Here is a 72089-nt window from a genome sequence, read left to right as displayed (position 1 = left end):
CATTTACCACTATATGGATGACATTCTTTGTTGTCAGGCAGAGCCTTTTACAGAACAGTCATTAACACAATTAAGTGACATTCTGTCGACAAAGGGACTTGTCATTGCACCAGAAAAGATCCAACGCACGGCTCCATGGAAATATCTTGGATGGACCGTTGCAGAGTCAAAAATTCGACCCCAAAAAACAGAGCTTGCGACTCAATTATGTACCTTACATGATGTCCAAACCTTACTTGGTGACATCCAGTGGGTGCGGCGTTGTGTTGGTATCTCTAATACTGATATTGCACCCCTGACAGCTTTGCTGCGAGGCCCAAATCCTGCTAACAAGATTACTCTGACACCTGAACAACATGCTGCGTTACAGCGTATCACAGAAAAACTACATCAGTCATGGTCCTCGCGCTGTCTCCTAAGCCTGCCCATATCCTTACTCATATGTAATGGAAAAGACTCACCATACGCGGTCATTTGTCAGTGGCAACATGGCAGCGAGGAGCCTCCTTCCCCAGTTCTGCCAGACGCCACTGACAAAAGCAAAAGTCACAATGATATATTTAACATCTTGGAATGGGTATTTTTGAGTGTACAACCAAAAACGAGTGTCCAGACCCGAACCGAAGCAGTAGGTGAATTGATACGCAAAGGGCGATTAAGAATTTTAGAGATCAGTGGTCAAGAGCCGAACGATATCAGTATACCTGTTAACCTGCCTGATCTAGAGTGGTGGCTCCACAATGCTGTGGACATACAAAATGCTCTGTTAGGTTTCTGCGGTAAGGTACATTCGTGTCAGCCTCAGGGAAAGTTATGGCAGGTGCTACAGCGAAATCAATGGATAGAAAAGTCCAAAGTAAGTAGGGAACCCCTTTCAGATGGCATTACTGTCTACACGGATGCGGGTAAGCGCTTGCGACGCGCCGCATGCGTGTGGAAAGAAGGTGAGCAATGGAAACCGCACGTTATGGAGGGACAGCCTCGGGATTTCCTTCAGACTTTGGAATTAACTGCGGTAGTTTGGGCTCTAACCAATTGGTTAGATACTCCTCTAAACGTAGTGACTGACTCAATGTATGTAGCAGGGATAGTACCACGACTGGAGAATGCCTTAATAAGGGAAACATCTAACCCGAGGTTGGGAAGCCTGTTCATTACCTTCGCTCTGTGCTGAGTCAACGAACAGCAGCTTGTTGTGCTATCCACATTCGTAGTCACCAGCTGGATGTGGGGCTAGGCCAAGGCAATCAGCTTGCTGACAGCCTGGTTAGCTCCATATGTCATCTACCTCCTATGGATAAGTTTCAGCAAGCTAGGCAAAGTCACGACACGTTCCATCAAAATGCCAAGGGCTTAAAAAGGCAATTTGGCTTAACAGAGAGTGAGGCCCGAGGTATTGTACAGGCTTGCCCCAGATGTGGAAACCATGGCCCAGGCATTGGGCTTGGAGTAAATCCAAAAGGGCTGAAAGCTCTAGAATTATGGCAGATGGATGTCACACATATTCCCGAGTTCGGCCGATTAAAGTATGTGCATGTAACCATTGATACCTTTTCAAAAATGATACGGGCAACTGCATTACCCGGAGAAAAGGCACATCATGTGTGCAAACACCTTTTGGCCTGTTTTGCCGTATTGGGTGTGCCTGAGCGTATAAAAACGGATAATGGACCTGCCTATGTCAGCCAAAAGTTTAGAACATTCTTATCTTGATGGGGGGTTGATCATGTTACGGGAATTCCACACTCACCTACCGGGCAAGGGCTAGTAGAATGTACCCACCACGTATTAAAAGACTATCTCAGAAAACAAAAAGGTGAGGAGACGGACGCACAGCAGAGGCTGCACCGTGCGCTCTTCACCCTGAATTATCTCTGTCTCATGGGCGACCGTGAGGAGCCCCCGGTGATCATTCACCATCAGCAGCTTAAATTTAATAATACAACAGCGTTACCCCAGTTTAAAGTAATGTATAGGGACCCAGCCTCCGGAATATGGTCTGGGCCCGCCCCTGTTATTTTTAATGGTCGAGGTTATATGTGTGTTTCCACAGATCGTGGTCCAGTGTGGGTACCCAGCAAGAACGTGAAGCCTGTCTTGACTCGCCATGACTCATCAACCGAACAAGAAGACGAAGATCCTGATTCTGGGGATACTGTTCCCAGTGGTAATGGCGCTCTACAAGATTGAGCCCAGACACGACATGTGGGTTACCTGGGCAAATAAGACAGGGCAAGACGCTTTCTGTTTATCTCTAGCTTCTGCTACCCAACCTTTTAGAACATGTTTAATAGGGGTCCCCAGCTATACTGTCAACAGCTTCCAGGAATACAGCACGGGAAGCTGCAGTGGCAGTCTGTCAACTGCTAACTGCAGTGCCACCCTCATTGCAGGCCTAAACAGAACGCTGCCATGGGACCCACAGGAGCTAAACCTGTTGGGGTCCATGAGAATTGGGAACACGTCAGGCAATTGGACTCAACATGTATCTATTTTGGGGGACGCGTGCAGCCTTACCGGTTATTTAACTGGACAGGGTGGACGAATGTCACCCCAACAGCAGTCTATTATGATTATCAAAACCGTGATTCCTTCTGTGGCACCAATGGCACCAGCCGCCAGGGGCTGGGAGCCCTTGGGGCTGAGGCAAAAAAGGAGCACTTAATTTGGAACAATGGTACCCCAAAGGCCTTGCCACCAGACGTCTTTTTGATATGTGGTGACAGGGCCTGGCAGGGAATCCCAAAAAGTGTAATGGGTGGTCCGTGTTATCTTGGTAAGCTGACGTTGCTGGCACCGGATCAAAATTGGTGGAAACATATCACGAAGAACGAGACCGCCGTCCGCAGTAAGCGAGCAGCCATAGGGCTCTCACCTGATTGTAATGATCAAGTTTCCCTACGCAGTCCCACTGAAAGAGTGTTTTTGACCTTCTTCGTGCCTGGCGCAGCGGCAGGCAACGCCCTGAACCAGATCGGCCGGTTAGCTTCCTGGGCTGAGAAGCAAGCTAACGTCACCACTGAGATAATAGAGAGCCTATTAGAGGATCAAGGTAGTTTGCGACATGCTATTCTGCAAAATAGAGCTGCAATTGATTTTTTGCTATTAGCTCAAGGCCATGGTTGTGAGGATTTTGAAGGTATGTGTTGCATGAATTTGTCTGATCATGGTGAATCAATTCATAAACAATTGCAGTGGTTGAAGGAACATACAAGCAAGATCCGTCAGAACCATGGGGTATTTGACGAATGGCTAACTAACCTGTTTGGAAATCTACCACAATGGCTAACAGGATTACTTACTGAAGGCTTACGCATTTTACTAATCCTTGTAGTTGTCAGTTTGTGCTTATGTGTAGTACTGAGCTGCTTCAAGAACGCTCTGCTAAAGGTAGTGAACCACGCCTGGATTGCTCAAAAACAAGAGGGGGAAATGATGGAGGAATGGTTATGGGAATGGTTAAGTGAGAGAGAGCACGCTCTGATTGGGATGAGCAATCCCGTCTTCGGGGTAGAGGAAGGAATCTAGGCCAAGGCAAGCGAGCCTGCTGAAGGCGGCCTTATCTAGGCCAAGGCAAGCGAGCCTGCTGAAGCCTGCTGAAAGTGGCCGTATAGCGGCCTTGAGCACTACAAAAGAAGGTATTCACAAAACTGGTAAACAAGTCTGGACGGAACTAGGTTCCATAAATGTCGACGGAGCGTAGACAGCAACCTTGCACCAATCATGTATCCGCTTTATGCGTGTGGACAGAAACTGTAACCAATCATGTAACTATTGCTAGCGCATGCGTATTGCTTGTCGATATATATACTTTGTGTAAACTCTAATAAAGGAGAACGACCATACTCATATTGAGACTCCATCGTTACTCCGGGCCCGCCTCCCACTCCGGCGTCCTCCGACATCTGGTAGCAGAGGATGGTTCAGCTCCACTAAGATCTCCGAGCCTGCGGTAAGCAGCTAGAGGAGGGGAGTGGGAAATTTCAGCTGAGAGAAGGCGCTGCCTTAAACTGCAGCAGGGCAGACACCGGTCTGTGGGGTCGCTCCCCACCTCTCAGGCTCAGCCATGGAAACTGAGGCTGCGGCCACACTGCTCGTCGGAATCCTCTCTAAGAGAGGGATAGAATCCCCGGCGAAGCAGGTATACGATTTGATCAAGTTGGGACGGCGTTGGGGCCATTTTTCTGACCCCCACCTGTTGTTTTCGGTGTCTGAGTGGCAAGAGTTTGGGGGAGCAATGTGGCAGAAGACGATCGGGGGAAGTGAGAAGGAGGAAAAGGAGATAAAAGCCGTTCGCGTACTTTGGAATACTGTGTTGGAAACTTTAACTGTAATGAAGGCAGAGAGGGAAGTAGCGTCCGCGGCTGCGAAAATGCTGAGCCCCGGAGCTGCCGCTATCAGACCCTCTCCGAGTAAGACAAGCTTGATGTTGCGATTTTTCGGCGGACCACTCCCTATTAAAGGGCCAACGGTGCCGGCGTGTCGGACTGTCGCGGAGGTGCTGCAAAGGGTGCGGGAGGACTCTGGGGGGGAAGGGCTGCCGGCATCTTTGCCAGCTCCTTCCCAGAAGGCGGAGGTTTCCTCAGAGCCGACCGGTCCGAGCTCTGAGGCAAACGCGGAAGTGCACCCGGAGGAGGCTCAAAGAGGGGCGGGCGCCGCGCCCCTTGCTGACCTCATCGATCTGGACGGAAAGGAGGGCCGGCCTCCCCCCGGTTTTCCCCCCTCACCGCCGTCTCGTGTAGCTCCTCTGTACCTGCCGTTGCCGCCGCCTGTTCCACCTCAGCGGCCGCTTAACCCCTCCTTTACCGATACCACCAGCTCATGTCAGACTCTATCAGAGCACCCCCCGCTGTTTTCAGCCCGCGAGCCTTTGGAGAATAGTGCACCGGACAAGAGTAGGGTACCGCCGTCACCAGGGGAAATTGTGAGAATGCTGCAGGAACTCTCAGAGCGCCTGAAAAAAGTGGAGCTGCAGGCGCAAGAGAAAGACAAAGGGATATCTCCCTGCTTAATGACCCCCTCTTCTGGACTTCCAAGGGAGTCCAGCTGGGGTGATATTATTAAAGAGGCCATAGCGGAAGGACAGTGGCAAGCCACCGGGGAGAAAGGCAGTTCCGCTCCTTTGGCCTTACCGATAGTATTCCAACACGGCCAGGGAAAGTGGGAATCGCATGATTGGAAGAATTTACGACAGGCCCGTGACACCGTTTCCACATATGGGAACGCTGCAACCCGGAATGCCATCACCTAGCATGTTACCAGACGGGTGGCACATACTGATAGTTGACTTAAAGGACTGCTTTTTTACCATCCCATTACATCCTCAAGATACACAACGCTTTGCCTTTTCTGTACCAGCAATAAACAAGGCTGCATCCACGGAGCGTTATGAGTGGGTTGTTTTACCGCAAGGAATGAAAAACTCACCGACTTTGTGTCAACTTTATGTCGCATGGGCACTACAGCCACTTCGAAATCAATGGCTGGACACCATCATTTACCACTATATGGATGACATTCTTTGTTGTCAGGCAGAGCCTTTTACAGAACAGTCATTAACACAATTAAGTGACATTCTGTCGACAAAGGGACTTGTCATTGCACCAGAAAAGATCCAACGCACGGCTCCATGGAAATATCTTGGATGGACCGTTGCAGAGTCAAAAATTCGACCCCAAAAAACAGAGCTTGCGACTCAATTATGTACCTTACATGATGTCCAAACCTTACTTGGTGACATCCAGTGGGTGCGGCGTTGTGTTGGTATCTCTAATACTGATATTGCACCCCTGACAGCTTTGCTGCGAGGCCCAAATCCTGCTAACAAGATTACTCTGACACCTGAACAACATGCTGCGTTACAGCGTATCACAGAAAAACTACATCAGTCATGGTCCTCGCGCTGTCTCCTAAGCCTGCCCATATCCTTACTCATATGTAATGGAAAAGACTCACCATACGCGGTCATTTGTCAGTGGCAACATGGCAGCGAGGAGCCTCCTTCCCCAGTTCTGCCAGACGCCACTGACAAAAGCAAAAGTCACAATGATATATTTAACATCTTGGAATGGGTATTTTTGAGTGTACAACCAAAAACGAGTGTCCAGACCCGAACCGAAGCAGTAGGTGAATTGATACGCAAAGGGCGATTAAGAATTTTAGAGATCAGTGGTCAAGAGCCGAACGATATCAGTATACCTGTTAACCTGCCTGATCTAGAGTGGTGGCTCCACAATGCTGTGGACATACAAAATGCTCTGTTAGGTTTCTGCGGTAAGGTACATTCGTGTCAGCCTCAGGGAAAGTTATGGCAGGTGCTACAGCGAAATCAATGGATAGAAAAGTCCAAAGTAAGTAGGGAACCCCTTTCAGATGGCATTACTGTCTACACGGATGCGGGTAAGCGCTTGCGACGCGCCGCATGCGTGTGGAAAGAAGGTGAGCAATGGAAACCGCACGTTATGGAGGGACAGCCTCGGGATTTCCTTCAGACTTTGGAATTAACTGCGGTAGTTTGGGCTCTAACCAATTGGTTAGATACTCCTCTAAACGTAGTGACTGACTCAATGTATGTAGCAGGGATAGTACCACGACTGGAGAATGCCTTAATAAGGGAAACATCTAACCCGAGGTTGGGAAGCCTGTTCATTACCTTCGCTCTGTGCTGAGTCAACGAACAGCAGCTTGTTGTGTTATCCACATTCGTAGTCACCAGCTGGATGTGGGGCTAGGCCAAGGCAATCAGCTTGCTGACAGCCTGGTTAGCTCCATATGTCATCTACCTCCTATGGATAAGTTTCAGCAAGCTAGGCAAAGTCACGACACGTTCCATCAAAATGCCAAGGGCTTAAAAAGGCAATTTGGCTTAACAGAGAGTGAGGCCCGAGGTATTGTACAGGCTTGCCCCAGATGTGGAAACCATGGCCCAGGCATTGGGCTTGGAGTAAATCCAAAAGGGCTGAAAGCTCTAGAATTATGGCAGATGGATGTCACACATATTCCCGAGTTCGGCCGATTAAAGTATGTGCATGTAACCATTGATACCTTTTCAAAAATGATACGGGCAACTGCATTACCCGGAGAAAAGGCACATCATGTGTGCAAACACCTTTTGGCCTGTTTTGCCGTATTGGGTGTGCCTGAGCGTATAAAAACGGATAATGGACCTGCCTATGTCAGCCAAAAGTTTAGAACATTCTTATCTTGATGGGGGGTTGATCATGTTACGGGAATTCCACACTCACCTACCGGGCAAGGGCTAGTAGAATGTACCCACCACGTATTAAAAGACTATCTCAGAAAACAAAAAGGTGAGGAGACGGACGCACAGCAGAGGCTGCACCGTGCGCTCTTCACCCTGAATTATCTCTGTCTCATGGGCGACCGTGAGGAGCCCCCGGTGATCATTCACCATCAGCAGCTTAAATTTAATAATACAACAGCGTTACCCCAGTTTAAAGTAATGTATAGGGACCCAGCCTCCGGAATATGGTCTGGGCCCGCCCCTGTTATTTTTAATGGTCGAGGTTATATGTGTGTTTCCACAGATCGTGGTCCAGTGTGGGTACCCAGCAAGAACGTGAAGCCTGTCTTGACTCGCCATGACTCATCAACCGAACAAGAAGACGAAGATCCTGATTCTGGGGATACTGTTCCCAGTGGTAATGGCGCTCTACAAGATTGAGCCCAGACACGACATGTGGGTTACCTGGGCGAATAAGACAGGGCAAGACGCTTTCTGTTTATCTCTAGCTTCTGCTACCCAACCTTTTAGAACATGTTTAATAGGGGTCCCCAGCTATACTGTCAACAGCTTCCAGGAATACAGCACGGGAAGCTGCAGTGGCAGTCTGTCAACTGCTAACTGCAGTGCCACCCTCATTGCAGGCCTAAACAGAACGCTGCCATGGGACCCACAGGAGCTAAACCTGTTGGGGTCCATGAGAATTGGGAACACGTCAGGCAATTGGACTCAACATGTATCTATTTTGGGGGACGCGTGCAGCCTTACCGGTTATTTAACTGGACAGGGTGGACGAATGTCACCCCAACAGCAGTCTATTATGATTATCAAAACCGTGATTCCTTCTGTGGCACCAATGGCACCAGCCGCCAGGGGCTGGGAGCCCTTGGGGCTGAGGCAAAAAAGGAGCACTTAATTTGGAACAATGGTACCCCAAAGGCCTTGCCACCAGACGTCTTTTTGATATGTGGTGACAGGGCCTGGCAGGGAATCCCAAAAAGTGTAATGGGTGGTCCGTGTTATCTTGGTAAGCTGACGTTGCTGGCACCGGATCAAAATTGGTGGAAACATATCACGAAGAACGAGACCGCCGTCCGCAGTAAGCGAGCAGCCATAGGGCTCTCACCTGATTGTAATGATCAAGTTTCCCTACGCAGTCCCACTGAAAGAGTGTTTTTGACCTTCTTCGTGCCTGGCGCAGCGGCAGGCAACGCCCTGAACCAGATCGGCCGGTTAGCTTCCTGGGCTGAGAAGCAAGCTAACGTCACCACTGAGATAATAGAGAGCCTATTAGAGGATCAAGGTAGTTTGCGACATGCTATTCTGCAAAATAGAGCTGCAATTGATTTTTTGCTATTAGCTCAAGGCCATGGTTGTGAGGATTTTGAAGGTATGTGTTGCATGAATTTGTCTGATCATGGTGAATCAATTCATAAACAATTGCAGTGGTTGAAGGAACATACAAGCAAGATCCGTCAGAACCATGGGGTATTTGACGAATGGCTAACTAACCTGTTTGGAAATCTACCACAATGGCTAACAGGATTACTTACTGAAGGCTTACGCATTTTACTAATCCTTGTAGTTGTCAGTTTGTGCTTATGTGTAGTACTGAGCTGCTTCAAGAACGCTCTGCTAAAGGTAGTGAACCACGCCTGGATTGCTCAAAAACAAGAGGGGGAAATGATGGAGGAATGGTTATGGGAATGGTTAAGTGAGAGAGAGCACGCTCTGATTGGGATGAGCAATCCCGTCTTCGGGGTAGAGGAAGGAATCTAGGCCAAGGCAAGCGAGCCTGCTGAAGGCGGCCTTATCTAGGCCAAGGCAAGCGAGCCTGCTGAAGCCTGCTGAAAGTGGCCGTATAGCGGCCTTGAGCACTACAAAAGAAGGTATTCACAAAACTGGTAAACAAGTCTGGACGGAACTAGGTTCCATAAATGTCGACGGAGCGTAGACAGCAACCTTGCACCAATCATGTATCCGCTTTATGCGTGTGGACAGAAACTGTAACCAATCATGTAACTATTGCTAGCGCATGCGTATTGCTTGTCGATATATATACTTTGTGTAAACTCTAATAAAGGAGAACGACCATACTCATATTGAGACTCCATCGTTACTCCGGGCCCGCCTCCCACTCCGGCGTCCTCCGACATCTGGTAGCAGAGGATGGTTCAGCTCCACTAAGATCTCCGAGCCTGCGGTAAGCAGCTAGAGGAGGGGAGTGGGAAATTTCAGCTGAGAGAAGGCGCTGCCTTAAACTGCAGCAGGGCAGACACCGGTCTGTGGGGTCGCTCCCCACCTCTCAGGCTCAGCCATGGAAACTGAGGCTGCGGCCACACTGCTCGTCGGAATCCTCTCTAAGAGAGGGATAGAATCCCCGGCGAAGCAGGTATACGATTTGATCAAGTTGGGACGGCGTTGGGGCCATTTTTCTGACCCCCACCTGTTGTTTTCGGTGTCTGAGTGGCAAGAGTTTGGGGGAGCAATGTGGCAGAAGACGATCGGGGGAAGTGAGAAGGAGGAAAAGGAGATAAAAGCCGTTCGCGTACTTTGGAATACTGTGTTGGAAACTTTAACTGTAATGAAGGCAGAGAGGGAAGTAGCGTCCGCGGCTGCGAAAATGCTGAGCCCCGGAGCTGCCGCTATCAGACCCTCTCCGAGTAAGACAAGCTTGATGTTGCGATTTTTCGGCGGACCACTCCCTATTAAAGGGCCAACGGTGCCGGCGTGTCGGACTGTCGCGGAGGTGCTGCAAAGGGTGCGGGAGGACTCTGGGGGGGAAGGGCTGCCGGCATCTTTGCCAGCTCCTTCCCAGAAGGCGGAGGTTTCCTCAGAGCCGACCGGTCCGAGCTCTGAGGCAAACGCGGAAGTGCACCCGGAGGAGGCTCAAAGAGGGGCGGGCGCCGCGCCCCTTGCTGACCTCATCGATCTGGACGGAAAGGAGGGCCGGCCTCCCCCCGGTTTTCCCCCCTCACCGCCGTCTCGTGTAGCTCCTCTGTACCTGCCGTTGCCGCCGCCTGTTCCACCTCAGCGGCCGCTTAACCCCTCCTTTACCGATACCACCAGCTCATGTCAGACTCTATCAGAGCACCCCCCGCTGTTTTCAGCCCGCGAGCCTTTGGAGAATAGTGCACCGGACAAGAGTAGGGTACCGCCGTCACCAGGGGAAATTGTGAGAATGCTGCAGGAACTCTCAGAGCGCCTGAAAAAAGTGGAGCTGCAGGCGCAAGAGAAAGACAAAGGGATATCTCCCTGCTTAATGACCCCCTCTTCTGGACTTCCAAGGGAGTCCAGCTGGGGTGATATTATTAAAGAGGCCATAGCGGAAGGACAGTGGCAAGCCACCGGGGAGAAAGGCAGTTCCGCTCCTTTGGCCTTACCGATAGTATTCCAACACGGCCAGGGAAAGTGGGAATCGCATGATTGGAAGAATTTACGACAGGCCCGTGACACCGTTTCCACATATGGGAACGCTGCAACCCGGAATGCCATCACCTAGCATGTTACCAGACGGGTGGCACATACTGATAGTTGACTTAAAGGACTGCTTTTTTACCATCCCATTACATCCTCAAGATACACAACGCTTTGCCTTTTCTGTACCAGCAATAAACAAGGCTGCATCCACGGAGCGTTATGAGTGGGTTGTTTTACCGCAAGGAATGAAAAACTCACCGACTTTGTGTCAACTTTATGTCGCATGGGCACTACAGCCACTTCGAAATCAATGGCTGGACACCATCATTTACCACTATATGGATGACATTCTTTGTTGTCAGGCAGAGCCTTTTACAGAACAGTCATTAACACAATTAAGTGACATTCTGTCGACAAAGGGACTTGTCATTGCACCAGAAAAGATCCAACGCACGGCTCCATGGAAATATCTTGGATGGACCGTTGCAGAGTCAAAAATTCGACCCCAAAAAACAGAGCTTGCGACTCAATTATGTACCTTACATGATGTCCAAACCTTACTTGGTGACATCCAGTGGGTGCGGCGTTGTGTTGGTATCTCTAATACTGATATTGCACCCCTGACAGCTTTGCTGCGAGGCCCAAATCCTGCTAACAAGATTACTCTGACACCTGAACAACATGCTGCGTTACAGCGTATCACAGAAAAACTACATCAGTCATGGTCCTCGCGCTGTCTCCTAAGCCTGCCCATATCCTTACTCATATGTAATGGAAAAGACTCACCATACGCGGTCATTTGTCAGTGGCAACATGGCAGCGAGGAGCCTCCTTCCCCAGTTCTGCCAGACGCCACTGACAAAAGCAAAAGTCACAATGATATATTTAACATCTTGGAATGGGTATTTTTGAGTGTACAACCAAAAACGAGTGTCCAGACCCGAACCGAAGCAGTAGGTGAATTGATACGCAAAGGGCGATTAAGAATTTTAGAGATCAGTGGTCAAGAGCCGAACGATATCAGTATACCTGTTAACCTGCCTGATCTAGAGTGGTGGCTCCACAATGCTGTGGACATACAAAATGCTCTGTTAGGTTTCTGCGGTAAGGTACATTCGTGTCAGCCTCAGGGAAAGTTATGGCAGGTGCTACAGCGAAATCAATGGATAGAAAAGTCCAAAGTAAGTAGGGAACCCCTTTCAGATGGCATTACTGTCTACACGGATGCGGGTAAGCGCTTGCGACGCGCCGCATGCGTGTGGAAAGAAGGTGAGCAATGGAAACCGCACGTTATGGAGGGACAGCCTCGGGATTTCCTTCAGACTTTGGAATTAACTGCGGTAGTTTGGGCTCTAACCAATTGGTTAGATACTCCTCTAAACGTAGTGACTGACTCAATGTATGTAGCAGGGATAGTACCACGACTGGAGAATGCCTTAATAAGGGAAACATCTAACCCGAGGTTGGGAAGCCTGTTCATTACCTTCGCTCTGTGCTGAGTCAACGAACAGCAGCTTGTTGTGCTATCCACATTCGTAGTCACCAGCTGGATGTGGGGCTAGGCCAAGGCAATCAGCTTGCTGACAGCCTGGTTAGCTCCATATGTCATCTACCTCCTATGGATAAGTTTCAGCAAGCTAGGCAAAGTCACGACACGTTCCATCAAAATGCCAAGGGCTTAAAAAGGCAATTTGGCTTAACAGAGAGTGAGGCCCGAGGTATTGTACAGGCTTGCCCCAGATGTGGAAACCATGGCCCAGGCATTGGGCTTGGAGTAAATCCAAAAGGGCTGAAAGCTCTAGAATTATGGCAGATGGATGTCACACATATTCCCGAGTTCGGCCGATTAAAGTATGTGCATGTAACCATTGATACCTTTTCAAAAATGATACGGGCAACTGCATTACCCGGAGAAAAGGCACATCATGTGTGCAAACACCTTTTGGCCTGTTTTGCCGTATTGGGTGTGCCTGAGCGTATAAAAACGGATAATGGACCTGCCTATGTCAGCCAAAAGTTTAGAACATTCTTATCTTGATGGGGGGTTGATCATGTTACGGGAATTCCACACTCACCTACCGGGCAAGGGCTAGTAGAATGTACCCACCACGTATTAAAAGACTATCTCAGAAAACAAAAAGGTGAGGAGACGGACGCACAGCAGAGGCTGCACCGTGCGCTCTTCACCCTGAATTATCTCTGTCTCATGGGCGACCGTGAGGAGCCCCCGGTGATCATTCACCATCAGCAGCTTAAATTTAATAATACAACAGCGTTACCCCAGTTTAAAGTAATGTATAGGGACCCAGCCTCCGGAATATGGTCTGGGCCCGCCCCTGTTATTTTTAATGGTCGAGGTTATATGTGTGTTTCCACAGATCGTGGTCCAGTGTGGGTACCCAGCAAGAACGTGAAGCCTGTCTTGACTCGCCATGACTCATCAACCGAACAAGAAGACGAAGATCCTGATTCTGGGGATACTGTTCCCAGTGGTAATGGCGCTCTACAAGATTGAGCCCAGACACGACATGTGGGTTACCTGGGCGAATAAGACAGGGCAAGACGCTTTCTGTTTATCTCTAGCTTCTGCTACCCAACCTTTTAGAACATGTTTAATAGGGGTCCCCAGCTATACTGTCAACAGCTTCCAGGAATACAGCACGGGAAGCTGCAGTGGCAGTCTGTCAACTGCTAACTGCAGTGCCACCCTCATTGCAGGCCTAAACAGAACGCTGCCATGGGACCCACAGGAGCTAAACCTGTTGGGGTCCATGAGAATTGGGAACACGTCAGGCAATTGGACTCAACATGTATCTATTTTGGGGGACGCGTGCAGCCTTACCGGTTATTTAACTGGACAGGGTGGACGAATGTCACCCCAACAGCAGTCTATTATGATTATCAAAACCGTGATTCCTTCTGTGGCACCAATGGCACCAGCCGCCAGGGGCTGGGAGCCCTTGGGGCTGAGGCAAAAAAGGAGCACTTAATTTGGAACAATGGTACCCCAAAGGCCTTGCCACCAGACGTCTTTTTGATATGTGGTGACAGGGCCTGGCAGGGAATCCCAAAAAGTGTAATGGGTGGTCCGTGTTATCTTGGTAAGCTGACGTTGCTGGCACCGGATCAAAATTGGTGGAAACATATCACGAAGAACGAGACCGCCGTCCGCAGTAAGCGAGCAGCCATAGGGCTCTCACCTGATTGTAATGATCAAGTTTCCCTACGCAGTCCCACTGAAAGAGTGTTTTTGACCTTCTTCGTGCCTGGCGCAGCGGCAGGCAACGCCCTGAACCAGATCGGCCGGTTAGCTTCCTGGGCTGAGAAGCAAGCTAACGTCACCACTGAGATAATAGAGAGCCTATTAGAGGATCAAGGTAGTTTGCGACATGCTATTCTGCAAAATAGAGCTGCAATTGATTTTTTGCTATTAGCTCAAGGCCATGGTTGTGAGGATTTTGAAGGTATGTGTTGCATGAATTTGTCTGATCATGGTGAATCAATTCATAAACAATTGCAGTGGTTGAAGGAACATACAAGCAAGATCCGTCAGAACCATGGGGTATTTGACGAATGGCTAACTAACCTGTTTGGAAATCTACCACAATGGCTAACAGGATTACTTACTGAAGGCTTACGCATTTTACTAATCCTTGTAGTTGTCAGTTTGTGCTTATGTGTAGTACTGAGCTGCTTCAAGAACGCTCTGCTAAAGGTAGTGAACCACGCCTGGATTGCTCAAAAACAAGAGGGGGAAATGATGGAGGAATGGTTATGGGAATGGTTAAGTGAGAGAGAGCACGCTCTGATTGGGATGAGCAATCCCGTCTTCGGGGTAGAGGAAGGAATCTAGGCCAAGGCAAGCGAGCCTGCTGAAGGCGGCCTTATCTAGGCCAAGGCAAGCGAGCCTGCTGAAGCCTGCTGAAAGTGGCCGTATAGCGGCCTTGAGCACTACAAAAGAAGGTATTCACAAAACTGGTAAACAAGTCTGGACGGAACTAGGTTCCATAAATGTCGACGGAGCGTAGACAGCAACCTTGCACCAATCATGTATCCGCTTTATGCGTGTGGACAGAAACTGTAACCAATCATGTAACTATTGCTAGCGCATGCGTATTGCTTGTCGATATATATACTTTGTGTAAACTCTAATAAAGGAGAACGACCATACTCATATTGAGACTCCATCGTTACTCCGGGCCCGCCTCCCACTCCGGCGTCCTCCGACATCTGGTAGCAGAGGATGGTTCAGCTCCACTAAGATCTCCGAGCCTGCGGTAAGCAGCTAGAGGAGGGGAGTGGGAAATTTCAGCTGAGAGAAGGCGCTGCCTTAAACTGCAGCAGGGCAGACACCGGTCTGTGGGGTCGCTCCCCACCTCTCAGGCTCAGCCATGGAAACTGAGGCTGCGGCCACACTGCTCGTCGGAATCCTCTCTAAGAGAGGGATAGAATCCCCGGCGAAGCAGGTATACGATTTGATCAAGTTGGGACGGCGTTGGGGCCATTTTTCTGACCCCCACCTGTTGTTTTCGGTGTCTGAGTGGCAAGAGTTTGGGGGAGCAATGTGGCAGAAGACGATCGGGGGAAGTGAGAAGGAGGAAAAGGAGATAAAAGCCGTTCGCGTACTTTGGAATACTGTGTTGGAAACTTTAACTGTAATGAAGGCAGAGAGGGAAGTAGCGTCCGCGGCTGCGAAAATGCTGAGCCCCGGAGCTGCCGCTATCAGACCCTCTCCGAGTAAGACAAGCTTGATGTTGCGATTTTTCGGCGGACCACTCCCTATTAAAGGGCCAACGGTGCCGGCGTGTCGGACTGTCGCGGAGGTGCTGCAAAGGGTGCGGGAGGACTCTGGGGGGGAAGGGCTGCCGGCATCTTTGCCAGCTCCTTCCCAGAAGGCGGAGGTTTCCTCAGAGCCGACCGGTCCGAGCTCTGAGGCAAACGCGGAAGTGCACCCGGAGGAGGCTCAAAGAGGGGCGGGCACCGCGCCCCTTGCTGACCTCATCGATCTGGACGGAAAGGAGGGCCGGCCTCCCCCCGGTTTTCCCCCCTCACCGCCGTCTCGTGTAGCTCCTCTGTACCTGCCGTTGCCGCCGCCTGTTCCACCTCAGCGGCCGCTTAACCCCTCCTTTACCGATACCACCAGCTCATGTCAGACTCTATCAGAGCACCCCCCGCTGTTTTCAGCCCGCGAGCCTTTGGAGAATAGTGCACCGGACAAGAGTAGGGTACCGCCGTCACCAGGGGAAATTGTGAGAATGCTGCAGGAACTCTCAGAGCGCCTGAAAAAAGTGGAGCTGCAGGCGCAAGAGAAAGACAAAGGGATATCTCCCTGCTTAATGACCCCCTCTTCTGGACTTCCAAGGGAGTCCAGCTGGGGTGATATTATTAAAGAGGCCATAGCGGAAGGACAGTGGCAAGCCACCGGGGAGAAAGGCAGTTCCGCTCCTTTGGCCTTACCGATAGTATTCCAACACGGCCAGGGAAAGTGGGAATCGCATGATTGGAAGAATTTACGACAGGCCCGTGACACCGTTTCCACATATGGGAACGCTGCAACCCGGAATGCCATCACCTAGCATGTTACCAGACGGGTGGCACATACTGATAGTTGACTTAAAGGACTGCTTTTTTACCATCCCATTACATCCTCAAGATACACAACGCTTTGCCTTTTCTGTACCAGCAATAAACAAGGCTGCATCCATGGAGCGTTATGAGTGGGTTGTTTTACCGCAAGGAATGAAAAACTCACCGACTTTGTGTCAACTTTATGTCGCATGGGCACTACAGCCACTTCGAAATCAATGGCTGGACACCATCATTTACCACTATATGGATGACATTCTTTGTTGTCAGGCAGAGCCTTTTACAGAACAGTCATTAACACAATTAAGTGACATTCTGTCGACAAAGGGACTTGTCATTGCACCAGAAAAGATCCAACGCACGGCTCCATGGAAATATCTTGGATGGACCGTTGCAGAGTCAAAAATTCGACCCCAAAAAACAGAGCTTGCGACTCAATTATGTACCTTACATGATGTCCAAACCTTACTTGGTGACATCCAGTGGGTGCGGCGTTGTGTTGGTATCTCTAATACTGATATTGCACCCCTGACAGCTTTGCTGCGAGGCCCAAATCCTGCTAACAAGATTACTCTGACACCTGAACAACATGCTGCGTTACAGCGTATCACAGAAAAACTACATCAGTCATGGTCCTCGCGCTGTCTCCTAAGCCTGCCCATATCCTTACTCATATGTAATGGAAAAGACTCACCATACGCGGTCATTTGTCAGTGGCAACATGGCAGCGAGGAGCCTCCTTCCCCAGTTCTGCCAGACGCCACTGACAAAAGCAAAAGTCACAATGATATATTTAACATCTTGGAATGGGTATTTTTGAGTGTACAACCAAAAACGAGTGTCCAGACCCGAACCGAAGCAGTAGGTGAATTGATACGCAAAGGGCGATTAAGAATTTTAGAGATCAGTGGTCAAGAGCCGAACGATATCAGTATACCTGTTAACCTGCCTGATCTAGAGTGGTGGCTCCACAATGCTGTGGACATACAAAATGCTCTGTTAGGTTTCTGCGGTAAGGTACATTCGTGTCAGCCTCAGGGAAAGTTATGGCAGGTGCTACAGCGAAATCAATGGATAGAAAAGTCCAAAGTAAGTAGGGAACCCCTTTCAGATGGCATTACTGTCTACACGGATGCGGGTAAGCGCTTGCGACGCGCCGCATGCGTGTGGAAAGAAGGTGAGCAATGGAAACCGCACGTTATGGAGGGACAGCCTCGGGATTTCCTTCAGACTTTGGAATTAACTGCGGTAGTTTGGGCTCTAACCAATTGGTTAGATACTCCTCTAAACGTAGTGACTGACTCAATGTATGTAGCAGGGATAGTACCACGACTGGAGAATGCCTTAATAAGGGAAACATCTAACCCGAGGTTGGGAAGCCTGTTCATTACCTTCGCTCTGTGCTGAGTCAACGAACAGCAGCTTGTTGTGTTATCCACATTCGTAGTCACCAGCTGGATGTGGGGCTAGGCCAAGGCAATCAGCTTGCTGACAGCCTGGTTAGCTCCATATGTCATCTACCTCCTATGGATAAGTTTCAGCAAGCTAGGCAAAGTCACGACACGTTCCATCAAAATGCCAAGGGCTTAAAAAGGCAATTTGGCTTAACAGAGAGTGAGGCCCGAGGTATTGTACAGGCTTGCCCCAGATGTGGAAACCATGGCCCAGGCATTGGGCTTGGAGTAAATCCAAAAGGGCTGAAAGCTCTAGAATTATGGCAGATGGATGTCACACATATTCCCGAGTTCGGCCGATTAAAGTATGTGCATGTAACCATTGATACCTTTTCAAAAATGATACGGGCAACTGCATTACCCGGAGAAAAGGCACATCATGTGTGCAAACACCTTTTGGCCTGTTTTGCCGTATTGGGTGTGCCTGAGCGTATAAAAACGGATAATGGACCTGCCTATGTCAGCCAAAAGTTTAGAACATTCTTATCTTGATGGGGGGTTGATCATGTTACGGGAATTCCACACTCACCTACCGGGCAAGGGCTAGTAGAATGTACCCACCACGTATTAAAAGACTATCTCAGAAAACAAAAAGGTGAGGAGACGGACGCACAGCAGAGGCTGCACCGTGCGCTCTTCACCCTGAATTATCTCTGTCTCATGGGCGACCGTGAGGAGCCCCCGGTGATCATTCACCATCAGCAGCTTAAATTTAATAATACAACAGCGTTACCCCAGTTTAAAGTAATGTATAGGGACCCAGCCTCTGGAATATGGTCTGGGCCCGCCCCTGTTATTTTTAATGGTCGAGGTTATATGTGTGTTTCCACAGATCGTGGTCCAGTGTGGGTACCCAGCAAGAACGTGAAGCCTGTCTTGACTCGCCATGACTCATCAACCGAACAAGAAGACGAAGATCCTGATTCTGGGGATACTGTTCCCAGTGGTAATGGCGCTCTACAAGATTGAGCCCAGACACGACATGTGGGTTACCTGGGCGAATAAGACAGGGCAAGACGCTTTCTGTTTATCTCTAGCTTCTGCTACCCAACCTTTTAGAACATGTTTAATAGGGGTCCCCAGCTATACTGTCAACAGCTTCCAGGAATACAGCACGGGAAGCTGCAGTGGCAGTCTGTCAACTGCTAACTGCAGTGCCACCCTCATTGCAGGCCTAAACAGAACGCTGCCATGGGACCCACAGGAGCTAAACCTGTTGGGGTCCATGAGAATTGGGAACACGTCAGGCAATTGGACTCAACATGTATCTATTTTGGGGGACGCGTGCAGCCTTACCGGTTATTTAACTGGACAGGGTGGACGAATGTCACCCCAACAGCAGTCTATTATGATTATCAAAACCGTGATTCCTTCTGTGGCACCAATGGCACCAGCCGCCAGGGGCTGGGAGCCCTTGGGGCTGAGGCAAAAAAGGAGCACTTAATTTGGAACAATGGTACCCCAAAGGCCTTGCCACCAGACGTCTTTTTGATATGTGGTGACAGGGCCTGGCAGGGAATCCCAAAAAGTGTAATGGGTGGTCCGTGTTATCTTGGTAAGCTGACGTTGCTGGCACCGGATCAAAATTGGTGGAAACATATCACGAAGAACGAGACCGCCGTCCGCAGTAAGCGAGCAGCCATAGGGCTCTCACCTGATTGTAATGATCAAGTTTCCCTACGCAGTCCCACTGAAAGAGTGTTTTTGACCTTCTTCGTGCCTGGCGCAGCGGCAGGCAACGCCCTGAACCAGATCGGCCGGTTAGCTTCCTGGGCTGAGAAGCAAGCTAACGTCACCACTGAGATAATAGAGAGCCTATTAGAGGATCAAGGTAGTTTGCGACATGCTATTCTGCAAAATAGAGCTGCAATTGATTTTTTGCTATTAGCTCAAGGCCATGGTTGTGAGGATTTTGAAGGTATGTGTTGCATGAATTTGTCTGATCATGGTGAATCAATTCATAAACAATTGCAGTGGTTGAAGGAACATACAAGCAAGATCCGTCAGAACCATGGGGTATTTGACGAATGGCTAACTAACCTGTTTGGAAATCTACCACAATGGCTAACAGGATTACTTACTGAAGGCTTACGCATTTTACTAATCCTTGTAGTTGTCAGTTTGTGCTTATGTGTAGTACTGAGCTGCTTCAAGAACGCTCTGCTAAAGGTAGTGAACCACGCCTGGATTGCTCAAAAACAAGAGGGGGAAATGATGGAGGAATGGTTATGGGAATGGTTAAGTGAGAGAGAGCACGCTCTGATTGGGATGAGCAATCCCGTCTTCGGGGTAGAGGAAGGAATCTAGGCCAAGGCAAGCGAGCCTGCTGAAGGCGGCCTTATCTAGGCCAAGGCAAGCGAGCCTGCTGAAGCCTGCTGAAAGTGGCCGTATAGCGGCCTTGAGCACTACAAAAGAAGGTATTCACAAAACTGGTAAACAAGTCTGGACGGAACTAGGTTCCATAAATGTCGACGGAGCGTAGACAGCAACCTTGCACCAATCATGTATCCGCTTTATGCGTGTGGACAGAAACTGTAACCAATCATGTAACTATTGCTAGCGCATGCGTATTGCTTGTCGATATATATACTTTGTGTAAACTCTAATAAAGGAGAACGACCATACTCATATTGAGACTCCATCGTTACTCCGGGCCCGCCTCCCACTCCGGCGTCCTCCGACATCTGGTAGCAGAGGATGGTTCAGCTCCACTAAGATCTCCGAGCCTGCGGTAAGCAGCTAGAGGAGGGGAGTGGGAAATTTCAGCTGAGAGAAGGCGCTGCCTTAAACTGCAGCAGGGCAGACACCGGTCTGTGGGGTCGCTCCCCACCTCTCAGGCTCAGCCATGGAAACTGAGGCTGCGGCCACACTGCTCGTCGGAATCCTCTCTAAGAGAGGGATAGAATCCCCGGCGAAGCAGGTATACGATTTGATCAAGTTGGGACGGCGTTGGGGCCATTTTTCTGACCCCCACCTGTTGTTTTCGGTGTCTGAGTGGCAAGAGTTTGGGGGAGCAATGTGGCAGAAGACGATCGGGGGAAGTGAGAAGGAGGAAAAGGAGATAAAAGCCGTTCGCGTACTTTGGAATACTGTGTTGGAAACTTTAACTGTAATGAAGGCAGAGAGGGAAGTAGCGTCCGCGGCTGCGAAAATGCTGAGCCCCGGAGCTGCCGCTATCAGACCCTCTCCGAGTAAGACAAGCTTGATGTTGCGATTTTTCGGCGGACCACTCCCTATTAAAGGGCCAACGGTGCCGGCGTGTCGGACTGTCGCGGAGGTGCTGCAAAGGGTGCGGGAGGACTCTGGGGGGGAAGGGCTGCCGGCATCTTTGCCAGCTCCTTCCCAGAAGGCGGAGGTTTCCTCAGAGCCGACCGGTCCGAGCTCTGAGGCAAACGCGGAAGTGCACCCGGAGGAGGCTCAAAGAGGGGCGGGCGCCGCGCCCCTTGCTGACCTCATCGATCTGGACGGAAAGGAGGGCCGGCCTCCCCCCGGTTTTCCCCCCTCACCGCCGTCTCGTGTAGCTCCTCTGTACCTGCCGTTGCCGCCGCCTGTTCCACCTCAGCGGCCGCTTAACCCCTCCTTTACCGATACCACCAGCTCATGTCAGACTCTATCAGAGCACCCCCCGCTGTTTTCAGCCCGCGAGCCTTTGGAGAATAGTGCACCGGACAAGAGTAGGGTACCGCCGTCACCAGGGGAAATTGTGAGAATGCTGCAGGAACTCTCAGAGTGCCTGAAAAAAGTGGAGCTGCAGGCGCAAGAGAAAGACAAAGGGATATCTCCCTGCTTAATGACCCCCTCTTCTGGACTTCCAAGGGAGTCCAGCTGGGGTGATATTATTAAAGAGGCCATAGCGGAAGGACAGTGGCAAGCCACCGGGGAGAAAGGCAGTTCCGCTCCTTTGGCCTTACCGATAGTATTCCAACACGGCCAGGGAAAGTGGGAATCGCATGATTGGAAGAATTTACGACAGGCCCGTGACACCGTTTCCACATATGGGAACGCTGCAACCCGGAATGCCATCACCTAGCATGTTACCAGACGGGTGGCACATACTGATAGTTGACTTAAAGGACTGCTTTTTTACCATCCCATTACATCCTCAAGATACACAACGCTTTGCCTTTTCTGTACCAGCAATAAACAAGGCTGCATCCACGGAGCGTTATGAGTGGGTTGTTTTACCGCAAGGAATGAAAAACTCACCGACTTTGTGTCAACTTTATGTCGCATGGGCACTACAGCCACTTCGAAATCAATGGCTGGACACCATCATTTACCACTATATGGATGACATTCTTTGTTGTCAGGCAGAGCCTTTTACAGAACAGTCATTAACACAATTAAGTGACATTCTGTCGACAAAGGGACTTGTCATTGCACCAGAAAAGATCCAACGCACGGCTCCATGGAAATATCTTGGATGGACCGTTGCAGAGTCAAAAATTCGACCCCAAAAAACAGAGCTTGCGACTCAATTATGTACCTTACATGATGTCCAAACCTTACTTGGTGACATCCAGTGGGTGCGGCGTTGTGTTGGTATCTCTAATACTGATATTGCACCCCTGACAGCTTTGCTGCGAGGCCCAAATCCTGCTAACAAGATTACTCTGACACCTGAACAACATGCTGCGTTACAGCGTATCACAGAAAAACTACATCAGTCATGGTCCTCGCGCTGTCTCCTAAGCCTGCCCATATCCTTACTCATATGTAATGGAAAAGACTCACCATACGCGGTCATTTGTCAGTGGCAACATGGCAGCGAGGAGCCTCCTTCCCCAGTTCTGCCAGACGCCACTGACAAAAGCAAAAGTCACAATGATATATTTAACATCTTGGAATGGGTATTTTTGAGTGTACAACCAAAAACGAGTGTCCAGACCCGAACCGAAGCAGTAGGTGAATTGATACGCAAAGGGCGATTAAGAATTTTAGAGATCAGTGGTCAAGAGCCGAACGATATCAGTATACCTGTTAACCTGCCTGATCTAGAGTGGTGGCTCCACAATGCTGTGGACATACAAAATGCTCTGTTAGGTTTCTGCGGTAAGGTACATTCGTGTCAGCCTCAGGGAAAGTTATGGCAGGTGCTACAGCGAAATCAATGGATAGAAAAGTCCAAAGTAAGTAGGGAACCCCTTTCAGATGGCATTACTGTCTACACGGATGCGGGTAAGCGCTTGCGACGCGCCGCATGCGTGTGGAAAGAAGGTGAGCAATGGAAACCGCACGTTATGGAGGGACAGCCTCGGGATTTCCTTCAGACTTTGGAATTAACTGCGGTAGTTTGGGCTCTAACCAATTGGTTAGATACTCCTCTAAACGTAGTGACTGACTCAATGTATGTAGCAGGGATAGTACCACGACTGGAGAATGCCTTAATAAGGGAAACATCTAACCCGAGGTTGGGAAGCCTGTTCATTACCTTCGCTCTGTGCTGAGTCAACGAACAGCAGCTTGTTGTGTTATCCACATTCGTAGTCACCAGCTGGATGTGGGGCTAGGCCAAGGCAATCAGCTTGCTGACAGCCTGGTTAGCTCCATATGTCATCTACCTCCTATGGATAAGTTTCAGCAAGCTAGGCAAAGTCACGACACGTTCCATCAAAATGCCAAGGGCTTAAAAAGGCAATTTGGCTTAACAGAGAGTGAGGCCCGAGGTATTGTACAGGCTTGCCCCAGATGTGGAAACCATGGCCCAGGCATTGGGCTTGGAGTAAATCCAAAAGGGCTGAAAGCTCTAGAATTATGGCAGATGGATGTCACACATATTCCCGAGTTCGGCCGATTAAAGTATGTGCATGTAACCATTGATACCTTTTCAAAAATGATACGGGCAACTGCATTACCCGGAGAAAAGGCACATCATGTGTGCAAACACCTTTTGGCCTGTTTTGCCATATTGGGTGTGCCTGAGCGTATAAAAACGGATAATGGACCTGCCTATGTCAGCCAAAAGTTTAGAACATTCTTATCTTGATGGGGGGTTGATCATGTTACGGGAATTCCACACTCACCTACCGGGCAAGGGCTAGTAGAATGTACCCACCACGTATTAAAAGACTATCTCAGAAAACAAAAAGGTGAGGAGACGGACGCACAGCAGAGGCTGCACCGTGCGCTCTTCACCCTGAATTATCTCTGTCTCATGGGCGACCGTGAGGAGCCCCCGGTGATCATTCACCATCAGCAGCTTAAATTTAATAATACAACAGCGTTACCCCAGTTTAAAGTAATGTATAGGGACCCAGCCTCCGGAATATGGTCTGGGCCCGCCCCTGTTATTTTTAATGGTCGAGGTTATATGTGTGTTTCCACAGATCGTGGTCCAGTGTGGGTACCCAGCAAGAACGTGAAGCCTGTCTTGACTCGCCATGACTCATCAACCGAACAAGAAGACGAAGATCCTGATTCTGGGGATACTGTTCCCAGTGGTAATGGCGCTCTACAAGATTGAGCCCAGACACGACATGTGGGTTACCTGGGCGAATAAGACAGGGCAAGACGCTTTCTGTTTATCTCTAGCTTCTGCTACCCAACCTTTTAGAACATGTTTAATAGGGGTCCCCAGCTATACTGTCAACAGCTTCCAGGAATACAGCACGGGAAGCTGCAGTGGCAGTCTGTCAACTGCTAACTGCAGTGCCACCCTCATTGCAGGCCTAAACAGAACGCTGCCATGGGACCCACAGGAGCTAAACCTGTTGGGGTCCATGAGAATTGGGAACACGTCAGGCAATTGGACTCAACATGTATCTATTTTGGGGGACGCGTGCAGCCTTACCGGTTATTTAACTGGACAGGGTGGACGAATGTCACCCCAACAGCAGTCTATTATGATTATCAAAACCGTGATTCCTTCTGTGGCACCAATGGCACCAGCCGCCAGGGGCTGGGAGCCCTTGGGGCTGAGGCAAAAAAGGAGCACTTAATTTGGAACAATGGTACCCCAAAGGCCTTGCCACCAGACGTCTTTTTGATATGTGGTGACAGGGCCTGGCAGGGAATCCCAAAAAGTGTAATGGGTGGTCCGTGTTATCTTGGTAAGCTGACGTTGCTGGCACCGGATCAAAATTGGTGGAAACATATCACGAAGAACGAGACCGCCGTCCGCAGTAAGCGAGCAGCCATAGGGCTCTCACCTGATTGTAATGATCAAGTTTCCCTACGCAGTCCCACTGAAAGAGTGTTTTTGACCTTCTTCGTGCCTGGCGCAGCGGCAGGCAACGCCCTGAACCAGATCGGCCGGTTAGCTTCCTGGGCTGAGAAGCAAGCTAACGTCACCACTGAGATAATAGAGAGCCTATTAGAGGATCAAGGTAGTTTGCGACATGCTATTCTGCAAAATAGAGCTGCAATTGATTTTTTGCTATTAGCTCAAGGCCATGGTTGTGAGGATTTTGAAGGTATGTGTTGCATGAATTTGTCTGATCATGGTGAATCAATTCATAAACAATTGCAGTGGTTGAAGGAACATACAAGCAAGATCCGTCAGAACCATGGGGTATTTGACGAATGGCTAACTAACCTGTTTGGAAATCTACCACAATGGCTAACAGGATTACTTACTGAAGGCTTACGCATTTTACTAATCCTTGTAGTTGTCAGTTTGTGCTTATGTGTAGTACTGAGCTGCTTCAAGAACGCTCTGCTAAAGGTAGTGAACCACGCCTGGATTGCTCAAAAACAAGAGGGGGAAATGATGGAGGAATGGTTATGGGAATGGTTAAGTGAGAGAGAGCACGCTCTGATTGGGATGAGCAATCCCGTCTTCGGGGTAGAGGAAGGAATCTAGGCCAAGGCAAGCGAGCCTGCTGAAGGCGGCCTTATCTAGGCCAAGGCAAGCGAGCCTGCTGAAGCCTGCTGAAAGTGGCCGTATAGCGGCCTTGAGCACTACAAAAGAAGGTATTCACAAAACTGGTAAACAAGTCTGGACGGAACTAGGTTCCATAAATGTCGACGGAGCGTAGACAGCAACCTTGCACCAATCATGTATCCGCTTTATGCGTGTGGACAGAAACTGTAACCAATCATGTAACTATTGCTAGCGCATGCGTATTGCTTGTCGATATATATACTTTGTGTAAACTCTAATAAAGGAGAACGACCATACTCATATTGAGACTCCATCGTTACTCCGGGCCCGCCTCCCACTCCGGCGTCCTCCGACATCTGGTAGCAGAGGATGGTTCAGCTCCACTAAGATCTCCGAGCCTGCGGTAAGCAGCTAGAGGAGGGGAGTGGGAAATTTCAGCTGAGAGAAGGCGCTGCCTTAAACTGCAGCAGGGCAGACACCGGTCTGTGGGGTCGCTCCCCACCTCTCAGGCTCAGCCATGGAAACTGAGGCTGCGGCCACACTGCTCGTCGGAATCCTCTCTAAGAGAGGGATAGAATCCCCGGCGAAGCAGGTATACGATTTGATCAAGTTGGGACGGCGTTGGGGCCATTTTTCTGACCCCCACCTGTTGTTTTCGGTGTCTGAGTGGCAAGAGTTTGGGGGAGCAATGTGGCAGAAGACGATCGGGGGAAGTGAGAAGGAGGAAAAGGAGATAAAAGCCGTTCGCGTACTTTGGAATACTGTGTTGGAAACTTTAACTGTAATGAAGGCAGAGAGGGAAGTAGCGTCCGCGGCTGCGAAAATGCTGAGCCCCGGAGCTGCCGCTATCAGACCCTCTCCGAGTAAGACAAGCTTGATGTTGCGATTTTTCGGCGGACCACTCCCTATTAAAGGGCCAACGGTGCCGGCGTGTCGGACTGTCGCGGAGGTGCTGCAAAGGGTGCGGGAGGACTCTGGGGGGGAAGGGCTGCCGGCATCTTTGCCAGCTCCTTCCCAGAAGGCGGAGGTTTCCTCAGAGCCGACCGGTCCGAGCTCTGAGGCAAACGCGGAAGTGCACCCGGAGGAGGCTCAAAGAGGGGCGGGCGCCGCGCCCCTTGCTGACCTCATCGATCTGGACGGAAAGGAGGGCCGGCCTCCCCCCGGTTTTCCCCCCTCACCGCCGTCTCGTGTAGCTCCTCTGTACCTGCCGTTGCCGCCGCCTGTTCCACCTCAGCGGCCGCTTAACCCCTCCTTTACCGATACCACCAGCTCATGTCAGACTCTATCAGAGCACCCCCCGCTGTTTTCAGCCCGCGAGCCTTTGGAGAATAGTGCACCGGACAAGAGTAGGGTACCGCCGTCACCAGGGGAAATTGTGAGAATGCTGCAGGAACTCTCAGAGCGCCTGAAAAAAGTGGAGCTGCAGGCGCAAGAGAAAGACAAAGGGATATCTCCCTGCTTAATGACCCCCTCTTCTGGACTTCCAAGGGAGTCCAGCTGGGGTGATATTATTAAAGAGGCCATAGCGGAAGGACAGTGGCAAGCCACCGGGGAGAAAGGCAGTTCCGCTCCTTTGGCCTTACCGATAGTATTCCAACACGGCCAGGGAAAGTGGGAATCGCATGATTGGAAGAATTTACGACAGGCCCGTGACACCGTTTCCACATATGGGAACGCTGCAACCCGGAATGCCATCACCTAGCATGTTACCAGACGGGTGGCACATACTGATAGTTGACTTAAAGGACTGCTTTTTTACCATCCCATTACATCCTCAAGATACACAACGCTTTGCCTTTTCTGTACCAGCAATAAACAAGGCTGCATCCACGGAGCGTTATGAGTGGGTTGTTTTACCGCAAGGAATGAAAAACTCACCGACTTTGTGTCAACTTTATGTCGCATGGGCACTACAGCCACTTCAAAATCAATGGCTGGACACCATCATTTACCACTATATGGATGACATTCTTTGTTGTCAGGCAGAGCCTTTTACAGAACAGTCATTAACACAATTAAGTGACATTCTGTCGACAAAGGGACTTGTCATTGCACCAGAAAAGATCCAACGCACGGCTCCATGGAAATATCTTGGATGGACCGTTGCAGAGTCAAAAATTCGACCCCAAAAAACAGAGCTTGCGACTCAATTATGTACCTTACATGATGTCCAAACCTTACTTGGTGACATCCAGTGGGTGCGGCGTTGTGTTGGTATCTCTAATACTGATATTGCACCCCTGACAGCTTTGCTGCGAGGCCCAAATCCTGCTAACAAGATTACTCTGACACCTGAACAACATGCTGCGTTACAGCGTATCACAGAAAAACTACATCAGTCATGGTCCTCGCGCTGTCTCCTAAGCCTGCCCATATCCTTACTCATATGTAATGGAAAAGACTCACCATACGCGGTCATTTGTCAGTGGCAACATGGCAGCGAGGAGCCTCCTTCCCCAGTTCTGCCAGACGCCACTGACAAAAGCAAAAGTCACAATGATATATTTAACATCTTGGAATGGGTATTTTTGAGTGTACAACCAAAAACGAGTGTCCAGACCCGAACCGAAGCAGTAGGTGAATTGATACGCAAAGGGCGATTAAGAATTTTAGAGATCAGTGGTCAAGAGCCGAACGATATCAGTATACCTGTTAACCTGCCTGATCTAGAGTGGTGGCTCCACAATGCTGTGGACATACAAAATGCTCTGTTAGGTTTCTGCGGTAAGGTACATTCGTGTCAGCCTCAGGGAAAGTTATGGCAGGTGCTACAGCGAAATCAATGGATAGAAAAGTCCAAAGTAAGTAGGGAACCCCTTTCAGATGGCATTACTGTCTACACGGATGCGGGTAAGCGCTTGCGACGCGCCGCATGCGTGTGGAAAGAAGGTGAGCAATGGAAACCGCACGTTATGGAGGGACAGCCTCGGGATTTCCTTCAGACTTTGGAATTAACTGCGGTAGTTTGGGCTCTAACCAATTGGTTAGATACTCCTCTAAACGTAGTGACTGACTCAATGTATGTAGCAGGGATAGTACCACGACTGGAGAATGCCTTAATAAGGGAAACATCTAACCCGAGGTTGGGAAGCCTGTTCATTACCTTCGCTCTGTGCTGAGTCAACGAACAGCAGCTTGTTGTGCTATCCACATTCGTAGTCACCAGCTGGATGTGGGGCTAGGCCAAGGCAATCAGCTTGCTGACAGCCTGGTTAGCTCCATATGTCATCTACCTCCTATGGATAAGTTTCAGCAAGCTAGGCAAAGTCACGACACGTTCCATCAAAATGCCAAGGGCTTAAAAAGGCAATTTGGCTTAACAGAGAGTGAGGCCCGAGGTATTGTACAGGCTTGCCCCAGATGTGGAAACCATGGCCCAGGCATTGGGCTTGGAGTAAATCCAAAAGGGCTGAAAGCTCTAGAATTATGGCAGATGGATGTCACACATATTCCCGAGTTCGGCCGATTAAAGTATGTGCATGTAACCATTGATACCTTTTCAAAAATGATACGGGCAACTGCATTACCCGGAGAAAAGGCACATCATGTGTGCAAACACCTTTTGGCCTGTTTTGCCGTATTGGGTGTGCCTGAGCGTATAAAAACGGATAATGGACCTGCCTATGTCAGCCAAAAGTTTAGAACATTCTTATCTTGATGGGGGGTTGATCATGTTACGGGAATTCCACACTCACCTACCGGGCAAGGGCTAGTAGAATGTACCCACCACGTATTAAAAGACTATCTCAGAAAACAAAAAGGTGAGGAGACGGACGCACAGCAGAGGCTGCACCGTGCGCTCTTCACCCTGAATTATCTCTGTCTCATGGGCGACCGTGAGGAGCCCCCGGTGATCATTCACCATCAGCAGCTTAAATTTAATAATACAACAGCGTTACCCCAGTTTAAAGTAATGTATAGGGACCCAGCCTCCGGAATATGGTCTGGGCCCGCCCCTGTTATTTTTAATGGTCGAGGTTATATGTGTGTTTCCACAGATCGTGGTCCAGTGTGGGTACCCAGCAAGAACGTGAAGCCTGTCTTGACTCGCCATGACTCATCAACCGAACAAGAAGACGAAGATCCTGATTCTGGGGATACTGTTCCCAGTGGTAATGGCGCTCTACAAGATTGAGCCCAGACACGACATGTGGGTTACCTGGGCGAATAAGACAGGGCAAGACGCTTTCTGTTTATCTCTAGCTTCTGCTACCCAACCTTTTAGAACATGTTTAATAGGGGTCCCCAGCTATACTGTCAACAGCTTCCAGGAATACAGCACGGGAAGCTGCAGTGGCAGTCTGTCAACTGCTAACTGCAGTGCCACCCTCATTGCAGGCCTAAACAGAACGCTGCCATGGGACCCACAGGAGCTAAACCTGTTGGGGTCCATGAGAATTGGGAACACGTCAGGCAATTGGACTCAACATGTATCTATTTTGGGGGACGCGTGCAGCCTTACCGGTTATTTAACTGGACAGGGTGGACGAATGTCACCCCAACAGCAGTCTATTATGATTATCAAAACCGTGATTCCTTCTGTGGCACCAATGGCACCAGCCGCCAGGGGCTGGGAGTCCTTGGGGCTGAGGCAAAAAAGGAGCACTTAATTTGGAACAATGGTACCCCAAAGGCCTTGCCACCAGACGTCTTTTTGATATGTGGTGACAGGGCCTGGCAGGGAATCCCAAAAAGTGTAATGGGTGGTCCGTGTTATCTTGGTAAGCTGACGTTGCTGGCACCGGATCAAAATTGGTGGAAACATATCACGAAGAACGAGACCGCCGTCCGCAGTAAGCGAGCAGCCATAGGGCTCTCACCTGATTGTAATGATCAAGTTTCCCTACGCAGTCCCACTGAAAGAGTGTTTTTGACCTTCTTCGTGCCTGGCGCAGCGGCAGGCAACGCCCTGAACCAGATCGGCCGGTTAGCTTCCTGGGCTGAGAAGCAAGCTAACGTCACCACTGAGATAATAGAGAGCCTATTAGAGGATCAAGGTAGTTTGCGACATGCTATTCTGCAAAATAGAGCTGCAATTGATTTTTTGCTATTAGCTCAAGGCCATGGTTGTGAGGATTTTGAAGGTATGTGTTGCATGAATTTGTCTGATCATGGTGAATCAATTCATAAACAATTGCAGTGGTTGAAGGAACATACAAGCAAGATCCGTCAGAACCATGGGGTATTTGACGAATGGCTAACTAACCTGTTTGGAAATCTACCACAATGGCTAACAGGATTACTTACTGAAGGCTTACGCATTTTACTAATCCTTGTAGTTGTCAGTTTGTGCTTATGTGTAGTACTGAGCTGCTTCAAGAACGCTCTGCTAAAGGTAGTGAACCACGCCTGGATTGCTCAAAAACAAGAGGGGGAAATGATGGAGGAATGGTTATGGGAATGGTTAAGTGAGAGAGAGCACGCTCTGATTGGGATGAGCAATCCCGTCTTCGGGGTAGAGGAAGGAATCTAGGCCAAGGCAAGCGAGCCTGCTGAAGGCGGCCTTATCTAGGCCAAGGCAAGCGAGCCTGCTGAAGCCTGCTGAAAGTGGCCGTATAGCGGCCTTGAGCACTACAAAAGAAGGTATTCACAAAACTGGTAAACAAGTCTGGACGGAACTAGGTTCCATAAATGTCGACGGAGCGTAGACAGCAACCTTGCACCAATCATGTATCCGCTTTATGCGTGTGGACAGAAACTGTAACCAATCATGTAACTATTGCTAGCGCATGCGTATTGCTTGTCGATATATATACTTTGTGTAAACTCTAATAAAGGAGAACGACCATACTCATATTGAGACTCCATCGTTACTCCGGGCCCGCCTCCCACTCCGGCGTCCTCCGACATCTGGTAGCAGAGGATGGTTCAGCTCCACTAAGATCTCCGAGCCTGCGGTAAGCAGCTAGAGGAGGGGAGTGGGAAATTTCAGCTGAGAGAAGGCGCTGCCTTAAACTGCAGCAGGGCAGACACCGGTCTGTGGGGTCGCTCCCCACCTCTCAGGCTCAGCCATGGAAACTGAGGCTGCGGCCACACTGCTCGTCGGAATCCTCTCTAAGAGAGGGATAGAATCCCCGGCGAAGCAGGTATACGATTTGATCAAGTTGGGACGGCGTTGGGGCCATTTTTCTGACCCCCACCTGTTGTTTTCGGTGTCTGAGTGGCAAGAGTTTGGGGGAGCAATGTGGCAGAAGACGATCGGGGGAAGTGAGAAGGAGGAAAAGGAGATAAAAGCCGTTCGCGTACTTTGGAATACTGTGTTGGAAACTTTAACTGTAATGAAGGCAGAGAGGGAAGTAGCGTCCGCGGCTGCGAAAATGCTGAGCCCCGGAGCTGCCGCTATCAGACCCTCTCCGAGTAAGACAAGCTTGATGTTGCGATTTTTCGGCGGACCACTCCCTATTAAAGGGCCAACGGTGCCGGCGTGTCGGACTGTCGCGGAGGTGCTGCAAAGGGTGCGGGAGGACTCTGGGGGGGAAGGGCTGCCGGCATCTTTGCCAGCTCCTTCCCAGAAGGCGGAGGTTTCCTCAGAGCCGACCGGTCCGAGCTCTGAGGCAAACGCGGAAGTGCACCCGGAGGAGGCTCAAAGAGGGGCGGGCGCCGCGCCCCTTGCTGACCTCATCGATCTGGACGGAAAGGAGGGCCGGCCTCCCCCCGGTTTTCCCCCCTCACCGCCGTCTCGTGTAGCTCCTCTGTACCTGCCGTTGCCGCCGCCTGTTCCACCTCAGCGGCCGCTTAACCCCTCCTTTACCGATACCACCAGCTCATGTCAGACTCTATCAGAGCACCCCCCGCTGTTTTCAGCCCGCGAGCCTTTGGAGAATAGTGCACCGGACAAGAGTAGGGTACCGCCGTCACCAGGGGAAATTGTGAGAATGCTGCAGGAACTCTCAGAGCGCCTGAAAAAAGTGGAGCTGCAGGCGCAAGAGAAAGACAAAGGGATATCTCCCTGCTTAATGACCCCCTCTTCTGGACTTCCAAGGGAGTCCAGCTGGGGTGATATTATTAAAGAGGCCATAGCGGAAGGACAGTGGCAAGCCACCGGGGAGAAAGGCAGTTCCGCTCCTTTGGCCTTACCGATAGTATTCCAACACGGCCAGGGAAAGTGGGAATCGCATGATTGGAAGAATTTACGACAGGCCCGTGACACCGTTTCCACATATGGGAACGCTGCAACCCGGAATGCCATCACCTAGCATGTTACCAGACGGGTGGCACATACTGATAGTTGACTTAAAGGACTGCTTTTTTACCATCCCATTACATCCTCAAGATACACAACGCTTTGCCTTTTCTGTACCAGCAATAAACAAGGCTGCATCCACGGAGCGTTATGAGTGGGTTGTTTTACCGCAAGGAATGAAAAACTCACCGACTTTGTGTCAACTTTATGTCGCATGGGCACTACAGCCACTTCAAAATCAATGGCTGGACACCATCATTTACCACTATATGGATGACATTCTTTGTTGTCAGGCAGAGCCTTTTACAGAACAGTCATTAACACAATTAAGTGACATTCTGTCGACAAAGGGACTTGTCATTGCACCAGAAAAGATCCAACGCACGGCTCCATGGAAATATCTTGGATGGACCGTTGCAGAGTCAAAAATTCGACCCCAAAAAACAGAGCTTGCGACTCAATTATGTACCTTACATGATGTCCAAACCTTACTTGGTGACATCCAGTGGGTGCGGCGTTGTGTTGGTATCTCTAATACTGATATTGCACCCCTGACAGCTTTGCTGCGAGGCCCAAATCCTGCTAACAAGATTACTCTGACACCTGAACAACATGCTGCGTTACAGCGTATCACAGAAAAACTACATCAGTCATGGTCCTCGCGCTGTCTCCTAAGCCTGCCCATATCCTTACTCATATGTAATGGAAAAGACTCACCATACGCGGTCATTTGTCAGTGGCAACATGGCAGCGAGGAGCCTCCTTCCCCAGTTCTGCCAGACGCCACTGACAAAAGCAAAAGTCACAATGATATATTTAACATCTTGGAATGGGTATTTTTGAGTGTACAACCAAAAACGAGTGTCCAGACCCGAACCGAAGCAGTAGGTGAATTGATACGCAAAGGGCGATTAAGAATTTTAGAGATCAGTGGTCAAGAGCCGAACGATATCAGTATACCTGTTAACCTGCCTGATCTAGAGTGGTGGCTCCACAATGCTGTGGACATACAAAATGCTCTGTTAGGTTTCTGCGGTAAGGTACATTCGTGTCAGCCTCAGGGAAAGTTATGGCAGGTGCTACAGCGAAATCAATGGATAGAAAAGTCCAAAGTAAGTAGGGAACCCCTTTCAGATGGCATTACTGTCTACACGGATGCGGGTAAGCGCTTGCGACGCGCCGCATGCGTGTGGAAAGAAGGTGAGCAATGGAAACCGCACGTTATGGAGGGACAGCCTCGGGATTTCCTTCAGACTTTGGAATTAACTGCGGTAGTTTGGGCTCTAACCAATTGGTTAGATACTCCTCTAAACGTAGTGACTGACTCAATGTATGTAGCAGGGATAGTACCACGACTGGAGAATGCCTTAATAAGGGAAACATCTAACCCGAGGTTGGGAAGCCTGTTCATTACCTTCGCTCTGTGCTGAGTCAACGAACAGCAGCTTGTTGTGCTATCCACATTCGTAGTCACCAGCTGGATGTGGGGCTAGGCCAAGGCAATCAGCTTGCTGACAGCCTGGTTAGCTCCATATGTCATCTACCTCCTATGGATAAGTTTCAGCAAGCTAGGCAAAGTCACGACACGTTCCATCAAAATGCCAAGGGCTTAAAAAGGCAATTTGGCTTAACAGAGAGTGAGGCCCGAGGTATTGTACAGGCTTGCCCCAGATGTGGAAACCATGGCCCAGGCATTGGGCTTGGAGTAAATCCAAAAGGGCTGAAAGCTCTAGAATTATGGCAGATGGATGTCACACATATTCCCGAGTTCGGCCGATTAAAGTATGTGCATGTAACCATTGATACCTTTTCAAAAATGATACGGGCAACTGCATTACCCGGAGAAAAGGCACATCATGTGTGCAAACACCTTTTGGCCTGTTTTGCCGTATTGGGTGTGCCTGAGCGTATAAAAACGGATAATGGACCTGCCTATGTCAGCCAAAAGTTTAGAACATTCTTATCTTGATGGGGGGTTGATCATGTTACGGGAATTCCACACTCACCTACCGGGCAAGGGCTAGTAGAATGTACCCACCACGTATTAAAAGACTATCTCAGAAAACAAAAAGGTGAGGAGACGGACGCACAGCAGAGGCTGCACCGTGCGCTCTTCACCCTGAATTATCTCTGTCTCATGGGCGACCGTGAGGAGCCCCCGGTGATCATTCACCATCAGCAGCTTAAATTTAATAATACAACAGCGTTACCCCAGTTTAAAGTAATGTATAGGGACCCAGCCTCTGGAATATGGTCTGGGCCCGCCCCTGTTATTTTTAATGGTCGAGGTTATATGTGTGTTTCCACAGATCGTGGTCCAGTGTGGGTACCCAGCAAGAACGTGAAGCCTGTCTTGACTCGCCATGACTCATCAACCGAACAAGAAGACGAAGATCCTGATTCTGGGGATACTGTTCCCAGTGGTAATGGCGCTCTACAAGATTGAGCCCAGACACGACATGTGGGTTACCTGGGCGAATAAGACAGGGCAAGACGCTTTCTGTTTATCTCTAGCTTCTGCTACCCAACCTTTTAGAACATGTTTAATAGGGGTCCCCAGCTATACTGTCAACAGCTTCCAGGAATACAGCACGGGAAGCTGCAGTGGCAGTCTGTCAACTGCTAACTGCAGTGCCACCCTCATTGCAGGCCTAAACAGAACGCTGCCATGGGACCCACAGGAGCTAAACCTGTTGGGGTCCATGAGAATTGGGAACACGTCAGGCAATTGGACTCAACATGTATCTATTTTGGGGGACGCGTGCAGCCTTACCGGTTATTTAACTGGACAGGGTGGACGAATGTCACCCCAACAGCAGTCTATTATGATTATCAAAACCGTGATTCCTTCTGTGGCACCAATGGCACCAGCCGCCAGGGGCTGGGAGCCCTTGGGGCTGAGGCAAAAAAGGAGCACTTAATTTGGAACAATGGTACCCCAAAGGCCTTGCCACCAGACGTCTTTTTGATATGTGGTGACAGGGCCTGGCAGGGAATCCCAAAAAGTGTAATGGGTGGTCCGTGTTATCTTGGTAAGCTGACGTTGCTGGCACCGGATCAAAACTGGTGGAAACATATCACGAAGAACGAGACCGCCGTCCGCAGTAAGCGAGCAGCCATAGGGCTCTCACCTGATTGTAATGATCAAGTTTCCCTACGCAGTCCCACTGAAAGAGTGTTTTTGACCTTCTTCGTGCCTGGCGCAGCGGCAGGCAACGCCCTGAACCAGATCGGCCGGTTAGCTTCCTGGGCTGAGAAGCAAGCTAACGTCACCACTGAGATAATAGAGAGCCTATTAGAGGATCAAGGTAGTTTGCGACATGCTATTCTGCAAAATAGAGCTGCAATTGATTTTTTGCTATTAGCTCAAGGCCATGGTTGTGAGGATTTTGAAGGTATGTGTTGCATGAATTTGTCTGATCATGGTGAATCAATTCATAAACAATTGCAGTGGTTGAAGGAACATACAAGCAAGATCCGTCAGAACCATGGGGTATTTGACGAATGGCTAACTAACCTGTTTGGAAATCTACCACAATGGCTAACAGGATTACTTACTGAAGGCTTACGCATTTTACTAATCCTTGTAGTTGTCAGTTTGTGCTTATGTGTAGTACTGAGCTGCTTCAAGAACGCTCTGCTAAAGGTAGTGAACCACGCCTGGATTGCTCAAAAACAAGAGGGGGAAATGATGGAGGAATGGTTATGGGAATGGTTAAGTGAGAGAGAGCACGCTCTGATTGGGATGAGCAATCCCGTCTTCGGGGTAGAGGAAGGAATCTAGGCCAAGGCAAGCGAGCCTGCTGAAGGCGGCCTTATCTAGGCCAAGGCAAGCGAGCCTGCTGAAGCCTGCTGAAAGTGGCCGTATAGCGGCCTTGAGCACTACAAAAGAAGGTATTCACAAAACTGGTAAACAAGTCTGGACGGAACTAGGTTCCATAAATGTCGACGGAGCGTAGACAGCAACCTTGCACCAATCATGTATCCGCTTTATGCGTGTGGACAGAAACTGTAACCAATCATGTAACTATTGCTAGCGCATGCGTATTGCTTGTCGATATATATACTTTGTGTAAACTCTAATAAAGGAGAACGACCATACTCATATTGAGACTCCATCGTTACTCCGGGCCCGCCTCCCACTCCGGCATCCTCCGACAGCTGCTGTTTGTGGTTGTGAGGCCAGTGGTGGCTCAGTGCCTGCTAGGCCAGTGCTAGGTGCGTGGCTGCTGTTTGTGGTTGTGAGGTCAGTGGTGGCTCAGTGCCTGCTAGGCCAGTGCTAGGTGCGTGGCTGCTGTTTACAATTGTGAGGTCAGTGGTGGCTCAGTGCCTGCTAGCCCAGTGCTGGGTGCGTGGGTGCTGTTTTCAAATGTGAGGTCTCTTGTGTCTCAGTGCCTGCTAGGCCAGTGCTAGGTGCGTGGGTGCTGTTTGTGGTTGTGAGGTCAGTGGTGGCTCAGTGCCTGCTAGGCCAGTGCTAGGTGCGTGGCTGCTGTTTTCAGTTCTGAGGTCAGTGGTGGCTCAGTGCCTGCTAGGCCAGTGCTAGGTGCGTGGGTGCTGTTTGTGGTTGTGAGGTCAGTGGTGGCTCAGTGCCTGCTAGGCGAGTGCTAGGTGCGTGGCTGCTGTTTGTGGTTGTGAGGTCAGTGGTGGCTCAGTGCCTGCTAGGCCAGTGCTAGGTGTTTGGGTGCTGTTTGTGGTTGTGAGGTCAGTGGTGGCTCAGTGCCTGCTAGGCCAGTGCTAGGTGCGTGGCTGCTGTTTGTGGTTGTGAGGTCAGTGGTGGCTCAGTGCCTGCTAGGCCAGTGCTGGGTGCGTGGCTGCTGTTTGTGGTTGTGAGGTCAGTGGTGGCTCAGTGCCTGCTAGGCCAGTGCTGGTCATGTGCCTGCTCTTTTCAATTGTGAGGTCATTTTTGGCTCAGTGTCTGTTATTAAACTATCTTTTCTCTTTTGTTCATTCTCAGGCACTGGTAATGAGCAGAAGCAGTTAGATTCTCTCTTTTTTTTTTTTTTTTATTTTCTTGGTAGCAATTCGGTGCCTCCTGTTTGGAGCACAAGGATGGTCCCCAAGCAGTTTTTTGTTACACCTTTTAAAGAACAGTAAGTTGTTACATATGCAGTACTTCAGTTTATATATCTACCACATCTCTCCACGACTCTTATTTCTACCAATCCCCTTGCCGTGTTATTGTATGATGTAGATCCATGGCAGCCTTTATGGTCCATCTTATAACTGTTCGTTAGCTGATTTGCACCTCTTCTGGTGGTACCTTTGAATAACTTTTGTACAGCTGCCTCGGTTAAACTGGCTTCTTTGCAGTTCTTCAGCTTTGAACGAAAACCAGGGCTAAGACAAGGTCAGATAAGATGTTCTGCTTGCAGGGCGCCGTGACTTTGCATGTTCTTCCTCTGCAAAAGCTCGAGTATAGTGGACATTTTCTTAACATTCCCTCCTTTTATTTTTATGCATACCTGCCTTCAATGTTATGCTGGTCTAGACTCATGTCCCCTTACACACGAGACGCAAGTGGAACATATTAGACGCATGCAGGAGACACAACAGAAAAGCAGAGTTGCTAATGCAGAATTAACATTAAAATTATTCAAACACATCTGGTCCACACTCCCAGATCTGGTAGCCATGACCACAGCCACGACCAGTCTGCTGCTAGGCTATTAGACAGGGCCTGCTCTTTGGGTATTCAGGAAGGTACGAACATATTGTTGAATGACGTTCACAGCATATTCAATTTGTTTTGATATGTTTGCATAAAAACAACAGGTGGTGTTTACCAGCACACACACTCCTCCCTGTGTGGCCAACAGGCAATCTAAAGCCCACCGATTTTGGACGGCAAATTGAGAGAGAGAGTTCACTTCAATTTGTAGATTTTTTGAGACATTGAGGCGTTTTGATAGGCATAAGGGACCAGGCATCCAATGGTGCAGGTGCCAGCCCATCATGGTGGAAAACTCTTGTAGGCGTTGGTTCCACGTAAGCAGAATGACACGGATGTCACAATGGTTGGTTTCCCTACTAGGATGGTCTTGTTTCTCTGCCCTGTCCCCTATCAGGCCCTGAGGCCCAAGTGACCTCACAACCACAAACAGCAGCCACAGGACCAGTACTGACCTATCAGGCACTGAGGGATAAGTAAGTGACCTGATGCCACGCTACAAAGGTTTGATAGTAATGACTGACACAGTAAAGTAATAAAAAAACTACGTTTACTTCCTCACGCAAGCTCTTAGATTAGTACCATCCATTAAAATAATGCGATTACAAATTTAGAAAGGATAGCCTGAAATAATGCAATTACTGATTTAGAAAGAATAACCCAAAACCGTCAGTTACTGCACTAGTAATTGGAAGCACTGCTTATCCCTACTTCAAAGCTTTCTTGTTCACTCTCTTAGTGAGAGGACTCTCAACCTCGAGGAGTTACCTTAACCCAGCATCCCAGGAAAAGGGGAGGAGGGGATACTCATAGTCCAGCCAGAGAGGATGGTCAGGTCCCATTCCCGTCCCTGCTCAAACTCTCTTAGCTGCCAAGTCTCTTTTTATACGGCTGGGGCTCTGGGCAAACACTGCTTTTGCTGACTTTTAGCAAGTTTCACAATCACAGGACTGTTTTTTTGTCTGCTTGGGAGGACCCTGCTAGCGAGGCAAGACCACAACACCTCCGTATCGCTTCTCCCCTCCCTGCGGGTCCATGCAGATTCCTTGGCCTTGTCAGGCGGCAGAGTTCTTTAGCCGTTAGCTCTTCTAGTCTGCAGCCTTGAGCATATCAGTTGGCAGACTTTTTCAGTCCTGTTAACTCTTAACTCACTTGACAGTCCTTGTTGAATTCCATGAGGTTCCTGACAGCCCATTCCTCCTGCCTCTCTAGGTCCCTCTGAATGGCAGCCCTCATCTACAACCCATCTGCTTGTCTACTCTTCTAGACTGGAACGTTCTAACATACATGCAAGAATATTGTGGGAGACAGTGTCAAACACCCTGCTAAAGTCTAGGTAAAGGACATTTACTCTTCTCCATCCACAAATACAGTTATTTATTCATAGAAGGCAATCAGGTCGGTGAGGCAGAATTTACCCTTGGTAAATGCATGCTAACTCTTCCCAGGCACCTTCTTCTTCATGTGCCCAGAACTGTGTTTTGAGAGGATTCGCTGCATGACTCACTGCTAACCAAAGTGTGGCTGAACTGCCTGCAGCTCCCCAGGTTGCCCTTGTGGCCTTTTTGGAAGATGGATGTAACAATTGCCTTTCTGCAGTCATTGGGACTTCACCCCATCTCCACAACCTTTCAAAGATGATAGCAAGTGGCCTTGCAGGGACAGCAGTCAGCTCTCTCAATGTCCTTGTCCAATGTCCTCATCTGCAGCCCATCCAACCTCTTTGACTTGAATCGTTTGAATTCTCACAAGTAATCCCTCACTAACCTCATCCACTGTTGGCTGTTTTTCGCCTCTGAAGTCCTGACTCAAGGCACAATAGCCCAGGAGACCTTTCTTGTGGAAACAGAGCTGACAAAGGGTGGAGCTACTCAAGCCTATCTGCATCTGCTGCTACAAGATTCCCTGTCCCATTTAGCAGTGAGGCCATGTTTTCGTTTCTATTCTTTGATTCTTACTTGAAGCAGTAGCAGCTCATCTTCATGCCCTTGACATGCCCTGCAAGTGTCAGTGCTAGGGGAGCTTTTTCTTCCCTAACACCAAGCCTATGACCCTGGACAATATTTCTAAATGCCTCCTTTGCCTCTCCCTTCTTGCCCTTCTGTATGCTGCCCTATCACCCTGGAGCTAAGGTGTGAGGTCCCTGTTTAGCCAAGTTGGTCCCCTGAGATATCTGCTAGTTTTACTGAGTATGGGGATGGACCATCCTTGTGCTTGGCAGGTGCTGTCCTTAAAGACCTGCCAGCCTTCCTGAGCTCCTGGGCCCTTTGGAGCTACCTCCCATGGGATCACTCACCAGTCCCTTGAACAGACCAAAGTCTGCTCCTCTGAAGTCCAGGCTCTGTATTCTGCTACTGTCCTTCCTCAATCTCCTCAGGATCTGGGAATGCACTTTCTCATGGTAATGGTAGGCAAGGCTGACACTTACTATCCCATCTCTGATCAGTTCCTCCTTGTTTGAAATTTTCACATACAAGAAAGCGTCACGCTTCTCATCCCATCTGGCAGCTGTGCGAAGAAGTTGTCCCAAGAGCAAGAAGAGGAGCAGCATGGACAGGAGGGGAAACAAGGAGCAAAGCCATGATCCTGGTGCCAAAGGAGGCAAGGAGGGGGGGGGGGGGCTTGGGAAAGCCTTCAGCTTACCCAGTTGGGCATGCTGCCTCACAGACAATGACATGGCAGGGCAGTCACTCTCAGCCCCCTTGTCAGGCATCATGAAATGGGCCTGTGGCAGGAGAGACGCCCCTCTCTCCTCTGCCAGAGGTCTGGCTGCAGATGAGGTGGCTCATGCCCTGGACTCCAGGTATTGACAGCCCATTCCTCCTGCCTGTCTAGGGCCCTCTGAATAGCAGCCCTCAAGCATATGGCTGGGGCCCCCTGCAGTTTTTTTGTCCTCAACAAGCATAGTGAGTATTGCCTCTTCCATGTCACTAATCAAGTCATCTGGTTGTCCACCCATCTAGGTGGTAAACTTCTAAACTGTATTCCACAAGGATATTGTGGGAGACAGTGTCAAACACCTTGCTCAAATCAAGTTGAAAGACATTTTCTGCTCTCCAAACACAAATAGAGCTATGGAATCCTAGAAGGCGATCAGGTTGGTGAGGCACAATTTACCCTGGACAAATCCATGCTGCCTCTTCCCTATCACCTTCTTCTTCCTCATGTGCCCAGAAATGAGTGGACTCACTCCATGACACACTCCTCAACCAGTTGAGGCTGAACGGCCTGTCGTTCCCTGGGTTGCCCTCCGGGCCTTTCTTGAGAGTGGATGTAACATTTGCCTTTCTGCAGTTAGTGGGACCTCACCCCATCTCCATGACCTTTCAAAGATGACAGAGGGCGGCCTTGCTACAACTGCAGCCAGCTCTCTCAGTGTCCATGGGTGCAGCCGTTCCAGTCCCACTGACTTGTAGGGGTGGAGTTCTTGCAAGTCATCCCTCACTCAGCCCTCATCCCCTGCTGGTTGCTTTTCTTGCCTGGAGCCCTGAATCGAGGCACAACAGCCCGGGAGACCTTGCTGGAGAAGACAGAAGCCAAAAAGGCACTGAGCTCCTCAGACCTACCTACATCTGCTCTTACTAGGTTCTCTGCCCCCTTCAGCAAAGAGCCAACATTTTCCTTTTATTCTTTATCATTCCTGGAGCAGTAGCAGCTCTTCTCCTTGCCTTTGATGTCCCCTGCCAGTGTGTACCCTCTGAGAACTTTGGCTTCCCTAACACCATCCCTACTTTACTGGACAATATTTTTGAATTCCTCCTTTTCAGCCTCTCCCTCTTTCCACTTCTTCTATGCTGCCTTATTGCCCTGGAACTGAGTTGTGAGTTGCCGTTTTAGCCTGGTTTCCCCTTCTCATGTTATTTACCTCTACCAAGAAAAGATCCATGATCTCTTCAAGCACTCGGAGGCTACTACTGTACTGCCCTTTGCCTCCATTTCACCAGGCTGAAGAAGCCCAGGTCCCTCAGCCTCTCCTTCAGGCCCCCAACCCCATCTTGGAAGACTCCTCTGGACCCTCTCCAGTTTCTCCCCATTCCTCCAGCACTAGGCAGTCCACACGCTTGGACACGCTATTCCAGATGCAGCCACACCAGGGCTGAGTCGAGGGGGATGATATTTCCACTTGTCTGGGTGGCCACATGCTTCCTGAAGCAGCCTTGTATGCAGCGGGCCTCATTTGCAGTGAGCGTGCACCACTGGCTCATATGGCATCCCTCGTAATGTCCAGGCCCTTGTCCTCAGGGTCACTCCTCTGACGGTCAGGTGCCAGCCTCTCCTGATGCATGGGCTGGTCTGTCCCCGATGCAGGACCTACCACTGCTCCTTGTACAACAGCATGAGGTTTCTGTTGGCCAAATCCCCAAGTTTCTCAAGGCCCCTCTGGACTGAAGCTCCCTTGTGTCAGCTGTAAATGAGTGTTTGCAGATGGCTCATCCTGTCTTGCAGTGCCTCTGACAGGATAACAGCAGGAGGACCTGCAGGACACTGCACATAATAAAAGGAGGTAGTTGTTTAAAGGGACTGCTGGCAAAGGTAGGGATCACCATGGCAAGCATCTCAGAAAAGCCAAGTGAATGCACAAAGAAAGCAAATCCAGGGTCAAGGGGGAAAGGGTAAAGAGGGGTCAGCTGACTTCATGGGAGGGTATCAGGATGTTAAAAGAGAAGAACTAGGAAGGTGAAAAAGAGGTAAAAGTTCAATAAAAGGTGAAGCAAAAGAAAAACCATGGCTATTTGGGGGTAGCTGCCAAGCAGTCCGGAACCTGAATGACTCTGATTGGAGCAGGACAAGGAACATGCAGTTGATCTGGTCATACTTTTGTGAGATCTGCTTCCACAATCACAGGCAAGCTGAATGTTTTCCCAAGGTCAAGAGAAGACTTGAGGTGGAAGGAGATGCACAATCATTCCATCTGGAAGGGATCCCAGGATGTCTCTGGCCCAACCTCCTTCCCACAGCAGGGTCAGCTAACAGGTCCAATCAGGCTGCTCAGGGCTTTACTCATTTCGGACTTGAAAACCTCTGAGGATGGAGATGGCACAGTCTCTCAGGGCAATCTGCCCCCGTGCTTGACTCTCTGGATGGGTCAAAGGTTGCTTCTTACACCTAGCCTGAACCTCTCTTGTTTCAGCTAGTGCCCATTGGCCTTCACCCTTGCATCATGTACAACAGTGAAGAGCCTGCCTCCATTTTCTTGGTAATGTCCTGGTGGGTATGGGGAGGCTGTTATTAGGTGTCCCCAAAGCCTTCATTTCTCCAGGCTGAACAAACACAGCTCCCTCACCTCCCATAGTGACAAAGTCAACATTACCTAGGTGTGACTAGGAGCTTTAAGGCTCTTTCAGTCCTTCTGGATATTCTTGGATCAGCAAAGGACCTCATGGATGTTAGAGTGCAATCACCCTCATGCCATGACTTTCTGCATTTGTCACACTCATTTGGCATTGTGTTGTAATGTACAGGTGTTGTAGGCTGTGAAGAGGGCTCACTCTGGACAAGCAGTCACTCATAATGAAACCTTGAACTGAAAACCTTTCAGGCCCAAGAGGCAACCTCACACCACTAGGAGGGGCTGGTTCTCAGGAGGCCATGTCAGGTGCTAACCCACGTGCAGCAAAGGACTTTCTGCCTGCAACAATTGCAGTGGCTATCACCAGAGATGACAGAATTACAGAACCATTCAGGCTGGAAGGGACCTTTGGAGCTCTCTAGTCCAACCTCTTGCTCACTTAGGGATCAACATCAAATTCACACCAAGTTCCTCAGGCCTTTGTCCAGCTGCATCCTGCAAGCCTCCCAGAAGAGAGAGTCCACAATCCCTCTAGAGCCCACTTCAAATGCTTCAGGATCCTCATTGATTTTTCTTCCTCGTATACAGTTTTAACTTCACTTGTTTCAGCTTATAACCATTGACTCTCATTCTCTTGCCATGAATTCCTCTAAAAACCTGGTTCATTATCAGTGGCAACCTTGAGCTGGGAAGCTGCTATGATTCCTCCCCAAAACCTTGCCTTTTCTGTGCTGAACAAAACCATTCCCTCAGCCTCTCCTCACCAGGCAAGTGCTCCAAGCCTCAACCACTTTGGTGGCCTGCCACTGAACTCACACCGAGTGACAAACAGCGTTCTTCTACAGGGGGCCCGACTGGACGCAGTATCTAGATGGGCTATAACGATGCTGAGTAGAGGGGGATAATCACCTCCTTCGATCTCCTGGCTAGGCAGCCCAGGACACTGTGGCCTCCTTTGCTGTCAGGGAATGCTGCTGGCTGACGTTCAGCTCCCTACCCACAAACACTCCCAAGTCCTTTTTCTGCAGAGCTGCTGCCCAGCCGGGCAGCGCCCAGCCCATATCACTGCAGGGTGTTGCTCTATCCCACATGCAGGACCTGGCATTTGTCCTTGTTGACCTTCACAAAGTTCCTGACAGCCCATTCTTACTGCCTGCTGAGGTCCCTCTGAATGGCAGCCCTTGAGCTTATGACTTTTTCCACCCAATTAGGTGTCATCTACAAATGTGAGGGGATTTCCATTTTGCAGGTCACTGATGAACCTCTCAAATAGGACAGGATGTGGAGTGTAGATCCCTGCATACCCCACCTTTACCTGGCTTCCCCGTAAAGCATGACCCATTCATGAAAACCCTCTGATCTCGATCATCCAAGCAGGTTTTTGCCCATCTGGATGTCTACTGGACATCCACTACTCTCCTCTCCTCCACAAGTACTGGTCTTTTATCACAGAAGGCAATCAGGTTGGTCAGGAATGATTTGCCTTCAGTAACTCCATGCTGACTGTTCCCAGACACCTTCTTCTCCCTCATGTGCCCAGAAATGTGATCTGAGAGGATTGCCTCCATGACAAACCCCTCACCAATGTGAGGCTGAATGGCCCGCAGCTCCCTGGTTTGTCCTTGTGGCCTTTTTAGAAGATGAGCACAACGTATTCCTTCTTCTGGTCTTTGGGACCCCTCCCCCCATCCCCGATCTCCACAACCTTTCAAAGATGATAGAGAGCAGCCTTGCTGTCACAGCAGCCAGCTCTCTCAATGTCCATGGATGCCAGCCATCCAATCCCATAGACTTCTCTGGGTTGCCCAGCAACCACTCCTAAAAGGCATGGCTTCCTGTAGGTCCCATGCTGGAACTGCTAGAGACATGTGGATGTGCTGGGCACCCCAGGCATCCGACATGGGCTGCCAGCCTATTTCTATGCCATTAAATCAAGTGTCTGCACTGAATTGCATTAGCTGTTTGTAACATTGGGATCTTCCTGCGTCTCAGCTTCATAGTGAGTGGAGCTCTAGCAGTAGGAGGCATCTAGTGTCATTTCAGATGGCCAAGGGAATTCTCCACCTGGCCCCCAACTCATGCTCTAGAAGGATGGGGGTGTCACAGTTGCTCCATCCGAGCAAGAAGACTCTGGCACATGCCTTGGTCCACCTCTTTCTCTTCCAGTGTCACCAGGTGTTTGTGTGTTGAGCAACTGACTCCCACCCTCCATCACCAGTGATTATAGTGGGCGATTAGACAAGGAGCTCCCATGCAGACACCTCTGTTGTGCACACTTCATTTTTTTGCAAGGGGAATCCCACCTCCTGTGTGTTTTTTGTGGAGTTCACAGGAGGGATCTGCATCCCACGGTATCCCAGGGACTTCTAAATGGGCATGCAATGTCCAGACTGACTCATCTAAATGAAAACGTGAACCATGGGTGAATGACCTCCCTTCTTGTCCGCTTCTAGGTGTCCTGCCTAGTTAAGACATGGGAATATGGATTTCCAGGGTGCGATGTTTCCACCTGTCATAGATAACCATCCTCTGATGAAACAAGTGACAATGCTGTAACTGGTCTCTCTGTATTGTTTCAAGAGGGACCATCAGTGATTATTTCAGTTAGTTTCAGTGAACATTTCCCAGGAGGAGGGAGCACAAGGGACAGAGAAAGTCACATCTTCAGCTGGGCCTCTGCTCCTGAGCAGGGTCAGGCTCTGGGGATGGAGGCAATTCATGGCAACCAAGCAGCACTGCCCAGACAGCTGTGTGCAGGAGCAGCTCCTCTGCAAAGAGCAGCAGGACTCCAGGTGCTGCCGGCTGCTGCTGACATGAGAGGAGACAAGGCAGAGAGAAGTGCAAGGCAGTGTGGAATGGGAGGACAGAGGAGAGCTTCTTGTGAGAGAAATCTTCACAGCCCCTGAAACAGTAAGTCTCTGTCTGCAGGGCAATGCTACTGAGGTTCCTGGAAGGGTCTTCTACACCTATTTCATCCCATGACTGATAGGTTTTTTTTTAGGATTGCTTTCCTTTGCAGAGGAGGGAGAGATGCTTCAGAGCAGGGAATCCCCTGCCACACCATCACAGGGACAGGGCATGCTGCTACTTTCTCCCAAGGATTGCTGCAGGGCTGTGAAGCTGGGATATGCACACAGGTCTGCACAGGGCTGTCATTCAGAGCAGTGTCGCTGCACCACAGAGGAAGGTGCAAAAAAGGCTACTTGAAAGGGAAGGAGCTTTCCTTCCAGGGCTTCCAGGTTCCTAATGTTGGCAGGGAGAAAAAAGGAAAGAGTCTTCTGGTTTGGCAAGGAACTGGGACTCACTGACCTTCCCTCTCAGATATCAGTAGGTCTGTGAGAAAGCTCAGCAAACCCTTTCAGCCCGACCTCCACCTACAGCAGCACCAGCAGCACCTTTATGGACTTATCAGGGTTTATGTGACCTGCTCCTTAGGACCTGTGAGCACAGAGATGCCCTGGACAGTGCCCTGATCCAGGAGGTTTCTGTAGGGCAGAACTGCGCAGAGAGAGGGTGGGACAGGGTCTGTGAGTATGGACAGGGAAAAGATGTTGGGGGAGAGAAAGCTCCAGGCAGCAGGAACAGCCCCAGGCAGTAGAGATGGGCAGGGAATGAGAGGGAAGTGCCAAGAGAATCATCATGGGAGGATGGATTTGGGCAAGTCATGGTCAGTGGTCAGTCCCTCCGATGCAGACACCTTCCTCTGAGCAAGCTCCCTGTGTCTCCTCTGCCACACAGCAGAGCCTCTGCCCTGACAGCCATGGGGTCCAGGGCATGAGTTGCCTTCTCTGCAGCCAGACCAGCGGCAGAGGAGAGGTGCCTGACAAAGGGACTGAGAGTGACTGCCCTGCGATGTCACTGCCTACGAGGCGGCATGCCTAGCTGGTAAGGTGAAGGCTTTCCTGAGTTCCTGTCTGTCTGTCTCTTCTTGCGTCCCTTTGCAGCAGGATCATGGTGTTGCTCCTTGTTTCCCCTCCTGTCCATGATGCTCCTGTTCTTGTTCTCGGGCTCTCTGGGGTTGGTGGTTTTCAGCTGCAGTTCAGACATTGATGCTGCAAGTTGTGCAGCAGAGGGGGTCTGCATGGGAATGAGGGTGCCCCAGCCCCCTTCTGACTTGTGGAGCTCCAGAAAATGCAGTCCGTGGGTTTGGGAAATGAGTTGACTCTCCCTTAAGGCAAACCCATCTTCAGCCCTAAGAGTCCTTTGACTGTTTTCCGAGAGTCCTGGCAGACTGCATGCTGCCCTCTAGAAAGGCACTGCTGTCTCATAGCACCTCTGTGATATCTGAGAGACCCGTGAGGAAGGTGGAGAGACACTGAGAGTATGGAGATGGTGGTGGGAGGCTGTATGTAGGCATCTGCAAAGAGCCCTGTGTGTGCTTGGCTAGAAGGGGAGTGTGGAGATCTCCCTCAGGTGCCCGGAGAAAGGGTGAGAAGTTTGGAGCTGTGCACTTTGAAGCTGGACTCGTGTGCTCTCAGCAGGGGCTGGTTTCTTTCTAGGGCAACATATGAGTGTGATCATCCTCCAGCTCAAAGAGGTGGATGCACAGGACAGCTGGGAACGAGACTAGTAGACAGACTAGCTGTCCTCAGTCTGCACCAAATGACAGTGAATCTGTTTTTCTCAGGAGTCACAGTGGAAATGCCAAGGATTTCTACCTTTGAGGAACACTCCCCAGGGGTGACAACAACATCTGAAAGAAAAAAAAAAAAACTGAAACTCTCTTCCTCAAACCTTATTCTTTAAAATTCAGAGTGAAGACACTGAAAAGCCCTTCTACACGCTGAGTGGATTTCACCTGCTGGAAATTGTGCATGTCAGAGCTGGTCACCCCTGTTCCCATGTGCCCACAGTTTTACATCAGGGTTGACTCCTGTGGAGCCCATGGGCAGAGGTCCCTGCTCCTCACAGCCCACTCAGCCAGTGCAAAGCTGAGCCCAAGCAAGGGAGCTGCACAAAGATCCTCTCATTAAAGAGAGAGGCAATGTGGGGGCTTGTATGAGAACGGCAACATTTGGGGGTTTCTTTGATTGAAAATTCTCTGCTAACTTCTCAATGTCTTTTCTTCTTTGCACAGTCCCCCATGCCTAGAGATAGAAAAATGTCCAACGGCAGCTCCCTCAACGAGTTCCTCCTCCTGGCATTTGCGGACACACGGGAGCTGCAGCTCTTGCACTTCACACTCTTCCTGGGCATCTACCTGGCTGCCCTCCTGGGCAACGGCCTCATCATCACAGCCATAGCCTGCGACCACCGCCTCCACACCCCCATGTACTTCTTCCTCCTCAACCTCTCCCTCCTTGACCTTGGCACCATCTCCAACACTGTCCCCAAATCCATGGCCAATTCCCTGTGGGACACCAGGGCCATTTCCTACTTGGGATGTGCCGCCCAGGTCTTCCTGTTTTTCTTCTCAGTTGGAGGAGAGTTTTCTCTTCTCACAGTCATGGCCTATGACCGCTTTGTTGCCATCTGCAAGCCCCTGCACTATGGTACCATCATGGGCAGCAGAGCTTGTGTCAAAATGGCAGCAGCTGCTTGGGCCAGTGGTTTTCTCCATGGTCTTCTGAACACTGCTAACACATTTTCCATACCACTCTGCCAAGGAAACACAGTGGACCAGTTCTTCTGTGAGATTCCCCACATCCTCAAGCTCTCCTGCTCAGACTCCTACCTCAGGGAAGTTGGGCTTATAGTGGTTGGTGCCTGTGTTGGCTTTGGGTGTTTCATTTTCATTGTGCTGTCCTACGTGCAGATCTTCACTGCTGTGCTGAGGATCCCCTCTGAGCAGGGCCGACACAAAGCCTTTTCCATGTGCATCCCTCACCTGACTGTGGTCTCCCTGTTTGCCAGCACTATCATCTTTGCCTACCTAAAGCCCCCCTCCATATCCTCCCCAGTTCTGGATCTAGTGGTGGCTGTTCTGTACTCGGTGGTGCCTCCAACACTGAATCCCCTCATCTACAGCATGAGGAACAAGGACCTCAAAGATGCCCTGAGGAAAGTGATTTCCTGGACATTTTTCAGCAGTGGTAACATTGCCATTGCTCTCCACAAATGACTCCCACTGTGTCCCGTACCAGGACTGAGCTTTGTTTGTTCACTTTATTTTTATTATTACAGTTGTTACTATCATTATTAGTATTTATAATCATGTTGCTACACAAATGCTTGGGTTCATTCCACCTTCACTGAGCCTGCTCTGTCTCACTTGGTGCCCATATAAAGTTGTGTCTAACAGTGGATCAGAGCTGAGTCCCTCACAGTACCTCTTTAATAAAGTAGGTTCTTCCAGGTGCAGTGCCTGAAGGCTGGGCTTCCTCCAAAGCTAGTGTCAAGAATCGCCCCAAGGAATTGCAGTCCAGGAGGGCCTGTTGCACAGGGTTCTCCATGGGTCCAGGAGCAAAAAGCTCATAATCATGTTATGATCTCTTAGAGATGAAGGGCTGGATTTAGGGCTCACCCATCGGTGTCCAGTGATAGTGGAGGGGATGAATGGTCATGGATTTACATATCCACAGCTGTCCCACATTTTAAGGCCCAGTGTCAGATGTCCATCCTTCTGGAGGGGAATCTGAGGTGCCAGGAGAACACAGGACATCTCCTGGGACAGCGTGTGCCTGGCATGGGCGGTGAGTGGAACCTTACAAAGGGAGAGATCCTCCAAGGTGGAGTCACTTAAAGGTAAAGCACTAAACGCAATGATCTAAAGGCAAAAGGGGACTCTGCAATCCCAGGAGAGGCAGTTGGGACCTAGCTGGTATGGGGAAGGGAGACTGGAGAGTGACATGTCACCCTCTGTGAAATACCAGGGGCAAGATCTAGAGGTGCACCTGGACACAACTAATAGCTTTGGAAATACTCCACAGCCCCTCCAAGCACTTACCACATCTGCAGACCCCTGGAGGGATTAGAGGCCGTGATGCACATTTGGTTGGATCTGCCTCCCACCCTGACCAGCACAGCCAGTGCAGAGTCACCCTGTGGTCCTGTGGCCCCCCAGCCTGCTCACTCTGCAGAACAGCACTGTCAGCTTGGTGCCCAGTGGGGAGAGCAGGGAAGGACATGCAGAAATGGCCAGCGAGATCAGAGGAGGGACTGGGAGAGATGAGAAGGAAGTGGAACTGGCCTTGAAATTGTCTTGGAGAGAGAAATGCCAACTTTTAATCCAAGACAATGTTCAGAGTGTGGGTACATTAAAGCGAGCTCATGGTGCAGAGCCAGAAGTCCTTGTTGTCCTAGCTCTCCACATGGCCTCAGAAGTGGTTGAAGAAGGATGAATGCTCCCCACTCTCCCAGCTCCTAGTGCCATCATCCCTCCTGATGGGTGGCACCAAAAGGAAGGCTGGGACCCCTTGTGGGAGCTTGTGTTGAAGGAAGCAGGACTTCGGAGCCATATCAGTTTGCTGCTGTCCCTCAGGCCCTGTCCCCAGCACATCTCCTTCACACAATCTATCTCCCCCACCCTGTGTGCTGGTCCTTACCCCAAAAGTCACCCCCAGACAAGGCTCCATGTCCAGCTGGAGGACCGGATGTCCAGCTGTGAGCCCTCGGAGGACGAGCCCTCTGCTGGGTCCTCTGCAGGGCTGGCAGGGAGCATGCAGAGGAGGTCCTGGGGCCATCTGCTGGGCCAGTAGACCATCCTCCTCCCATGGGGGCCCTCAAGCAGGGTGCCTCAGTGCAAAGATGCAGCCCAGCTTGTTGCTGCATGAACAGAGGGGAGAAACTGCCCCAGGAAACTCCTCCCAGACCCAGACCCAGACCCAGACCCAGACCCTCATACCAGCCATTTCCAGCAGTGGCCATTCCCCACAGTCCTGGTGAGGGGTGATCTTTGAATGTGACTGCCTCTGTCTCCCTGCTGGCCGCAGCACCTGTATGGGGGTAATGGCCAGTCCTGCCTGGCCTCTCCCTTTGGGCTCATATCCCAGCAGACCGTGGAGCATGGCCTTCTGCTAACCCCGAGAGGACAGGATCAGGACTGAGCAGGACCTGGGGACTGGTGGGAGGCTTCAGGAGGACTTTGGGGAACAGAGCACTGAGGGCTGTCATGGAGACCATGCCTGGAGGACATTTCCCCACCCCTGAACGTACCCTGTCCTGTGCAGTGTCTGTGCAGTGGGGCCATGGGGCCACATGGAGGGCAGCAGGGCTGGGTCAGCACAGGGACAGGAGGGAGCTGGGAGCCATGACACCCCAGAAGCTCCCAACAGTCATGGAGGGGACTCACTGCTGCTAGCAGGGTCGGGGGTTTATCGGGGGCTACAGCCACCGGCACCACCTGCCAGGACTCCCAGACCCAGCACAGATGGTCAGTGCCCAACACTGCAGTTCACAGAGCCCCCCCGTCCTGTTTCACCATCCTCTCTCAAGAGCACCACCGGGTGCATCACTCCCTGCTCAGGTGCGGAGAGTAGCTGCTGGAGGGCTTCTCTTCTCACGCCTGCTGCCCCAGCGCTACCCTGGCATTGGCTCACAGGCTCTGCCCTGGGTAATGTTATATCTCCATACACTCTACTCTGAGACCATATAGGGATCTGCAGTGCATAGCTCTGCTTGGAGGTGGCCACCACAGCCTGCCTATGTGGTCCCAGGAGATCCCAGCAAGGCTGTGCTTGGAGGTGAGGCTGTGACTGTCCTCAGTCAAAGTAGATGGGATGGTCTGTCTGGGGCCAAGGGGAGGAAAGGACAAGAGACAACAAGGAGAAGAGGCAATAAAGCAAATATCAAAGGAGTTTAAGGAAAAAATAAAGAAATAACCATGGTAGTTGAGCAGCACTGCGGCAGGGGACTGGAAATCTTAAAAAACTCTCCTGGAGAAAGCACCTACCAACCTGATCTAACTGTCAAGTTAGTCCAGCTCAGAGCAGATCATGCTCCTGGAGCTCTCTGGTGGTCCCTCCCAACCCAAATCCCCTAGGAGGAAGGGGCTGGAAGGCAGAGTCCTGGGCGGGGGACACTGTTGTGATTTTGAGGCCTTGCTGGCCTTTGTACTGCCTGGTCAAGGTTTTCCTCAGAGTCACAGTGAGCGAGTTGATCCTCCAAAGGAGTCTCTGCTCCATGGGCAACAGGAGTCAAACCAGTGCTGGGAAACTACAGAAAAGTTCTCAGGAACACACCAGGCATTCAGGCCCTTCGACTGCTGAGGTGTCCCCAGACCAGTGCTTTGCATGCTGGGTCTGAAGGGCTGAGAAATCTTTAGAGCCAGAGCAGATTGGAGTCCCATCTCCTGGACTCACAGGTTACAGGGCATCAGCAGGGCTGTAGCGACTGCAACAAGGGAATCACTGCCCAGGGCATGAGCAGATCCCCCTCTGCCCTCCCCTCTCTCTTCACAACCCGGAACAGACATGGTGTTTCCCGTGTTGCCCCTCTCTGCCAGGCTGTATTCCCAGCTGGAGGGGACGCAGCCTTAACACTGGGGAAATGCAGGAGAGACCAGTCTCATCTATAGGAGTGAGGTCCCACCACACCTGCTGGGTGGCCAGGGCTGCAGGCTGCAGACCCCACTCTCTTCCCCGCAGACCTCCTGCCTGGGGCTGCAGGGTGCCCAGCAACAAGGCAGGCATGCCTGGGGGTGTGGTGCCATTGGGGTGGTGGCCTTTGGACCAGACTCTGTCAGTGAGGGACTCAGGAGCTTCTCCGCCTCCATGTTAGTGGCAAAGTTTGTGTCCCAGCTTCTTCTTTCTGGATAGCCGAGGATTTCATTCTCGGAAGAAGGGGAAAAACCATTTTGTCCATGAGATCACCCTGTCAACCCTCTACTGTCTTCTTCTCTATCACCCCCAAAATCCTTTGACAGGAGTATTTTTTTGGTTTCTGACCCTCTATCTGACCTTGCTTTGAGCAGCAGTTTGCACTACAGGTCTCCTGTGGACCCTTCAGCCTGAATTATCCTGAACGCATATGATCTCAGGGCCCATTTCAAGCACAGAGCAAATGTCTCTGGGACAGGAGTCCTTTGTGCTTTATGTGAGCAGCTAAAAGAAGGCAGGTGAACAACTTCTCCTCCCCGTTGACTGTAAGGGCAACCTGGGAGGCAATGCCTCAGGCATAGCTACGTTACTCCGTTAATTCTTTGAATGCACCTTTAACCACCTGAAAGGCCATTGCCTGGATCCCCTCAGTGGTGAGGGGAGAAGAGCAAGCTTTTCTGCAGTGTGATTTCTGTACCTCTGCAGTTTTTACCTCTAAGTAGATGGTGCCATCCTCCCCTTGGTTTCTTGTCTGAAGCTCAGGCTGGATGGGGATGTGAATGTGGAGGTTGCCTGTCACTGCAGTGACTGTGAGATGGTGGAGAGGTAGGAGGAATAACAGAGTCACCAACCTGGACTGCAGCAGAGAGGATTTCAACTTGTTTGGGATGTAGTTAGGCAAGCCAAAGCTCAGCTGGAGCTGGAGCTGGAGCTGGATCTAGGAAGGGATGGGGAGGGTAACCTGAAGGCCTTCTCTAAGCACATTGGCAGCACAAGGCAGCGACACAAGGAAAATGTGGTCTCCCTGCTCAGTGGGGCAGGGGACATAGTGACAAAGACAGGCAAAAGGCTGAGGAGCTCACTGACTCCTTTACCTTGTCTTTTCCTGGTCTTGTCTACTGCCAGGCCTCCCTGGCCCCCGAATCCTTTGGCAGCATCCGTGTTAGCAAAGCCTCACCCATGGTAGAGGATGATGCAGCTGGGGAGGACTTTTGCCCAGTGGGCACACACAAGTCCATAGGACCAGACAGGAAGCACCCGAGGGTGCAGGGAGAGGTGCCTGGAGTCACCGCAGTGCTGCTCCCAATTGTCTATGAAATGTCAGGGTAATCAGGGAGGTTCCTGAAGACTGGGAAAAGGCAGACATCTCAGCCATTTTGCAGAAGGGCAAGAGGGAGGATCTGGGCAATGACAGGCTGGTCCTCTTCATCTCAGTCCCTGGGAAGGTGATGGAGCAAATCCTCCTGGAAACCATCTCCAAGCATAGGAAGGAGAAGGCCTGGAAGAGGCAGCATGCGTTGACCAAGGGGAAATGGAAAGCATGCCTGACCAACCTGGTTGCCTTCTGCCATAAGATGAATGCCTGTGTGCACAAGGGGAAAGCAGGGGATGTTGTGAACCTTCAGTTTAGCAAGGCCTTGGACACAGTCCCCCAGAATCTCCTTGGAGCCGAATTGTTGAGATCTGCCCTGGATCAATGGACCATAAGGCAGGTGGAAGATTGGATGGGCCATCAGGCTGAAACGCTGTCATCAGTGGTACAAGTTCCAAGTGGCAGCCGGTTACTAGTGGCATCCCTCAGTGATCAACATGTGGGGCAGGACTGTTTAACATCTTGATGAATGGCCTGGACCATGGGATGGAGGGAACTCTCAGCACCCTTGTAGACAATGCATAAGTGAGGGGAGCCCCTGGGCAACCTCATCTAGTTCCTTCTGCATTGACCAGGGCAGCTGGGACTAGGTGACGTCCAGAGGTCTTGTCCACCCTAAGTGCTGTGATTCAGTGTATCTTTCCCTGGAGAACTCTGTAAAGAGAGAAGAGGCCGAGGAAGAAGGAAGAACAGAGAGGCAGAAGAAGAGAGCTGAAACATGACAGTTTAAATAAAGCAGTTCCTCCGAACAAAGTTTCTCCATTCAGAGTGTTGGTAGGAAATGTATTTTGATGAATAATGTGTGTATATACATACATATATATTTACTCGCATAGACAGGCTAATTCCTGTAGTGCATGAACGTGGTGCTGTCAATTAATAAAAAAGAAAGAAAAAATATTTGGCAATGGTAAACAATGTGTGAAGTTTTGGAAACAAGGATTTCTTTTCAATTGTTGCATTGAGTTATTTTTTGAGCATATCTCAACTTATGACTAGGATCTACTTTTTTGGGCTTGATTCATTTGACCACATAGAGAGGCTATTGCTTCCTGAGATGCCCTGGGGCAGCTGTGTCGCCATGTGGTGCTGGAAATTTTGGAGGCGGCTCCTGCAGGACCTGAGCTTGTCATTAGGAAAGGTATCTCAAAGCAACTCAGCTGAGACAACTTAGTTCCCTCTTTGGACAAGAAAGGGAAGTGCAGAGAACTGGATTTGACAGAGACATCTGCACTGATGGGGCCTGGCCTGGGGTGAGATCAGCCTCCTCCTTGTTCTCAATGAGCTCCCTTCTTGCCCTGTTCTGTGTATCCTGCCTAGTTATTAGATGGGAATCGGGGCTTCCGGAGTCGGACATTTCCACCTCTTGCACTTAACCATCCTCTGATGAGACAATCTGTAATGCTGGAATCAGTCTTCCTTCAGTGCTTAGAGAGGGCCCATTGGTGATTATTTTAGCCTACTTCAATGAACATGATGAAAGAGTGGAAATCTTCAGGAGGGATATTAATCATGGGAGAAGCAATATCGATCTGCCCTTGACCTTGTGTTTCCACTACTCTGTCTATTAGGCTGTGGATGTAATCTCAGTGATGCCTCACATATTTCCACATGTCCTGATTAAATTGGTCATTTCTGAAGTCATCTTTGCATCAGACTCTCTGGGCACATGCACTTTCCATAGTTTCCCAGTTTTTCTTTTCCCCTTGCTGTTTATCTGTTCAGGTACCTCTCAACTCTCCAGGTGCTGCTCTGAGCTGCTGGGAGTCTGAAGCTTGCCTCATCTTTCAGCAGTCTCCTTGTCTCTTTAGCCAGCTCCTTTGTTGTGTTTCTTGTCTGTCCTTTCCTATCTATCCGGAAAACATTTCAAGGAAGTTTATGCCTTGTGGGCAGTCGACCTCCCTGGAGGCAGCTTGGACTTGACATACACTTGAGGAGTGTTTTTTTGTATTTTTTATTAAACTGTTCCAAAATTTATTTTTGTTTGTTTGCAATTAAGACAAACCCTTCTGTGTCTGTCTGCAGCTAGTTCTCAAAGGAAAGCAGGTGGGAATTGGTGCCCATGAGCTATAACATTCAGCTACAGCCTTGAGTGGAAAAAGGTTCAATTTTTCACAAGAGTGATCTGAAGTCCCCAGTGGCTGATGAGGGAAATGGCAGGGCTGGGGAGCTGGGGAGGAAGGTTCTCCATACATGTCTCCTATCAAAATTACTGCTTTGCCTACATGACCAGACTTCATTAGGAGACACTGTGGGTCAGTATGAATTGGGGAATGTGGGTGTGACACATTCTGAAAACTGAAGACTCAAGAAAGCTTAAGAAACAGACATTTTTCTTTTCAGGTGCTCATTGAAATCTGCCTAATTTCAATACACTGCTGCAAACTTTCCAATTAGCCACACAAGAATTGAAAAACTGAGAAAGTTATGGAAAGAGGCAAGGTTCCTTAGGGATTTTTGTATTTTAATGACCCCTTGGGTGTATTTCGTGCTGAGCACATGAACTTCCAATGCTGAGAAGAGACTCAAGCAACTTCTCAAGAAGTTAAAGTCAGAAGAAAATCCCAAGTTTCTTGGAGCAGGATGGGTCCCACTGAGGGCCATTACCAACAAAGGCTCCCCAGGGGCTGATTAGAGCCAGAAGTTGGAGGCCCTGATTGCAGGCAGGCAAAGGCAATGTGAAGGTGGCTGTGATGCCAAGTCAACCTTGATGCGTCTTGTCAAGCAGAGTGACCAGGCCCTGACAGCCAGCCCCTGGGTAGGGTGATGCTTTCCATCACGCATTGCTCAGGGCTCTTCCTGGGGGCAGTTTGCAGGTGGGGGTGCACAACACTAGGTGCAGGACCATGATATGGCACCTGCTGGGCTCCCAAGGGACAAGCAGGCAGCAAGGCCACAGTGCTTTAAGGAATGGTGTCTTCTTGTGGGCCTTGGTGTCAGAGACACCAGCCATAGCCAAAAGGACAAGACCTAGCTGTGTTGGGAGCTTTCAGCCTTGGCAGTGCCCTCAGCCATCTCCACCACAGGCTGTGCTATGCTTTCCCACACCTGTGCCTGTTTCCCTGCAGACTGTACACACCCAAGCTGCTTCCCCACCTTGCTCTCACCCTGCGATCTCCCTGCCTCTCCTGATGTCTTCCTGTCCTCACTTGCTTTTCCTTGAAACACAAAGCCAGTGGCTGATCACAGACTCCCTCTGGGTGACCTGTTGCACCAGAGCACTGCCTTATGAGTGACATACTTTTGATCTGAAGTCAAGTCTGAACCTCTCAAGATGCAGTCTGTGGCTCTTTCTGCTTTGCATGCTGTTTCCCTCTGCCAAGAAAAGCTCCATCATCTCTGAAACCACCTTTCAAGCAGTCACAGGCTCCTACTCTCCTGCCCTTTGCCTCCTGGCTAAAGAAGCCCAGGTCCCTCAACCTCTCCTCATGGATGGAGTTATTCCTACCTAGGCGCAGGACTTAACACTTCTTTTGGAAATCTTCACAAGGTATATGTTGTCCAAATCACCTGAATTTCTCAAGTTCCTTCGGGCCTGAAGCTCCTCTGTGTCAAAATGAAACAAAACAAAAGAAAACAAATAAACAAACAAACCAGCGCCAATGAGTTAAGGGTGAGTAGGGGTGCGGTGTGCTGTCTGGGACAGGATCAGAATGATAAAAGAGACAGAAGGCATAGAAGAAAAAAAAAATCAAGGAAATTAAAAGCGAAGCCAAGGATTGTTCAGGGCTGTCTTGGGGATTCCTACCAAGAAGCCCTGCATCTGAATAATTCTGGCTAGAGGAGGACAAGAAAGCTGGCCTGCTTCCACTGTCACAGGGCACCTGCGTGCTTTCCCTGACATCAACAAACAAAGATGAAGAGTGAGAAGAACCACGGACTCCTTCAGGGTAGAAGGGACCTCAGGATGTATCGAGCCCAATCTCCTTGCTCACAGCAGGGTCATCTCTGGGGTCAGAGCAGGTTGCTCTGGGCTTCATCCAGTTTGGTCTTGGCAACCTTCAAGACACGAGACGACACAGCCTCTCTGGGCAACCACTTCCAATGCTTGATCATCCTTGTAGTGGAAAAGCTTTTCCTTATCTCCTGCACGAACGTCTCTTCTTCCAGCTTATGGCTATTGTCTCTTGTCCTCCCACCATGCACCCTGGTGAAGAGCCTGGCTCCACTCTTCTTGATGACCTCCTTGTAGCCATTGGAAGGGTGCTATGAGATCCCTCCAAAGCCATCTCTTCTGCAAGTGGAAACAGACCCATCTCCTCACAGAACAAGTGCTCGAGCTCCCTGACTACTGTTAGGGTCCTCAGCCAGACTTTCTCCCAGTTATCAAGCTCTTTCTTGTTCTGGGAACCCAAACCTGGATGCAGGGTTCTAGATGTGCTCTAATGAATACTGACTCGAAGACGATCACCATTTCCCTTGACTTCCTGCCTGTGCTCCTGCTCATAGAGCCTACGATGCTTCTGGCCTTCTTTGCTGCCAGGGAACACTGCTGCCTCATGTTCTGCCTCCTGTCCCCCAGCACCCTCATGTCCTTTTCCACAGAGCTGCTCCCCAGGCACTCAGGCCCCAGCCTGTAACACAGTGGGGTGTTGGTTTATCGCAGGTGCAAGCCCTGGCATTTGTCGTTGTTGAATTCCCTGAGGTTCCTGACAGCCCATTCCTCCTGCCTCTCTAGGTCCCTCTCAATGGCAGCCCTCATCTACAACCCATCCAGTTGTCTGCTCTTCTAGACTGTAACATTCTAACGTGCATGCAAGAATATTGTGGGAGACAGTGTCAAACACCTTGCTAAAGTCTAATTAAAGGACATTTACTCTTCTGCATCCACAAATAGAAGGTTTTTTTTTTTTTAATCATAGTGGTCAATCAGGTTGGTTGGGCAGAATTTACCCTGGGTAAATCCATGCTAACTCTTCCCAGGCACCTGCTTCTCCTTCATGTGCCCAGAAATTTGATCTGAGAGGATTCGCTGCATGACTCACTGCTAACCAAAGTGTGGCTGAACTGCCTGCAAGTCCCCAGGTTGCCCTTGTGGCCTTTTTGGAAGATGGATGTAACAATTGCTTTTCTGCAGTCATCGGGACTTCATCCCATCTCCACAACCTTTCAAAGATGATAGTTAGTGGCCTTGCAGGGACAGCACTCAGCTCTCACAGCATCCCCGTATGCAGCCCATCCAACCTCATTGACTTGTATAGTTTGAGTTCTCACAAGTAATCCCTCATGAACCTCGTCCACTGGTGGCTGTTTTTCTCCTCTGGAGTCCTGGCTCAAGGCACAACACTCCAGGAGACCTTGCTTGTGGAAACAAAGCTGAAAAGGGGTTGAGTTGCTCAGACCTATCTGCAGCTGCTGCTACAAGATTCCCTGTCCCATTTAGCAGTGAGGCCACATTTTCCTTTCTATTCTTTCATTCTTATGGAAGCAGTAGCAGCTCATCTTCATGCCCTTGACATCCCCTGCAAGTGTCCATCCTCGGGGAGCTTTTTCTTCCCTAACACCAAGCCTATGACCCTGGACAATATTTCTAAATGCTTCCTTTGCGTCTCTCTTCTTTCACCTTCTGTATGCTGCCCTATCACCCTGGAACTAAGGTGCGAGGTCCCTGTTTAGCCAAGTTGGTTCCCTGACATATCTGCTAGTTTTACTGAGTCCCGGGATGGACTATCCTCATGCTTGGCATGTGCTGTCCTTAAAGACCTGCTGGCTTTCCTGATCTCCTGGGCCCTTTGGAGCTGCCTCCCATGGGTTCCCCCATCAGTCCCTTGAACAGACCAAAGTCTGCTCCTCTGAAGTCCAGGCTCTGTATTCTGCTACTGTCCTTCCTCACTCTCCTCAGGATCTGGGAATCCACATTTTCATGGTCATGGCAGACAAGGCTGACACTTACTATCCCATCTCTGATCAATTCCTCCTTGTTTGAAATTTTCAGATACAAGAAAGCATCACGTTTCTCATCCCATCTGGCAGCAGTGCGAAGAAGTTGTCCCAAGAGCAAGAAGAGGAGCAGCATGGACAGGAGGGGAAACAAGGAGCAACACCATGATCCTGCTGCCGAAGGAGGAAAGGAGAGAGAGACAGGGGGACTTAGGAAAGCCTTCAGCTTACCCAGTTGGGCATGCTGCCTCACAGAGAATGACATTGCAGGAAAGTTGCTCTCAGCCCCTTTATCAGGCAGCATGAAATGGGCCTGTGGCAGGAGAGATGCCCCTCTACTCTGGCAGAGGTCTGGCTGCAGAGGAGGTGGCTCATACCCTGGACTCCAGGTATCGACAGCCCATTCCTCCTGCCTGTCTAGGTCTCTCTGAACGGCAGCCCTCAAGCATATGGCTGGGGTCCCCCCTGCAGTTTTTTTGTCCTCAACAAGCATAGTGAGTATTGCCTCTTCCATGTCACTAATAAAGTTGATGAACAGGATAGGTTCCTGGATAGACCCCGTGGTGCTACACTTCTCCCTGGCCTCCAGGAGGAGTACTGCACATTCACCATTGCCCTCCGAGCCTCATCATCCCACAAGTTCTTTAGCCATCTGGTTGTCCCTTGTGTCAGCTGTAAATGAGTGTGTGCAGATGGCTCATCCTGTCTTGTGGTGCCTCTGACAAGATAACAACAGGAGGACCTGCAGGACACTACACATAAGAAAAGGAGGTAGTTGTTTAAAGGGACTGCTGGCAAAGGTAGGCATCACCATGGCAAGCAGCTCGGAAAAGCCAAGTGAATGTACAAAGAAAGCAAATCCAGGGTCAACGGGGAAGGGTTAAACAGGGGTTGGCTGACTTCATGGGAAGGTATCAGGTTGGTAAAAGAAAACAACTTGGAATGTGGAAAAGAGGGAAAAATGCAATAAAAGGTGAAGAAGAAGAAGAAAAAAAAGAGGCTATTTGGGAGTACCTGCCAAGCAACCCTGAATTTGAACTACTCTGGAGCAGGAAAAGAAACATGCATTTGATCTGATCATATTTCTGTGAGATCTCCTTCCATGATCACAAGCAAGCGGAATGTTTTCCCAAGGTCAAGAGAAGACTCGAGGTGGAAGGAAATGCAGAATCGTTCCATCTGGAAGGAACCCCAGGATGTCTCTGGCCCAACCTCCTTCCCACAGCAGGGTCAGCTATCAGGTCTGATCAGGTTGCTCAGAGCTTTACTCATTTCGGACTTGAAAACCTCTGAGGACGGAGATGGCACAGCCTCTATGGGCAAACTGCCCCTGTGCTTGACTCTCTGGATGGGTCAAAAGTTTCTCCTTACACCCAGCACAAACCTCTCTTCTTTCACCTAATGCCCATCGGCCTTCACCCTCGCATCATGCACAACACTGAAGAGCCTGCCTCCATCTCCTTGGTGACATCCTGGTATGTATGGCGAGGCTGTTATTAGGTGTCCCCAAATCCTTCTCTTCTCCAGGCTGAACAAACCCAGCTCCCTCACCTCCCAGAGTGACAAAGTCAACATTACCTAGGTGTGACTAGGAGCTTTAAGGCTCTTCCAATCCTTCTGGATATTGTTGGATCAGCAAAGGACCTCATGGATGTTAGAGTGCAATCACCCTCATACCATGACTTTCTGCATTTGTCACACTCATCTGCATTGTGTTGTAATGTACAGATGTTGTAGGCTGTGAAGAGGACTCACTCTGGACAAGCAGTCACTCATAATGAAACCTTGAACTGAAAACCTTTCAGGCCCAAGAGGCAACCTCACACCACTAGGAGGGGCTGGTTCTGGGGAGGCCATGTCAGGTGCTAACCCATGTGCAGCAAAGGATTTGCTGCCTGCAAGAATTGCAGTGGCTATCACCAGAGAGGACAAAATCACCAAATCATTCCTACTGGAAGGGACCTTGGGAGGACTCTAGTCCAGCCTCCTGCTCACATAGGGATCAACACTGAATTCACACCAAGTTCCTCAGGGTTTTGTCCAGCTGCATCCTGAAAGCCTCCAAGAAGAGAGTCCATAACCCCTCTGGACGCCACTTCAAATGCTTCAGGATCCTCATTGATTTTTCTTCCTTCTATACAATTTTGACTGCACTTGTTTCAGCTTATACCCTTTGCCTCTCATTCTCCTGCCATGAATTCCTGTAAAACCTGGTTCATTTTCAGTGGAAACCTTGAGTTGGGAAATACTATGATTCCTCCCCCAAAACCTTCCCTTTTCTGCGCTGAACAAGCCCTGTTCCCTCAGCCTCTCCTCACAGGGCAAGTGCTCCAGCCCCCAACCACCTTCGGGCCTGCCACTGAACTCACACCAAGTGATAAACAGCGTTCTTCTACAGGGAGCCCCAACTGGACCCAGTATCTAGATGGGCTCTAACGAGGCTGAGTAGAGGGGCAAAATCACCTCCTTCGATCTCCTGGCTATGCAGCCCAGGACACTGCAGCCTGCTTTGCTGGTAGGGCACGCTGCTGGCTGATGTTCATCTTGCTGCCCACAAAGACTCCCAGGTCTTTTTTCTGCAGAGCTGTTGCCCAGCCAGGCACTCCCCAGCACCTATCACTGCAGGGTGTTGGTCTGTCCCAGGTGCAGGACCTGGCATTTGTCCTTGTTGACCTTCACAAAGTTCCTGACAGCCCATTCTTCCTGCCTGCTGAGGTCCCTCTGAATGGCAGCCCTTGAGCTTATGACTGTTCCACCCAATTAGGTGTCATCTACAACCGTGAGGGGATTTCCATTCTGCAGGTCACTGATGAACCTCTCAAACAGGACAGGATGTGGAGTGTAGAGCCCTGCATGCCCCACCTTTACCTGGCTTCCCATTAAAGCATGACCCATTCATGAAAACCCTCTGAGTTCATCATTCAAGCAGTTTTTTGCCCATCTGGATGTCTACTGGACATCCACTACTCTCCTCTCCTCCACAAGTACTGGTCTTTGATAAAAGAAGACAATCAGGTGGGTCAGGAATGATTCACCTTGCGCAACTCCAAGCTGACTGTTTGCAGACACCTTCTTCTTCCTCATGTGCCCAGAAACCTGATCTGAGAGGACTGGCTCAATGACACACCCCTCACCAATGTGAGGCTGAATGGCCTGGAACTCCCTGGTCTGTCCTTGTGGCCTTTTTAGAAGATGAGCACAACATATTTTTTCTTCTGGTCTTTGACAGCACCCCCCCCATTCCCCAGCTCCACAACCTTTCAAAGATGATAGAGAGCAGCCTTGCTGTCACAGCAGCCAGCTCTCTGCATGTCCATGGATGCCAGCCATCCAATCCCATAGACTTGTATCGGTTGAGTTCTCACAAGGCAAGAGATTTAGGCACTGTGAGTTGTTTTTTTTTTTTTTTTCCAGCAGTCTTGACTCTAGGCACAACAGCTCAGGAGACCTTGCTGGTGAAGACTGAAGCCAGGAAGGACTTGACTTCCCCAGACATATCTACATCTGCTTCTACTAGAATCTCTGCCCCAATTCAGCAGTGAGCCCACATATTCCTTGTTTATTCTTTTACTGTCACTGAAGCAGCAGCAGCTCTTCTTCCTGTCCTTCACATCCCCTGCAAGTGTCTCTATCCCAGGGGACCTATGGCTTCCTTAACACCATCCCTACTTTGCTGGACAATATTTCTAAATTCCTCCTTTGTAGCCTCTCCCTCCTTCCCCTTTCCATATGCTGCCTTATTGCCCTGGAGCTCACGTGGGATTTCCCTGTTTAGCCAAGCTGGAGCCCCGAGGTGCCTACTAATTTTACAGCTGCCTAAGCTGACTCTGTGGCACCTTGGGCCTGGGACAGACTTGAACCAATCTCCAGGAAGGACAAGGTGCCACTGAAGAAGGCCCTGGGCCTCTGATCCAGCCGCCCTGAGGATATCAGCAGCACAGTCTCTGTTTATAACATACTGGGGGGTGAGAAGGGGTTCAGGAGGAGGATAACTAGAAGGATTTGAAAGTGCAGAGACTAGAGTGGAGCCCTTGGTGTGATGTGCCTCCCATTTGTGCAGCATGCTTGGATGCAGACAGTGCAGACTGTGCCTAAAGGCAGTGGTGGGATTCATTTGTTTGGGCACAGGTAGGGAACCCAAGATGCTCTGGGTCACTTGCCCAGCAAGCGATCCAAAAAGGCATGGCTTCCTGTAGGTCCCATGCTGGAACTACTAGAGACATGTGGATGTGCTGGACACCCCAGGCATCGGACATGGCCCTGCAGGCCTATTTCTATGTCATTACATCAAGTGTCTGCACTGAATTGCATTAGCTGTGTGTAACACTGGGAACTTCCTATGTCTCAGCTTTATAGTGAGTGGAGCCCTAGTAGTAGGAGGCATCTAGAGTCATTTCAGATGGCCAAGGGAATTCTCCACCTGGCCCCCAACTCATGCTACAGAAGGATGGTGGTGTCATAGCTGCTCCATCAGAGCAAGAAGACACTGGCACATGCCTTGGTCCACCTCTGTCTCTTCCAATGTCACCAGGTGTTTGTGTCTTGAGCAACTGACTCCCAGCCTCCATCTCCAGTGATTACAATGGGAGCTTAGACAAGGAGCTCCCGTGCGGACACCTCTGTTGTGCACATTTCATTTTTTTGCAAGGGGAATCCCACCTGCTGTGTGTCTGTGAAGTTCACAGGAAGGATCTGCATCCCACTCCAACCCAGGGGCTTCTAACTGGGCATGCGATGCCCAGACTGACTCATCTGAATGAAAACCTGAACCATGGGTGAATGACCTCCCTTCTTGTCCACTTCTAGGTGTCCTGCCTAGTTAAGACATGGGAATATGGATTTCCAGGGTGGGATGTTTCCACCTCTCATAGATAACCATCCTCTGATGAAACCATCCTCTGATGAAACAAGGGACAATGCTGTAACTGGTCTCTCTGTATTGATTTGAGAGGGACCATCAGTGATTATTTCAGTTTATTGCAGGGAACATTTCCCAGGAGGAGGGAGCACAAGGGACAGAGAAATTCATGAGCTCAGCTGGGCCACACTGTTGCTGAGTGAGGCCAGGCTCCTGGGATGGAGAGAGTTCATGGAAAATGGACAGCACTGCCCAGAGACAGGTGTGTGCAGGAGCAGCTCCTCTGCAAACAGCAGCAGGGCTCCGGGCACTGCCTGCTGCTGCTGCCAGAAGATGAGAGAAGACAGTGAGAAGTGCAAGGCAGTGTGGAGTGGGAGGCCAGAGGAGAGCTCATTGTGGGAGGAAAGTAAGTCTCTGGCTGCAGGGCAATGCTACTGAGGTTCCTGGAAGGGTCTTCCAAACCTATTCCATCCCATGACTGATAGGTTTTTTAAGGATCACTCTCCTTTGCAGAGGAGGGGGAGGTGATTCAGAGCAGGCGTTCCCTGCCACACCGTCACAGGGACAGAGCATGCTGCTGCTTTCTCCCAAGGACAGCTGCAGGGCTGTGAAGCTGGGATATGCACACAGGTCTGCACAGGGCTGTCATTCAGAGCAGTGTCCCTGCACTGCAGAGGAAGGTGCAAAAAAGGCTACTTGAAAGGGAAGGAGCTTTCCCTCCAGGGCTTTCAGTTTCCTAATGTTGGCAGGGAGAAAAAAGGAAAGAGTTTTGTGGTTTGGCAAGGAACTGGGACTCACTGACCTTCCCTCTCAGATATCAGTAGGGCTGTGAGAAAGCTCAGCAAACCCTTCCAACCCCACCTCCACCTACAGCAGCACCAGCAGCACCTTTATGGATTTCTTATCAGGGCTAATGTGACCTGCTCCTTAGGACCTGTGAGCACAGAGATGCCCTGGACAGTGCCCTGATCCAGGAGGTTTCTGTAGGGCAGAACTGCGCAGAGAGAGGGTGGGACAGGGTCTGTGAGTATGGACAGGGAAAAGATGTTGGGGGAGAGAAAGCTCCAGGCAGCAGGAACAGCCCCAGGCAGTAGAGATGGGCAGGGAATGAGAGGGAAGTGCCAAGAGAATCATCATGGGAGGATGGATTTGGGCAAGTCATGGTCAGTGGTCAGTCCCTCCGATGCAGACACCTTCCTCTGAGCAAGCTCCCTGTGTCTCCTCTGCCACACAGCAGAGCCTCTGCCCTGACAGCCATGGGGTCCAGGGCATGAGTTGCCTTCTCTGCAGCCAGACCAGCGGCAGAGGAGAGGTGCCTGACAAAGGGACTGAGAGTGACTGCCCTGCGATGTCACTGCCTACGAGGCGGCATGCCTAGCTGGTAAGGTGAAGGCTTTCCTGAGTTCCTGTCTGTCTGTCTCTTCTTGCGTCCCTTTGCAGCAGGATCATGGTGTTGCTCCTTGTTTCCCCTCCTGTCCATGATGCTCCTGTTCTTGTTCTCGGGCTCTCTGGGGTTGGTGGTTTTCAGCTGCAGTTCAGACATTGATGCTGCAAGTTGTGCAGCAGAGGGGGTCTGCATGGGAATGAGGGTGCCCCAGCCCCCTTCTGACTTGTGGAGCTCCAGAAAATGCAGTCCGTGGGTTTGGGAAATGAGTTGACTCTCCCTTAAGGCAAACCCATCTTCAGCCCTAAGAGTCCTTTGACTGTTTTCCGAGAGTCCTGGCAGACTGCATGCTGCCCTCTAGAAAGGCACTGCTGTCTCATAGCACCTCTGTGATATCTGAGAGACCCGTGAGGAAGGTGGAGAGACACTGAGAGTATGGAGATGGTGGTGGGAGGCTGTATGTAGGCATCTGCAAAGAGCCCTGTGTGTGCTTGGCTAGAAGGGGAGTGTGGAGATCTCCCTCAGGTGCCCGGAGAAAGGGTGAGAAGTTTGGAGCTGTGCACTTTGAAGCTGGACTCGTGTGCTCTCAGCAGGGGCTGGTTTCTTTCTAGGGCAACATATGAGTGTGATCATCCTCCAGCTCAAAGAGGTGGATGCACAGGACAGCTGGGAACGAGACTAGTAGACAGACTAGCTGTCCTCAGTCTGCACCAAATGACAGTGAATCTGTTTTTCTCAGGAGTCACAGTGGAAATGCCAAGGATTTCTACCTTTGAGGAACACTCCCCAGGGGTGACAACAACATCTGAAAGAAAAAAAAAAAAACTGAAACTCTCTTCCTCAAACCTTATTCTTTAAAATTCAGAGTGAAGACACTGAAAAGCCCTTCTACACGCTGAGTGGATTTCACCTGCTGGAAATTGTGCATGTCAGAGCTGGTCACCCCTGTTCCCATGTGCCCACAGTTTTACATCAGGGTTGACTCCTGTGGAGCCCATGGGCAGAGGTCCCTGCTCCTCACAGCCCACTCAGCCAGTGCAAAGCTGAGCCCAAGCAAGGGAGCTGCACAAAGATCCTCTCATTAAAGAGAGAGGCAATGTGGGGGCTTGTATGAGAACGGCAACATTTGGGGGTTTCTTTGATTGAAAATTCTCTGCTAACTTCTCAATGTCTTTTCTTCTTTGCACAGTCCCCCATGCCTAGAGATAGAAAAATGTCCAACGGCAGCTCCCTCAACGAGTTCCTCCTCCTGGCATTTGCGGACACACGGGAGCTGCAGCTCTTGCACTTCACACTCTTCCTGGGCATCTACCTGGCTGCCCTCCTGGGCAACGGCCTCATCATCACAGCCATAGCCTGCGACCACCGCCTCCACACCCCCATGTACTTCTTCCTCCTCAACCTCTCCCTCCTTGACCTTGGCACCATCTCCAACACTGTCCCCAAATCCATGGCCAATTCCCTGTGGGACACCAGGGCCATTTCCTACTTGGGATGTGCCGCCCAGGTCTTCCTGTTTTTCTTCTCAGTTGGAGGAGAGTTTTCTCTTCTCACAGTCATGGCCTATGACCGCTTTGTTGCCATCTGCAAGCCCCTGCACTATGGTACCATCATGGGCAGCAGAGCTTGTGTCAAAATGGCAGCAGCTGCTTGGGCCAGTGGTTTTCTCCATGGTCTTCTGAACACTGCTAACACATTTTCCATACCACTCTGCCAAGGAAACACAGTGGACCAGTTCTTCTGTGAGATTCCCCACATCCTCAAGCTCTCCTGCTCAGACTCCTACCTCAGGGAAGTTGGGCTTATAGTGGTTGGTGCCTGTGTTGGCTTTGGGTGTTTCATTTTCATTGTGCTGTCCTACGTGCAGATCTTCACTGCTGTGCTGAGGATCCCCTCTGAGCAGGGCCGACACAAAGCCTTTTCCATGTGCATCCCTCACCTGACTGTGGTCTCCCTGTTTGCCAGCACTATCATCTTTGCCTACCTAAAGCCCCCCTCCATATCCTCCCCAGTTCTGGATCTAGTGGTGGCTGTTCTGTACTCGGTGGTGCCTCCAACACTGAATCCCCTCATCTACAGCATGAGGAACAAGGACCTCAAAGATGCCCTGAGGAAAGTGATTTCCTGGACATTTTTCAGCAGTGGTAACATTGCCATTGCTCTCCACAAATGACTCCCACTGTGTCCCGTACCAGGACTGAGCTTTGTTTGTTCACTTTATTTTTATTATTACAGTTGTTACTATCATTATTAGTATTTATAATCATGTTGCTACACAAATGCTTGGGTTCATTCCACCTTCACTGAGCCTGCTCTGTCTCACTTGGTGCCCATATAAAGTTGTGTCTAACAGTGGATCAGAGCTGAGTCCCTCACAGTACCTCTTTAATAAAGTAGGTTCTTCCAGGTGCAGTGCCTGAAGGCTGGGCTTCCTCCAAAGCTAGTGTCAAGAATCGCCCCAAGGAATTGCAGTCCAGGAGGGCCTGTTGCACAGGGTTCTCCATGGGTCCAGGAGCAAAAAGCTCATAATCATGTTATGATCTCTTAGAGATGAAGGGCTGGATTTAGGGCTCACCCATCGGTGTCCAGTGATAGTGGAGGGGATGAATGGTCATGGATTTACATATCCACAGCTGTCCCACATTTTAAGGCCCAGTGTCAGATGTCCATCCTTCTGGAGGGGAATCTGAGGTGCCAGGAGAACACAGGACATCTCCTGGGACAGCGTGTGCCTGGCATGGGCGGTGAGTGGAACCTTACAAAGGGAGAGATCCTCCAAGGTGGAGTCACTTAAAGGTAAAGCACTAAACGCAATGATCTAAAGGCAAAAGGGGACTCTGCAATCCCAGGAGAGGCAGTTGGGACCTAGCTGGTATGGGGAAGGGAGACTGGAGAGTGACATGTCACCCTCTGTGAAATACCAGGGGCAAGATCTAGAGGTGCACCTGGACACAACTAATAGCTTTGGAAATACTCCACAGCCCCTCCAAGCACTTACCACATCTGCAGACCCCTGGAGGGATTAGAGGCCGTGATGCACATTTGGTTGGATCTGCCTCCCACCCTGACCAGCACAGCCAGTGCAGAGTCACCCTGTGGTCCTGTGGCCCCCCAGCCTGCTCACTCTGCAGAACAGCACTGTCAGCTTGGTGCCCAGTGGGGAGAGCAGGGAAGGACATGCAGAAATGGCCAGCGAGATCAGAGGAGGGACTGGGAGAGATGAGAAGGAAGTGGAACTGGCCTTGAAATTGTCTTGGAGAGAGAAATGCCAACTTTTAATCCAAGACAATGTTCAGAGTGTGGGTACATTAAAGCGAGCTCATGGTGCAGAGCCAGAAGTCCTTGTTGTCCTAGCTCTCCACATGGCCTCAGAAGTGGTTGAAGAAGGATGAATGCTCCCCACTCTCCCAGCTCCTAGTGCCATCATCCCTCCTGATGGGTGGCACCAAAAGGAAGGCTGGGACCCCTTGTGGGAGCTTGTGTTGAAGGAAGCAGGACTTCGGAGCCATATCAGTTTGCTGCTGTCCCTCAGGCCCTGTCCCCAGCACATCTCCTTCACACAATCTATCTCCCCCACCCTGTGTGCTGGTCCTTACCCCAAAAGTCACCCCCAGACAAGGCTCCATGTCCAGCTGGAGGACCGGATGTCCAGCTGTGAGCCCTCGGAGGACGAGCCCTCTGCTGGGTCCTCTGCAGGGCTGGCAGGGAGCATGCAGAGGAGGTCCTGGGGCCATCTGCTGGGCCAGTAGACCATCCTCCTCCCATGGGGGCCCTCAAGCAGGGTGCCTCAGTGCAAAGATGCAGCCCAGCTTGTTGCTGCATGAACAGAGGGGAGAAACTGCCCCAGGAAACTCCTCCCAGACCCAGACCCAGACCCAGACCCAGACCCTCATACCAGCCATTTCCAGCAGTGGCCATTCCCCACAGTCCTGGTGAGGGGTGATCTTTGAATGTGACTGCCTCTGTCTCCCTGCTGGCCGCAGCACCTGTATGGGGGTAATGGCCAGTCCTGCCTGGCCTCTCCCTTTGGGCTCATATCCCAGCAGACCGTGGAGCATGGCCTTCTGCTAACCCCGAGAGGACAGGATCAGGACTGAGCAGGACCTGGGGACTGGTGGGAGGCTTCAGGAGGACTTTGGGGAACAGAGCACTGAGGGCTGTCATGGAGACCATGCCTGGAGGACATTTCCCCACCCCTGAACGTACCCTGTCCTGTGCAGTGTCTGTGCAGTGGGGCCATGGGGCCACATGGAGGGCAGCAGGGCTGGGTCAGCACAGGGACAGGAGGGAGCTGGGAGCCATGACACCCCAGAAGCTCCCAACAGTCATGGAGGGGACTCACTGCTGCTAGCAGGGTCGGGGGTTTATCGGGGGCTACAGCCACCGGCACCACCTGCCAGGACTCCCAGACCCAGCACAGATGGTCAGTGCCCAACACTGCAGTTCACAGAGCCCCCCCGTCCTGTTTCACCATCCTCTCTCAAGAGCACCACCGGGTGCATCACTCCCTGCTCAGGTGCGGAGAGTAGCTGCTGGAGGGCTTCTCTTCTCACGCCTGCTGCCCCAGCGCTACCCTGGCATTGGCTCACAGGCTCTGCCCTGGGTAATGTTATATCTCCATACACTCTACTCTGAGACCATATAGGGATCTGCAGTGCATAGCTCTGCTTGGAGGTGGCCACCACAGCCTGCCTATGTGGTCCCAGGAGATCCCAGCAAGGCTGTGCTTGGAGGTGAGGCTGTGACTGTCCTCAGTCAAAGTAGATGGGATGGTCTGTCTGGGGCCAAGGGGAGGAAAGGACAAGAGACAACAAGGAGAAGAGGCAATAAAGCAAATATCAAAGGAGTTTAAGGAAAAAATAAAGAAATAACCATGGTAGTTGAGCAGCACTGCGGCAGGGGACTGGAAATCTTAAAAAACTCTCCTGGAGAAAGCACCTACCAACCTGATCTAACTGTCAAGTTAGTCCAGCTCAGAGCAGATCATGCTCCTGGAGCTCTCTGGTGGTCCCTCCCAACCCAAATCCCCTAGGAGGAAGGGGCTGGAAGGCAGAGTCCTGGGCGGGGGACACTGTTGTGATTTTGAGGCCTTGCTGGCCTTTGTACTGCCTGGTCAAGGTTTTCCTCAGAGTCACAGTGAGCGAGTTGATCCTCCAAAGGAGTCTCTGCTCCATGGGCAACAGGAGTCAAACCAGTGCTGGGAAACTACAGAAAAGTTCTCAGGAACACACCAGGCATTCAGGCCCTTCGACTGCTGAGGTGTCCCCAGACCAGTGCTTTGCATGCTGGGTCTGAAGGGCTGAGAAATCTTTAGAGCCAGAGCAGATTGGAGTCCCATCTCCTGGACTCACAGGTTACAGGGCATCAGCAGGGCTGTAGCGACTGCAACAAGGGAATCACTGCCCAGGGCATGAGCAGATCCCCCTCTGCCCTCCCCTCTCTCTTCACAACCC

The sequence above is a fragment of the Apteryx mantelli genome, chromosome 11 (genome assembly GCF_036417845.1).
Source record: "Apteryx mantelli isolate bAptMan1 chromosome 11, bAptMan1.hap1, whole genome shotgun sequence".
In the NCBI taxonomy this organism is placed as follows: Eukaryota; Metazoa; Chordata; class Aves; order Apterygiformes; family Apterygidae; genus Apteryx; species Apteryx mantelli.
Note: the sequence above shows the minus strand (reverse complement) of the source record.